Raw genomic sequence first — 72,089 nt, 5'->3', positions numbered from 1 at the left:
GGTAGATATCAATTTGGGGCATGTTTTTTATAATTTTACATTAATGAAGCAATTACATAAATGATCCAGCCAAATTCTATTTGTGACTTTTTTTTTTTAGGGCCACACCAGTGGCCTATGGAGGTTCCCAGGCTAGGGCCCAATCAGAGACCAATCAGGTGTTGCCTGCCTACACCACAGCCACAGCAACATCAGATCAGAGCCACATCTGTGACCCAAACCACAGCTCACAGCAATGCCAGATCCTTAACCCACTGAGCGAGGCCAGGGATTGAACCTGCAACCTCATGGTTCCTAGTCGGGTCTGTTTCTGCTGTGCCATGATGGAAACCCCTATCTATGATATTTTTATAGCTCTTAAAAAAGAACTGATGGATGGAGTTCCTATCATGGCTCAGTGCTTAACAAATCTGACTAGGAACCATGAGGTTGCTTGTCTTCCTGGCCTTGCTCAGTGAGTTAGGGATCTGGCATTGACATTGAGCTGTGGTGTAGGCTGCAGGCTCGGCTTGGATCCTGCATTGCTGTGGCTCTGGAACAGGCTGGCAGCTACAGCTCCAATTAGACCCCTAGCCTGGGAACCTCCATATGCCATGGATGCAGCCCCGGAAAAAAACAAAAAAAAAAAAAAAAGAACTGATCGTTTAAAAAAAAAAACCTTTGTATCAATAATATCACAGTCTTAATGTTACAGAATAATTCTTTTTAAACTTTTTTGAATATAGAAAATTGGTCTTCGCATATTATTCTTAACCAACCTAAAAACATCAATGTAGATGCTTGCTCTAAGGCCCAGGGATGCTCTACAGTTTTATGTGTGCTGATAAAAATTGAACATGCTTTTAAAATTCCTGGTGCCATTTAGAATTAATTTTGTGTTTTGTCACTGCTTATAAGGTCAAATATTCTACCATTATGTGATGTATTCATTAAAATTAAATTTGTCTTTTTTTCATCAGCAAGCAAGTTTCTAAATAAGGTTTATGAATCAAATTTATATGTGAGGGTCATTTGTCCTTTTAGCTTAAATTTTCTCTCTTTTCCAGGCCCCTTGTATGTTTTCAGGAACAAATGAGATGCAAAATATGTGTTTATGATAATGATGATGATGATGATGATGATGACACTATATGAAAGCTGATGACAGCCGTGAGGAATCATTGCACACACATTTTAACCAAAAAAAGAAAAAGAAAATTATGAAAACAAGAAAGGTAAGGTTACAAAACATATTTTCCCAGTTGTCAAAAAGTAAATAACATTCTTCTAAGAGATATCTTTGTATTCCGCTTTATCAAAATTTGCTTTTTTGTTTTTTGGTGTTCAAACTTGGTTTGAAAAACTAATCCTGGAGTTCCCGTCGTGGCGCAGTGGTTAACGAATCCGACTAGGAACCATGAGGTTGCGGGTTCGGTCCCTGCCCTTGCTCAGTGGGTTAACGATCCGGCGTTGCCGGATCCCACGTTGCTGTGGCTCTGGCGTTGGGCCGGTGGCTACAGCTCCGATTCAACCCCTAGCCTGGGAACCTCCATATGCCGTGGGAGTGGCCCAAGAAATAGCAACAACAACAAGAACAACAACAAAAAGACCAAAAAAAAAAAAAAAACTAATCCTTGTGATTTTTAAACAGATTTTAAACTTTAAATAGCATGAATTATGTGGAGGTCTCTGATGACCCCACTTTTATGTGCAATATCTTAATTCAGTGATCCTATCTGTGCTTTATGAGAATCTTGTTTGTATTCATATACCCCAAGGAGACAAAATGTTCCTCCTGGAGTAATTTTAATTTGTCAAGTGCATTAATGAGTGAGGGAAAGACTGGATAAATTAATAAATAAATTAATTAATGTAAAAAAATAAAAAAGAAATGATATAGTATTGGAATTCCAAAGAGACGTAGGTATATTTCCTATAAGCAGTTGACTTTACTATTCTTGCTCAGAATTTCAGAAATGAATTTTGAAATACTCATTAATGTTATACTCCAAAAATATTATATTTTCCCCCAGAAAGTACATGAAATGTGTTAATATAGTAATATAGGTCCACTCTGTGCCCTAAATTAGTTAAGGGGGATTTTTGCATAATTTATGAAGAGATTAGTGAGGGCCAGAAAATCCAAGTATAACTAAGATAAAACTAAACCACCTAGTTAAGGGTGAATTTGGGATCCAGGTAAAATACTACTGTGACAAATACAAATTTTCAAAACCACAAACTTATTTAAATAATGTGATTTACTTTTCTATAAATCAATTTTTTCTCTCTAAGGAGAGACAAATTAACCTCGGTCAATTCCAAATGAACACAATATATTTGGTTATTTTCATTCCCTTTCCTCTCCCCTTTCCCCCAGAGATCTTTGCAAATTTCTGAGGATGCATAATATGTCATAGTGTGAGTTAGAAAACTGAATCTGTGATACAACCTCTAGGGGTGATGGAGATTATCATAAGCGGCCATGTCATATTGGGTAAGTAATAATAATTACTGTTGACCCCAATCAGACTGTCAGATACTTCTCAAGCAAAAATGGATTTATTAGGAATCAGCCAATAAAGTTGGAGTCTTGCAACTTTGATGAGCCATGTGTAAGTCCCCTTAGGGCAAGAAAAGGGGAATGCTTTTATAGAGAGGAAAATAAAGTTGGGAAGGTTATAGTAAATAATGAGTCTTTCATTGGCTGAGTCCTTTAAGAAAAGAAGAGGCATCTTTCTTCTTCCATTGGGCTCTGCTAATATTTCAGGTGGTGATAGCTCAAACTTTGGTCTCCAAACTCTATTTAATTGAGGTTTTATTTATTTATTTTTCACATTAGTTGCAATTTCTAGAGCCCCTACTCTAAACAAGACACTGTTCTACATGGTTTGTTTATGTCTTCATTTATTTAATTCTCCTTATATTTTATATATAAGGAACCTGAGGCACAAAAGATTAAATTGTTTGCCTACCATCCTATAGAAAGTGTCAGACTTATAACACTGACCTCAGTTATTAAAACATGCTACCTCTCTATGTTCTCAAGATGCAAAGCCTTACCTGTCCTTGGATATAAGTATAAATCTACTCATGCTGCTATCATAGAAACATCTCTGCTCATCCAACTCTGCCACTAATTTCATTATCTTTGAACAGGTGATGTCCACTGGGATCACAAGAGTCCTTTAGGTCTCTCAGAGTCCTATTTGTGTGTGCGTGTGTGTGTGTGTGTGTGTGTGTGTGTGTGTGTGTGTGTGTTATGGATGGGGAGTAGGCTACAGGAGAGAAGGATGGTGGCTATGCCTCAACAGGTATTCGTTGTGGTTCTGTTTTACATATGGACTAAATTTTACTGAAGCTTCAAATCCAATGATTTTGTCTTTGTTCTTCAGTTGACATGAAAACTTCCCATGGTGAAGTGAGTTGTAACAGAATTAAAGATTCACAGGGGTTGAGGATATAACAACAAATACTTCTTAACATCATATCACCCATCAATAAGAGTAAAAATAACAAAATACTATCTCCTTTAGTCAGAGAATTTCAGAAATCTCAGGTCCAAATCTTTAATTTCTAATTATTTGTTATTGTTCAAATGTCTGTTAGGTATTCTTTAAAAGTATCTACATTCTGCCCTCTCCTCATCCAATATCAACATATTTTTTATTCTTTGTGGGAAAAATCTCTGAAATGTCATATATGAGGCTTCTCTTTGGTTCTATTTTTTATCATACTACAAAATCACTACAAGGGATTGGATAAAATACTTGCTGCTCCAACTTATCCTACCTTCCATTCTCAGGACTCAATCTCCACTTTTTAATATCTGATGTTATTCCTTTGTATTTCCCTCTACTTTTTTCTTTTCTTTTCATGGGCATGACTGCAGTTTATGGAAGTTCCTGGGCTAGGCATTAAATTGGAGCTGCAGCTGCAGCCTATGCCACAGCCATAGCAACACCAGCTCCAAGCTGCATCTGAGACCTGAGCAGAAGTTGGTGACAATGCTGGATCTTTAACCCACTGAGCCAGGTCAGGGATTAAACCTACATCCTCACAGAGACAATATTGGGTCCTTAACCCACTGAGCCCAATGGGAACTCTTCTTATTGTTTGTTATAACCTCCATATGTAACAACCTCCCATGAGTCCAAGAAAACTGGAGAAAATTCAAATTGAGTGGCACACACAATGATGACCTAAATTAGTCATCTTCCTTGGGTCATGTTTGTCTTCTTTGACTTTTTCTTTAGGGTGTAGGTTTCTTTCTATCATTTATCCTTTGGTACTAAAAGATAAAATGAGGCATATTAATGTTTTCAAGAATTTATCAGACAAGATTGGGCATGTTCAGGGTGGTATGGCCATAGACAACTAGAGACTCTAATACTACATGAAGTAAGTCAGAAAGAGAAAGATATATCACATTTCTGAAGTAAGTCAGAAAGAGAAAGTGATATCACTTCTATCTGGAATCCAATAAATGGCACAAATGAACCTTTCTACAGAAAAGAAGCAAACTTGGGGACTTGGAGAACAGACTTGTGGTTGCCAAGGGGAGGGGGGAGGGAGTGGGATAGACTGGGAATTTGGGAAGAGTAGATGCCAACTATGGCATTTAGAGTGGATAAGCAATGAGATCTGCTGTATAGCACAGGGAACTATATCTAGTCACTTGTGATAGAACATGATGGAAGACCTGACCAGACAAGACCAGACCAGACCAACACATGACCAGATGAGACCAGACCAGACCAGATCAGACATGACAAGACCAGACACGACCAGACACAAGGCATGACCAGACAAGACTAGACCAGATCAGACCAGACACGACCAGATCAGACACCACCAGACACAACTAGACCATACCAGACCAGACCAGACACGATCTAACCTGATAAGACATGACAAGGCCAGACATGATCGGACCAGACCAGACATGACCAGAGGAGATCATACCAGACCAGACATGACCAGACCAGAAGAGACATGACCAGACACGACCAGACACGACCAGACATGACCAGACCAGACATGACCAGACCAGGCCAGACCAGGCCAGACCAGACCAGACCACACACGACCAGACACGACCAGACCAGGCACAACCAGACCAGACCAGACACAACCAGACACAACCAGGCCAGAGATGACCAGACCAGAAATGAGGAGACATTACCAGACATGACCACACCAGAGCAGACCTGACACAGCCAGACCAGACCAGACATGACCAGACATGACCAGACCAAACCAGACCCAACCCAAGCAGACCTGACCAGACTAGACTGGACATGACCAGACACATCTGGACATGACCAGACATGACTGGACCCAACTGGACATGACCGGACATGACCAGACCTGACTGGACCCGACTGGACCAGCCTGGTCAAGACTGGACCAGACCAGACCAGACCAGACATGACTGGACCTGACTGGACATGACTGGACAAATCCAGACCATAGTGGACACGACTGGCCCCAACCAGATACGTCCAGACACGACTGGACCAGACTGGACACAACTGGATCAGACCAGACCAGACTGGACAGGACCAGACCGCACTGGAACAGAACGGACAGGACTGAACATGGCTGGACCAATCCAGACGAGACCAGACACTACCAGACTGCACTGGACAAGACTGGACAGGACTGGACATGACTGGACCAATCCAAAGCAGATCAGACATGACTTTACCTTACCGGACCAGACCCAACCCGACTGGATATGACCAGACTTGACCAGACCAGATATGACTGGACCTGTCCAGACCAGACCAGAATGACTGGATCTGACTGGAGCAGACTGGACCCCACCAGACATGACCGGACACAACCAGACACGACTGGACCAGACTGGACCCGACTGGACCCGACCGGATCAGACCAGAAGAGACCAGACCCAACCAGATCCCACCAGACCAGACTGGACAGGACCGGACACCACCAGACCAATCTGGACCTGACCAGACATGACCAGACACAATCATACCCCACTGGAACCAATCAGACATGACCAGACCCGACTGGGCAAAACCAGACCGGACTGGACAGGATCAGACTGGACTGGACCAGACCATACAGGGCCAGACATGACTGGACCAATCCAGACCAGACCAGACCAGACTGGATAACACTGGACCAGACTGGACATGACCAGACCCAACCAGACATGACTGGATACAACTGGACCAGACCAGACCAGACCAGACTGGACCTGACTGGAACCGACCGGACCAGACCAGACCAGACCCAACCAGATACGACCAAGACCTGACCAGACCAGACCAGACGTGACCAGAGCTAACCAGATATGACCGGACCAGACCGGAATAGACCGGACATGACCAGACCAGACCAGACCTGAATGGATCCAACCTGATAGACCAGACTAGACCAGACTGGACCCAACCGGACCAGACCCGACCCAACCAAATATGACCCAACCATACCAGACTGACTGGATCCGACCGGACCAGACCATACAAGACTAGACCTGACCAGACCAGACTGGACAGGACTGGACTAATCCAGACCATACCAGACATGACCAGACCCAACTGGACACGACCAGACATGACCAGACCCCACTGGACCCTACTGGACATCACTGGACACAATCGGATCTAACCAGACCAGATCCGACATGACTGGACCAGACCAGACCAGACCCAAACGGATCTGACCAGAACAGACTGGACCAGACCGGACAAGACCAGACCTGACCAGACCAGACTGGACAGGACCGAAAATGACTGGACCAATCCAGACCCAACCGTACATGACCACACATGACTGGACCCCACTGGACCCAACCGGACCAGACTGGACCAGACTGGACAGGGCTGGACATGATCAGACCAATCCATACCAGACTGGACACGACTGGACCTGTCTGGATATGACTGGACATGACCGGACCAGACCAGACCAGACCAGATGTGACCTGACCCAACTGGACAGGACCGGACACAACCATACCAGATGGGAGAAGGCCAGATCTGACTGGACCAGACCAGAATAGACCAGACATGACTGGACATGACTGGACCCAACCAGACATGACCGGACCAGACAAGATCTGAACGGATGTGACCAGACCAGACGGGACCAGACTGGACCCAACCAGACCAGATCCAACTGGACCAGATCGGACATGACCGGACCAGACTGGACAGGACCAGACATGACCAGACTCATCCAGACCCGACCAGACCTGATCAGACATGACCAGACCCGACCAGACCTGACCAGACACGACCAGACACAACCAGTCACGACCAGACCAGACCAGACACAACCAGACCAGACCAGACCAGGCCAGACCCCAAAAATCAAATACCTGGGAATACACCTGATCAAGGAGGTGAAAGACTTCTATGCTAAGAACTATAAAATATTAATCAATGAAATTAAAGATACAAAGAAATGGAAAGATATTCCAAAGTCATCGGTCAGAAAAATTAATATTTTAAAAATGACCATACTACCCAAGGCAATGTATAGATTCAGTGCAATCCCTATCAAATTACCCAGGACATTTTTCACATAACAGGAACAAACAATCCAAACATTTATATGCAACCACAAAAGACCCAGAATTGCCAAAGAAATTCCGAGGAACAAAAACCAAGCAGGAGGCATCACTCTCCCAGACTTCAGGCAATATCACAAAGCCACTGTCATCAAGACAGTATGGTACTGGTACCAAAACAGACAGAGGGACCAATGGAACAGAATAGAGAACCCAGAAAGAAACCCAGACACCTATGGTCAATTAATCTTTGACAAAGGAGGCAAGAACACAGAATGGGGAAAAGATAGTCTTTTCAGCAAGCATTGCTGGGAAACCTGGACAGCTACATGCAAATCAAGGAAACTAGAACACATCCTCACACCATGCATGAAAATAAACTCAAAATGGCTGAAAGACTTAAATATAAGACAAGACACCATCAAACTTCTCAAAGAGAACATAGACAAAACATTCTCTGACAATAACCTTACAAATGTTTTCTCATGTCAGTCTCCCAAAGCAACAGAAATCAAAGCAAAAATAAGCCAATGGGACCTAATCAATCTGAAAAGCTTTTGCACAGCAAAGGAAACCAAAAAGACAACTTACAGAATGGGAGAAAATAGTTTCAAATGATGCAACTGAAAAGGGCTTAGTCTCTAAAATATGCAAACAACTTATACAACTCAACAGCAAAAAAGCCAACAACCCAATTGAAAAATGGGCAAAAGACCTGAATAAACATTTCTCCAAAGAAGTTATACAGATGGCTAACAAGCACATGAAGAAATGCTCAACACCACTGATTATTAGAGAAATGTAAATGAAAACTACCATGAGATACCACCTCACACCAGTCAGAATGGCCATCATTAATAAGTCCACAAATGCTGGAGGGGGTGTGGAGAAAAGAGAACCCTCTTGCACTGTTGGTGGGAATGTAAGTTAATACAACCGCTATGGAAAGCAGTATGGAGATACCTTAGAAAACTATACATAGAACAACCATATGACCCAGCAATCCCACTCATGGGCATATATCTGGACAAAACTTTTGTTGAAAAAAACATATGCACCCACATGGTCATTGCAGTGCTATTCAGAATAGCCAAGACATGGAAACAACCTATATGTCCATTGATAGATGAATGGATTAAGATGATGTGGTATGGGATACTACTTAGCCATAAAAAGAACAAAATAATGCCATTTGCAGCAACATGAATGGAAGTAGGGACACTCATATTGAGTGAAATAAGTCAGAAAGAGAAACACATATACCATATGATGTCACATATCTGGAATCTAATATACAGCACAGAGAACCTTTCCAGAGAGAAGAAAATCATGGACTTGGAGAATAGACTTGTGGTTGCTGAAGGGGAGAGGGAGGTAGTGGGATGGATGGGGAACTTGGGGTTAATAGATGCAGACTATTGCCTTTGGAATTAATAGGCAATGGGATCCTGCTGTTTAGCACTGGGAACTCTGGTAACTTGTGATGGAGCATAATAATATGAGAAAAAAGAATCTATACATGTATGTATAACCAGGTCACCATGCTGTACAGTATAAAGTTGACAGAACACTGTAAACCAGCTATAATGAAAAAATTAAATTAAATTAAATTAAAAAAATAAGTGACAAAGTATGTAGTTACATTCCTGTCCCATCCCAGATTAAGTCGTTTTTCATACTTAACTTTGGACTCGGATCCTGGTCCAGCTACTTGCTTTCTCTTATATGCCTGTCCTCCATGTTTATATCTTGTTTATCAGCTACTGTTTTCAGTACAATAATTTTTTAAAATAGTTTATGTCTTGGTATACATATATCTGCTGTTGGTTTTACTTTTTTCTTTTTTTTTAACAAGGCAGAGAAATTGCAAATGACACCTGGACAATCAATGAAATGTAAATTAACTAATTTGAAAACTATGAAAACTATAGGATTATACTGAAACTCTTTTTCTGTAAAAGCAGATATGAGGACTTTGGTGAAAGGAATAAATAGGAACTACAGAAAACAGCCAGAAAACAACCGAATGGCAATGAGTAAATACCTATCAGTAATTACGTTCAATATTAATGGATTAATTTCAAAAAATCAAAATAATGTCTGAGTGGATAAAAAATGCAACTCATATATATATATTGCCTATAACAAACTCACTTCAGATGTAAGGATGCACACAAACTGGAATAAAGAGATGAGAAAAGATAATCCATGCAAATGGAAACCAAAAGAAAGCCGGGTTACTTATATTTTATAAAATACACTTTAAAACAATGTCTGGGGTAGCAGGAGCAGAGAGCAGACCTCAGAGAGCCCTGAGTAGCCCCACTGTCACCTCCAGCCTAATTACCATCAACACCCCTTGAGGAGCTGCAGCTGCTGCAGCCAGCCCCAATTACCATCACTGCAACCATGAGCAGTGAGTCAAAGACCCAGCAGCTGCCTCCTACCCCAACCCCACTGCCCCCACCCTCAGCACTGCTGACACCAAGCCTGGCATAACAAGAAGCAGTGCAGGAAGTATCAGTGCAGCCCAGGCAGCCTCACATTGGTGGTGCCTGCCAATGGGGACAAGGAGGTCATCTCAATGAAGGTTTTAGGAACAGTAAAATGATTCAGTGTAATAAATGGATATGGTTTCATTAACAAGAATGACACCAAGGAAGATGTGTTTGTACACCAGACTGCCATAGAGAAAGAATAACCCCAGGAAGTAGTGTAGGAGATGCAGAAACTGTGGATTTTCATGTTGTTGAAGGAGAAAAAGGTGTGGAGGCAGAAAACTTTACAGGCCCTAGTGGAGTTCCAGTGCAAGGCAGTAAATGTGAAGCTGACTAAAACATCAACCTTAACTTACATGTTAGAACAGATGGACTTTTCATATCTATCTATCTATCTATCTATCTATCTATCTATCTATCTATCTATCTATAGCATATTCTGTCCAAGAGCAGCAGAATACAGATCCTTCTCAAGTTCTCATGGAACATTCTCCAAGGTAGACTCTATGTTAGGCTGCAAAACAAATTTTTGTAAATTTAAGAAGATTAAAATCATATCGAGCATCTTTTTCTGACCACAGAGGTTTGAAACTGGAAATCAATTACAAGAAGAATTCTAGAAAATTCACAAATATGTGGAGATTAACAACATGCTATTTAACAAAGGAGTCAAAGAAGAAATCAAAAGAAAAAAAAATTAAATGTCTTGGAGACAAATAAAAATGGGAGCACAACATACCAAAATTTATAGGATGCAGCAAAAGCAGTTCTGAGGAAGTTCATAGAAATAAATGCTCAAGAAACAAGAAAAATATCAAATAATCACTTTATAGCTGAAGGAACTAGAAAAAAAAGCTCCAAGTTAATAAAAGGAAGGAAATAAAGATCAGAGCACAAATAATTGAAATAGAGCCTAAAAAGACAATAGAAAAGACCAGTAGAACTAAGTGCTGGTTCTTTGAAAAGGTAAAATCAACAAAGCTTTAGCGTGACTCACCAAAAAGAAAAGAGAGAGGACTCAAATAAATAGAATCAGAAATGAAGATAAGCCAGTACAACTAGTACCATAGAAATAGAAAAATTCATAGGGACTACTATGAACAATAATAAATGAATAAATTTGAAAGTAGAAGAAATGAATAAATTTCTGGAAACATATAACCTACCCAGACTGAATCATGAAAAAATAGAAAATATGGACAGACTGATTACTAGCAAGGAGACTGAATTAGTAATCAAAAACATCTAAAGCAAAAGTCTAGGACCATATGGTTTCATTGGTGAATTCTACCAAACATTCGAAGAAGAATTAATACCAATTCTTACAAAAATAAAAGAGGAATGAACCCTTCCAAACTCATTTTACAAGGCTAGCAATCATGATAACCAAGACCAGACAGGGATACCACAAGAAAAGAAAATTACAAGCCAATATCCCTGATGAACATAGATGTAAAAATCCTTAGTAAAATATCAACAAACCAAATTCAAAAATACAATAAAAGCATCATATACTATGATCAAGTGGGATTTATTCCAGAAATTCATGTATGGTTCAATATCTACAATCAATATGATATGCTGCATTAACAAAATTAAGGATAAAAATCTTATCATCACAATAGATACAGAAAAAAGCATTTGACAAAATTCAAAACCTATTTATGATAAAAACTCTCAACAAAGTGGTTATAGAGGGAACATACCTCAACATAATCAAGGTCATACATCACTGGCCCACAGTTAAGATCATATTAAACATTGAAAAGCTGAAGGTGTCCTCTAAGATCAGAAACAAGACAAGTATGCTCACTCTCACTACTTTTATTCAATGTAGTATTGGAGGTCCTAACCAGGGCAATTAGGCAAGAAAAAGAAACAAAAGCATCCAAACTGGAAGCAAAGAAGTTAAAGTGTCACTATTTGCAGATGGTATGACCTTATATACAGAAAGCCCCCAAAACTCCACCAAAAACCTTTTAGAATAAATAAATTCAGTAAAGTTGTATGACACAAAATTAATACATAGAATTCTGTTGTGTTTCCTACTTTCTTTTTTTTTTTGCTTCTTCTGTTTTTTATTACTCAATGAATTTTATTACCTTTATGGTTGTACAATGATCATCACAACCAAATTTTATAGCATTTCCATCTCAAACCCCCAGTGCATCCCCCAACTCCCAATCTGTCTCATTTTTATAACCATAAGTTCTTCAATCTGTGAGTAAGCATCTGTTCTGCAAAGAAACTCATCGTGTCCTTTTTTTAGATTCCATTAGCAAGTGATAACATATGATGTTGGTGTCTCACTGTCTAACTTCACTCTGCATGATAATTTCTAGGTCTGTCCATGTTGCCACAAAGGCTGTTATATCTTTCCTTTTAATAGCTGAGTAGTATTCCATTGTGTGTATGTACCACATCTTTATCCACTCCTCTGTCAATGGACATTTAGGTTGTTTCCATGTATTGGCTATTGTATAGAGTGTTGCAATGAACATTGGAGTACGTGTATCTTTTCGAGTCATAGTTTTCTCTGGATAGATGCCCAGAGTTGGATTCCTGGATCCAATGGTAATACTATTTTTAGTTTCCTGAGGAATTTGCATACTGTTTCCCACAGTGGTTGCAGCAATTTACATTCCCACCAGCAGTGTCACAGGGTTCCCTTTTCTCCACACCCTCTCCAGCATTTACTGTTTGCATATTTTTTTTCAGCTTTTCACCATTGAGAATGATGTTAGCTGTGGGTTTGTCATACATGGCCTTTATTATGTTGAGGGAGGTCCCATCTATGCCCACTTTATGAAGGGTTTATATCAGAAATGGGTGTTGGAAAATTCTGTTGTGTTTCTATCAAACTATCAGAGAAAATAAGAAAATCTTATTTAAAATTGCATCAAAAAGAATAATATATCTTGGAATAAATTTAACCAAAGAGATGAAAGATCTGTACACTGAAAACTAAAAGACATTAGTGAGAAAAATTGAAGAGGGCACAAAGAAATGGAAAGATACTCTGTGCTCATGAATTGAAAGAATTCATATTGTTAAGATGTCCACGCTTCCTGAAGCAATATACAGATTCAGTGCAATCTCTATCATAATTTTAATGGGATTTTTCACAGAAATGGAACAAACAATCCTAACATTCATTTGGAATGACAAAAACCTCAAATAGCCAAACCAATCTTGAGAAAGAACAAAGCTAGTGGCATTAAATTACCTGATTTCAAAATATATCACAAAGCTTTAGTAATCAATACAATATGGTACTGGCATTAAAACAAAAATGCATAGATCAATGGAACAGAATAGAGAGCCCAGAAATAAATCAGTGCATGTATAGTCTTTACATGGCAGAAAGGTGGAAAGAATACAATGGGAAAAGGACAGTCTCTTTAATGAATGGTGTTGGGAAAACTAGGCACCCCATGCAAAATAATGAAATTGGACCACAGTGTCACATCATACACAAAAATTAACTCAAAATGGATTAAAGGCTTGAACATAAGACCTGAAAATGTAAGATTCCTAGAGGAAAACTGACAGTAAGCTCCTTTACATTGGTCTTGGAGGTAATTTTTTGAATCTGACACCAAAAGCAAAAATAAGAAAGTGGAACTACATCAAACTAAAAAGTTTCTGCATGGTAAAGGAAATCCTTAATAAAACAGAAAAGAGAGCCTATTGAGTTGGAAAAATATTTGTAAGTCATACAATATGCTAATGGGTTAATATCCAAGAAATAGAACTCATTCAGTCAATAGCAAAAAATAGTCGAATTAAAAAATGGGCCAAAAATATGACTAGACATTTTTCTAAAGAAGACATATAGATGGTCAACAGGTACATGAAAATATACTCAACATCACTAATCATCAAGGAAATGCAAAGTAAAACCACAGTGGGATATTACCGCAGAGATGTTAGAATGGCTGTTAACAAAAAGACAAGAAATAAGTAATGGCAAGTATGTAGAGAAAAAGGAAGACTTATGCCCTGTTGGTGGCAATGTAAATTGGTGTAGCTATTATGAAAAACACTATAGAGATTCCTCAAAAACTTAAATGTAGAACTATCACGTGATCCAGCAATTCCACTTCTGGATATTTATTCAAAGAAAATGAAAACACCAAAAGACACATCCACTTCCTTGTTTATTGCACATTATTTGCAAGTCAAGATATGAAACAACCTATGATGGATGACTAGATAATGAAACTGTGGTATATCTACACAGTGGATTATTATTTGGCTATAAAAAAAGAATGAAATTTTAGCATTGTAACAACATGGCAACAAGGCCTCATTGTGCCTTGAGGGCATTATGCTAAATGACTTAAGTCAGAGAAAGACAAGAATTCTATGATCTCACTCATGGAATCTAAGACAAACAAAAAAAACTAAGTTCATAGTACAGAGAACAGACAGGTGGTTTCTATAGGTGGGGGCAGGTAAAATGAGAGATACAGGTCAAAAGGTAAAAAGTTCCAGTTAAATGATAAATATAAGTCATTGGAATTGTAACACACAGCATGGTGACTGTAGTTAATAATACTTTGTTGCATATTTAAATGTTGCTAAGAGAATAGATATTAAGAATTCTCATCTGGATGTTCCCAACGTGGTGCAGCAGAAATGAATCCAACTAGGAACCATGAGGTTGAGGGTTTGATCCCTGGCCTTGTTCAGTGGGTTAAGGATCTGGCATTGCCATGAGCTGTGGTGTAGGTTGCAGATGCAGCTTGGATCTGGTGTTGCTGTGGCTCTAGTGTAGTCTGGCAGCTGCAGCTCAGGTTAGACCCCTTGCCTGGGAACCTCCATATGCCACAGGTGTGGTCCTCAAAAGACAAAAGACAAAAAACATATATATTTCTCATCTGAGTTCTTGTCATGGCACAGTGGAAATGAATCTTCCTAGGAAACCATGAGGTTGTGGGTTCGATCCTTGGCCTCGCTCAGTGGGTTAAGGATCCAGCATTGCTGTGAGCTGTGGTGTAGGTCACAGACATAGCTCAGATCTGGTGTTGCTATGGCTGTGGCATAGGCCAGCAGCCATAACTCCGATTAGTCCCCTAGTCTGGGAACTTTCATATGCTGCAAATGCGGCTCTAAAAAGCAAAAAAATAAGTTCTCATTACAGAATTTTTGTGGCTATATATAGTGATAGGTGTTAACTAGATTTATTGTAGTGATCATTTCTTAATGTTTATAAATATTGAATCATTATATTGTACACCTGAAACAAATATAATGTTATATGTCAATTATATTTCAATTGAAAAAGAGAGAGGCACTACGGCTTAGCTTTTCATAGGCTCCTCTCATAGCAGAGAGAAGAGATACTTAAGAAGCATGGTGATAGGGGTAGTGAGCACAGAAAAAGTATGCCAGTAGGTGATGGTGCATGTGGCATCTGCAGGAATTTATGTGGAGCAAGTGGGCAGACTTTTAAAGTAGGATTAGCAGGAGTTCCCGTCGTGGCGCAGTGGTTAACGAATCCGACTAGGAACCATGAGGTTGCGGGTTCGGTCCCTGCCCTTGCTCAGTGGGTTAACGATCCGGCGTTGCCGTGAGCTGTGGTGTAGGTTGCAGACGCGGCTCGGATCCCGCGTTGCTGTGGCCCTGGCGTAGGCCGGTGGCTACAGCTCCGATTCGACCCCTAGCCTGGGAACCTCCATATGCCGCGGGAGCGGCCCAAGAAATAGCAACAACAACAACAACAACAACAACAACAACAACAACAACAAAAAGTAGGATTAGCAACTTTTAGAATCTACTCTGTACCTTTGTAGGTTTATTGATTGCCTTAAAAATCTTAAAAATATTGAAATGATTTCTGCTAGCTAGATATCCAATAGATAGGTTTTTAAAATCTCATGTCATTTTATCCATAGCTGAGTACATATTTTGCAGTAGCTGGAATATACTCCTCCTGGCATCAGGGTATCAGAATACTAGAAAAACTAAAGTCATAGAAGGCGTGGTAAACACATTCAGAACACAAACAGAATAGACAGTCTGTGTTCTAAGACTGTGTTAACCACAAAGGGCTCTAATGGATTGTCCCTTCTTTGTGATTGCATTCATCTTTCTAAAGGATCTGCTTCTAATAGTCTATTCTCGGAGTTCTTATGAATTTGGAGAGTATTGCTGGAAAAATACAAGTTCTTATTTCCTCTTTTATAATTCTGTGAGGATTATCCATATGTTTTTTGCATCTACCACTTCAACATTATCCTTATTTTTAATTTCACACCTATTGTAGTTTCTCAGCTATGATTTTCATTGATTGTCCTTTGCCATTTGTCATTAAAAAAATTTGAAGTATAGTTGATTTGCAATATGTTAGTTTTGGATATACAGCATAGTGATACAATATTTTTATAGATTATACTCCATTTAAAGTTATAAAAATATTGCCTATATTCCCTGTGCTGTATAATATATCCATGTAGCTTATTTATTTTATACACAGTTTGTGTCTCTTAATCCCATAGCCCTATCTTGCTCCTCCTCCTGTCCCTATCCCCACTGGTAACAACTAGTTCTCTATATCTGCAAATCTGAAAACATATATATGCCTCAGCATTCATAGCAGCATAATTTACAATAGCCAAGATATGGGAGCAACGTAAGTGTCCATCAGCAGATGAATGGAAAAAGAAGATTTGTTGCATTTATACAATGGAATACTACTCAGCACTAAAAATTAAATTCTTCTACCTGCAACAACATGGATGACCTAGAGGATATGGTGCTTAGTGAAGTCAGACAGAAAAAGAAAAATACCATGTATTATCACTTAGATGTGGAATCTAAAAAATAAAATGAATGAATGTAACGAAAAAGAAATAGACTCACAGATAGAGAACAAACTAATGGTTACTATTTGTTGTTGATTTGTGGTATAGCTAGCTGCTTTCTGCTACAATTCAGTGTGGAGTGAATTTCTGCAGTTGCCTGTTTCCAGGCCCCATGTGTAAGATGGTTTTTGTCCTGAACAAGGCTTCCATGCACTACTCTTTCTACCCAAGTTCTTCTGAGACATGGGAACTTGGCCCTCTTTAGGCCTCCCTCTTCTCCTTTCCTCTTTTGCATGTGCTTATGGTTTTTTCAGACTCTTAAGATTTTTGGTGCCCTGATTTCTATTAATAGGAGAAGATCCAGAAAGTGATTTTAGGTGGTTTTGTAGGACAAGACAGCAGCATTGACTAATGGATTTTTAGCTCTTTCTGAGAAACACTAGAACAAAGACAAACTTCATTTACCACCACTGTGGCTAGTATGATTACAATGGGACTTTTAGATTTTATTTTTTAAATTATTTAAATTTTTTTTATTTTTCATAAATTTTTTTATTACTCAAATGATTTTACCACATCTGTAATTGTATAATGATCATAAAAATACAGTTTCTCAGGATTTCCATCCCACAGCCCAAGCACATCCCCCATCACCCCAAACTGTCCCCTCTGGAGACCATAAGTTTTTCAATGTCTGTGACTCAGCGTCTGTTCTGCAAAGAAGTTCAATCTGTCCTTTGTTCAGATTCCATGTGTCAGTGAAAGCATTTGATGTTGGTGTCTCATTGTAGGGCGGACTTCACTTAGCATGATAGCTTCTAGGTCCATCCATGTTGCTAAAAATGCCCGTATTTCACTCCTTTTAATGGCTGAGTAATATTCCATTGTGTATATGTACCACTTCTTCTTGATCCACTCCTCTGTCGATGGACATTGAGGTTGTTTCCATGTCTTGGCTATTGTAAATAGTGCTGCAATGAACATCGGAGTACATGTGTCTTTGCGAGTTGTGGTTTTCACTAGATTGATGCCCAGGAGTGGGGTTGCTGGATCAAATGGTAGTTCTATTTTGAGTTTTCTTAGGAATCTGCATACTGTTTTCCACAGTGGTTGCACCAATTTACAATCCCACCAACAGTGTTTGTAGACTTTTTGATGATGGCCATTCTGGCTGGTGCAAGGTACTACCTCATATTGGTTTTGATTTGCGTGTCTCTAATAATGAGTGATGTTGAACATCTTTTCATGTGTTTTTTGGCAATTTGTATGTCTTCTTTGGAGGTGTGCCTGTTTAGATCTTCTGCCCATTTTTTGATGGGGTTGTTTGTTTTTTTGGTATGGAGCTGGAGAATTTGGAGATAAATCCCTTGTCAGTTGATTCAGTTGCAAAGTTTTTCTCCCATTCTGTGGGTTGTCTTTTTGTGTTGTTTAGGGTTTCCTTTGCTCTGCAGAAACATTTAAGTTTGATTAGGTCCCATTTGTTTATTTTTGTTTTTATTGTCAATACTCTAAGAGGTGGATCTGAGAAGATGTTGCTGTCATTTATGTCAGAGATAGTTTGGCCTATGTTTTCCTCTAACAGTTTTATAGTGTCTGGTCTTATATCTAGGTCTTTCATCCATTTGGAGTTTATTTTTGTGTATGGTGTTAGGCAGTTTTCTTTTTTTCTTTTTTTTTTTTTTATTTTCCCACTGTACAGCAAGGGGGTCAGGTTATCCTTACATGTATAGATTGCAATTACAGTTTTTCCCCCACCCTTTCTTCTGTTGCAACATGAGTATCTAGACATAGTTCTCAATGCTATTCAGCAGGATCTCCTTGTAAATCTATTCTAGGTTGTGTCTGATAAGCCCAAGCTCCCGATCCCTCCCACTGGAGTTTTCTAATTTCATTCTTTTCCATGTGGCTGTCCAGTTTTCCCAGCACCACTTATTGAACAAGTTGTCCTTTCTCCATTGTATATTCTTGCCTCCTTTGTCATAGACTAGTTGGCTGTAGGTGCATGGGTTTAATTCTGGGCTTTCTATCCTGTTCCACTGATCTATATTTCTGTCTTTGTGCCAGTACCATGTGGTTTTGATGATTGTTGCTTTGTAGTATAGTCTGAAGTCTGGGAGCCCGATTCCTCCAGCTCCATTTTTCTTTTTCAGGATGTCTTTGGCTATCCTGGGTCTTTTGTGCTTCCAAACAAACTATAAAATATTTTGTTCAAGTTCTGTAAAAAAAATTGTCCTTGGTAATTTGATAGGGATTGCATTGAACCTGTAGATTGCCTTGGGTAGTATATTCGTCTTTTCTATTTCATTTTGGTTTAGTCTTGGAAGATTGTACTTTTCTAAGAATGTGTCCATTTCTCCTCGGTTTTGCATTTTATTCGCATGTAGTTGCATATAGTAGTCTCTTACGATTCTTTGTATTTCTGTGTTGTCCATTGTTACTTCTTTTTCATTTCTAATTTTATTGATTTGAGTCCTCTCTCTTTTTTGCTTGATATGTCTGGCTAAGGGTTTATCCATTTTGTTGATCTTTTCAAACAAGCAGCTTTTCATTTCATTGATCTTTTCTATGGTTTTATTTGTTTCTATTTCATTGATTTCTGCTCTGATCTTTATGATTTCTTTCCTTCTACTAACTTTAGGTCTTGTCTGTTCTTCTCTCTTGAGGTGCTTTAGATGTAATGTTCGCTTGTTTATTTGAGCTTTTTCTTATATCCTGAGGTGGGCTTGTATTGCTATAAACTTTCCTCTTAGAATGACTTTTGCTGCATCCCATAGGTTTTGAAGTGTCATATGTTTGTTGTCATTTGCTTCCAGGTAGAAGTTCCTCTTTGATTTCTTCAGTGATCCATTGTTTTTTACTAGCATGTTGTTGAGTCTCCAAGTGTTTGTATTTTTTGCAGATTTTTTTCTTGTTGTTGATTTCCAGTCATATAGCATTGTGGTCAGAAAAGATGCTTGATATGATTTCAATTTTCTTAAAGTTCCTGAGGTTGGATTTGTCGCCCAGGCTATGGTCAATCTTGGAGAATGTTCCACGTGCATTTGAGAAGAATGTGTATTCCATTGCTTTTGGATGGACTGTCCTATAATATCTATTAAGTCCATCTGGTTTAATGCATCATTCAGGACCTGTTTCCTTATTGATTTTCTGTCTGTTTGATCTGTCCATTGCAGTAACTTGGGTGTTAAAATCCCCCACTATGATTGTGTTATTGTTGATTTGTCCTTTTAAGGTCATTAGCAGCTGCCTTATATATTGTGGTGAACCTATGTTGGGTGTGTAGATATTTAAAATCTTCTTCTTGGATTGATCCTTTGATCATTATGTAATAACTTGTTTGTCCCTTAAAATAGTCTTCATTTTAAAGTCTATTTTGTCTGATATGAATATTGCTACTCCAGCTTTCTTTTGATCCCTGTTTGCATGAAATATTTCTTCCATCCACTCACTTTTAATTTGTATGTGTCCCTAGAAGTGAAGTGGGTCTCTCGAAGGCAGCATATATATGGGTCTTGTTTTTGTATCCATTAACATTTAAGGTAATTATTGATATGTATGTGCTTATTGCCGTTTTATTCATTGCTTTGGATTTGTTTTTGTTGCTCTTTTTCCTCCCCTTCTTCTCTTGTTCTATCCTCTTCTGGTTTGATTATTATCTTTAGTGTTGTATTTGAGTTGATTTTTCTTTGTGTGTGTAGCAGCTGTAGATTTTTGGTTTGCAGTTATTCTGAAGTTTTGATATGAGTCTATATGTATATGAGATAGTTTTAAGTTGTTGTTCTCTTAATTCCAAGTTCATCTCCAGTGTCCTGCATTTGTACCCACCTCTTCTCATGATTTCTGATTTTGGTGGTCTAATTGGGCATGGATGATTTTGTATCTTTACTGTATATGTACCTTTACTGGTGAGCCTTGTGATATGCGGTATTTTCATTTTCCCTTGCTATCTTTTCTTTTCTGCCTAGAGAAGTTCCTTTAGTATTTGTTGTAAGGCTGCTTTAGTGTTGCTGAATTCTCTCACCTTTTGCTTATCTGTGAAGGTTTTGATTTCTCCTTCAAATCTGAATGAGAGCCTTGCTGGGTAGAGTAATCTTGGTTGGAGGATTTTTCCTTTCATCACGTTGAGTATATCATGCCACTCCCTTCTGGCCTGCAGAGTTTCTGATGAAAAATCTGCTGATAACTTTATGGGGGTTCCCTTGTATGTTATTTGTTTCTTTTCTTTAGCTGATTTCAAGATTTTCTCTTCATCTTTAATTTTGGTCAGTTTGATTAATATGTGTCTCGGGGTGTTCCTCCTTGGGTTTATTTTATATGGTACTTGTTGTGCTTCCTGGATTTGAGTGAGTGGTTCCTTTCCCATGTTAGGGGAGTTTTTGGCTATTATCTCTTGGAATATTTTTTCTGTCTCCTTTTCTCTCTCTTCTGCTTCTGGCACCCCTATAACATGGAAGTTGGTGCATTTAATGTCCCAGAATTCTCTGAAACTCTCTTCATTTGTTTTCAATCTTTTTTCTCTTTTCTGTTCTGCATCTGTAATTTCCACTAATCTGTCCTCCACCTCGCTTATTCATTCTTCTGCCTCCTGTATTCTGCTGTTAGCTCCTTCTAGAGAATTTCTTATTTCAGTTATTGTATTTTGCATCTCTTTAAGTTTTATATCTTGTATCTCTTTGGTCAGTGTTTCCTGTCAGTTATCCATCTTTGCCTCCAGATTTTTTCCAATGTCTTGGATCATCTTCAGCATCAACAGTCTAAAGTCTTTTTCCTGGAGGCTCAAAATCTCCTCATGGCTTAGTTGATTTTCTGGGGTTTTTCCTTTCTCCCTCATCTGAGTTATAGTTCTCTGCCTTTTGTGTTTATAGGTTTTTGGTGTGGTGACCTTTTTACAGATACTAGAGTTGTAGCCTCTCTTCTGGTGTCTGCCCCTCTTGTGGCTGACGTTGGCATGGGGGCTTGCTGTAGGCTTCCTGATGGGAGGGGCTGATGCCTGCCCACTGGTAGGTGGAGCTGATTCTAATCCCTCTGGTGGGTGGGGCTTAGTCTCTGGATGGGATTAGAGGCAGTTGTGTGCCTGAGTGGTCTTTAGGTAGCCTGTTTACTGAGGGGAACAGTTGTGATCCCACCTGGATTGTTGTTTACCCTGGGGCTTCTCAGCAGCTGGCTGATGTTTGGGGACAGATTTTCCCAAAATGGCCACCTCCTGAGAAAAGCATACTGCTGAATATTCCCAGAGCTTTCCTTTCAATGTCCTTCCCTCACAACAAGCCACATTCACCCCTGTTTTCCCGGGTTGTCCTCCAAGAACTGTGGTCAGGTTTGACCGAGTTTCCTATGGAGACTTTGTTTTGCTGTGGGACCCAGGGCGTGTGTAAGTCTGTGTGCACCTTTTAAGAATGGGGTCTCCATTTCCCCCAGTCCCATGGAGGCCCTGTGTACAAGCCCCACTGACAATTAACGCCAGATGCTCTGGGACTCTTTCTCCCCATGCCAGATCCCCACACGTGAGAACTTGATGTGGGGCTCGGAACTCTTACTCCTATAGGAGAGTCTCTGTGAACCATTAGTTTCCAGTCTATGGGGCTTCCCACCCAAGAGGTATGGGGTTCTTTATATCATGAAATCTCTCCTCCTACCTCTTGATGTGGCCTCCTCTTTTTCCTCTGGAGTAGGGTATCTTTTTTAAGGTTTCTGGTCCATTTGGGTGAAGAATGCTCAGCCTTTAGTTGTGAATTTGGTTGTTTTTAGGAGAGAAGTTGAGCTCCAGTCCTTCTATTCTGCCATTTTAATCGGGACTTTTAGATTTTAGAGCCAGCAAAACATAATATAGTTTGGGACAGTTATTTCTATTGACTGAATGTTTGTTGTCTTGTCTTTTTCTAGGATTTTCACTGGCTGTCCCACTCTAAAATATGAATAAAGATGCCAATGCAACTTGGAGAAAAGACTTGTGGCTGCCTGATGGGAGAGGGAGGGAGTTGGAGGGATCAGGAGCTTGGGCTTATCAGACACAACTTAGAATAGATTTACAAGGAGATCCTGCTGGGTAGCATTGAGAACTTTGTCTAGATACTCATGTTGCAACAGAACAAAGGGTGGGGAAAAATGTAATTGTAATGTATACATGTAAGGATAACTTGATCCCCTTGCTGTACAGTGGGAAAATAAAATAAAATTAAATTAAATTTAAAAAGATGCCAATGTGTGACTTGAAGTATTTTCGCTTTCCTGCGAGTTGGAATTTTATTTTCCATAGCAAAATTACTATAATGATGTACAAATAAAAATTTAAAAAATTCTAAATAACATTTTATAGTCAAGGAATTGATTAAAAACATAAAAAGTTACCAGTATTCTACCACAGAAATAACCATAAACACATGAATGGCATTGTAATCACCTAAATGCTGAAGTGATTACATTAGTATTTCTTAAGCAAATCCACTCTTAATGTCACATCTTTTGAAAGCATCTTCCAATGGAAAGAACTTCAAGGACTATGTAATGTAGAGGAATGTTCATTAAGTTGGAGTACCTAGGCTTTTTCTTCCTTCATAGTTTATCAATTGACTATGTAATACCAGAGTCTACCTAGTATTGAATGGGGCTTGTTCTACAATTTATATGTTGCCTTTTCATTTTTCTGGAAAGAACTTATCAAACCAAAGGAGAAGTCACACCACACCCATTTCAGGGTATATTTGGATTAGCAGCCTTAGTTTGTATGTACCACATTGGGATGAACAGAATCAACAGCCTTACTATATATGGAACTCTTATAAATAAGAAAAAATTCACTAGCATAAAAATGGGCAAAAGGCATGAAAACCACAAGTGATCAATAAAAGTATGAGTATAAATACATATGAGTAAATTAAACTGAAAACCTTTTTTTACTGTTTTTTTTTTTTTTTAGTTGCTTTCTCCTCTGTCTCTTTATTTATTTATTTATTTATTTTTTGTCTTTTTGCTATTTCTTGGGCCGCTCCCGCGGCATATGGAGGTTCCCAGGCTAGGGGTCGAATCGGAGCTGTAGCCACCAGCCTACACCAGAGCCACAGCAATGCAGGATCCGAGCCACGTCTGCAACCTACACCACAGCTCACGGCAATGCCGGATTGTTAACCCACTGAGCAAGGGCAGGGACCGAACCCGCAACCTCATGGTTCCTAGTCGGATTCGTTAACCACTGCGCCACGACGGGAACTCCTGTTTTTTGCTTTTTGCTTTGTAGGGCCACATTTGCAGTATATGGAAATTCCATGGATAGGGTTTGAATCAAAGCTAGAGTTGCCAGCCTATGCCACAGCCACAGCAACACAGGATCCGAGTCACGTCTATGACCTACACTCTATCTCATGGCAATGCCGGATCCTTTAACCCACTGAGTGAGGCCAGGGATCAAACTCACATCCCTATGGATACTAGGCAGGTTCGTTACCACTGAGCCATGACGGGACCTCCAGGAAAGCAGTTTTTAAATTATAATTCTCAGTATTAGGTAAGGATGGAGTGAAGTGGGGGACTGATATGTTGTGGCAGAAAATGAAATTGGTACAGCATTCTCTAAAGTGATTCTAGCAGTGCTTGTGTTTGTAATCATAAAATGTTCACACCACATAACTTTTGACCCAGTAGGCCAGTAGGCCTGTTTATTCTCTCTCTCTCTTTTTTTTTTTTTTTGGCCACAGCAATGGAATGTGTAAGTTCACAGGCCAGGGATCAAACCAGTTTCACAGCAGTGACCTAAACCACAGCAGTGACAATGTTGGATCCTTAATCCACTGAGCCACCAGGGAACTCCAACAAAATCTATAGACACATGACTTTGAGAAACACTGCATATCATCAACAGTGCTTAGATAGTCCCAAAGCAAATTAGCTGCTTCTTTTTTTTTTTAAACCAGTGGGCCTATTTTGATAATGTATTTTAAAGAAAACATAAAATATTTGTTCAAATATTTGTATATAAGGCCGTTCAGCATAGTTTTATTTAGAAATAATGCTAGGAGTTCCGTCATGGCACAATGGTTAACAAATCCGACTAGGAACCATGAGGTTGTGGGTTCGATCCCTGCCCTTGCACAGTGGGTTAACGATCTGGCATTGTTGTGAGCTGTGGTGTAGGTTGCAGACACGGCTCAGATCCCATGTTGCTGTGGCTCTGGCATAGGCCAATGGCTACAGCTCCGATTGGACCCCTAGCCTGGGAACCTCCATATGCTGAGGGAGCAGCCCACGAAATGGCAAAAAGACAAAAAAAAAATAGAAATAATGCTAGTGTTTAAGACATCAGTTATGTAAATTATGACCAGTCAATATCATAAAATAAAAATTGTGTTAATATTTGTTAATGGAGAAATAATTACATTGTAATACTCTATGAAAGAGGCAAGCTACAGAAAGGTATAGGTTCAGGTAATCTTTACTCATACATAGACACATACATAGAGAAAAAATGTGGATAGAAAATAAACCAAAATTTTAATATAACCTGGTGATGGGATTATAAGTAATTTTTATCTCCTCTTATTTTTTCCTTTTACAAAATAAAAAAAAAAAGATAATTAGATGATAGTATTACCAGAAACAGACATTATTTTAAGAGACTATCAGAAATGCAAAAGTATCACTTATTTTCAAGGTCATTCTTGTTTATTATCTGTAATTTTATATGAATTGGAGTATAGGACTTTATATCCAAGTTCAGCTAGTTTGACTGTACCATACACATCAGACCTGTGTCCTTAGTTAAAGGCCTAAGTGACCTCTACAGAATGATTGACTCTAAATCTGAGGTGTGAACCCAGGGGATACTTTCAGGGAGCTGTGGCTTTACCTGAAGGCCACAGAAATCTGGCCCAGCTGGCAAGTCCTCTTGCAGAGTCCTGAAGGTACACACTCTCAAGGGGCTGGGCTGTAGAAGCGCATAGGGAATATTCAAGGAGGATGAGAGTGGCAGGTTCATGTCATCTCCTCAGCATCTTACTCAGCCCATAGTGGCCAAGTGCAGTACAGTATTTTTGCAAAAGGTAGTGTGGAGGACTTGATGAATATTTGTGTGTCAAACTGTATAAATCTGGATATTAGATGTAATTTGGGGAAAAGACTTTCTCTAGCCATGTTATCTCAAGAGAGAAAAATGGTTGGCAGGTTAATAGACTACCCAGCAGGGGTCAGTCTGAACATATAAATAAAGATCAGATTGGTCCAGGAGCACTGACTGCCTGTTTTTTAAATGGGATCTTGAGATTAGTCTCTTCATTGGAATCTTTCCTTAGAAGGATAAGCTATTGAATAAGCCCCTGTAAAATGAATCTGTTGGTTGATAGCCCAAGTTTACTTGGTAAAACATTTTGTATACCTTAGTTTAATAATGAACATTCTTGTATGATCCTAGTATGTTGAATACTCAAGTGCCTCATAAAAACTGAACTTTGAAAGATTATGGTTGTTTTCTTGATTTAGGAAAACTAAGAATCCAGTCTCAGAAATCACTGATCGGGTTAAGTTCCTTAAATAATAGTCTTTCCAAAACCTTTAATTATTCCATGGGGCTATCTAGGGAGTTGAAAAGTTATCCAAGAAGCCCCTAGCCCAGTGCCTGACATATAGAAGGCACTCAATAAATGCCATTGTGTTTTAGGAAGTGGAATTTTAGAGAAAAGGAGAACACTGGCTGGAATTCTGACCTATATAGCAGCATGGTTTCACTTTTCAAGTAAGTGGATCTTATTTCCCAAGGAGATGAGTCATTTCCCAGAAAACAGGGGCTGTGTGTTTTTACTTCCTTATTCAGCTGTATAAACTATTATCACTGGATAATAGTTGAATGAGAATTCATGATGGTTGAAAATAACTCTGTGGATATTTTCTGTGGTTATTTCACATATGGGACTTTGAAGAGGCTCAGCTTATTATGTGACTTGAATATATTGTAGGGAAAAAATCTCAAATCTGTTGTAGAGAAATAATAGGATTTTGAACATTAAAGGAAAATGAAAATAATATTGCATCCAAAAATATATTGGCTTTTTTTAAACTATTTTAATTGAATTATAAAGTAACATGCCTGCTCTATAGCACAGAGAACTCTACCCAATATTCTGTGATAATATATGTGGGAAAAGAATCTGAAAGAGAATGTATATGTACATGTATAACTGAATCACTTTGTTGTACAGCAGAAATTATCACAACATTGTAAATCAAATATACTTCAATAAAACTAAAGTTTGAAAAAATAAATATGCAATATTATACTAATTTCAGGTGTGTTACCTAGTGATTCAGAATTTTTTTACGTCATGAAATGGTCACCATAATAAGACCATTTTTCACCAAAGTTGTTACAATATTATTGACTATGTTCCCTCTCCATACCTTATATCCCCATGACTTATTTATTTTATTTATTTGTTTTTTGTCTTTTGTCCTTTTAGGGCTGCACCTGCAACATATGGAAGTTCCCAGGCTAGGGGTCTAATCAGAGCTGTAGCCACCAGCCTATGACACAGCCACAGCCACAGCAATGCCAGATCTGAGCCATGTCTGCAACATACACCACAGCTCATGGCAATGCCAGATCCTTAACCTATCGAGGGAGGCCAGAGATGGAACCCGAAACATCATGGTTCCTAGTTGGATTTGTTTCTGCTGTGCCATGCTGTGCACTCTGACTTATTTATTTTATTGTTGGAAATTTGTACTTCTTAATCCCTGTTCCCAATTTCATCTATCCTTCCACCCCACTTCCCTCTGGCAACCACCAGTTTTTTTCTCTATCAATCAATCACTCCTCTTTGATCATTTGTTTTTTATGTTCCACATGTAAGCAAAATAATATGGTATTTGTTTTTCTCTGTTTGAGTTACTTCACCTAGCATACCACCCTTCAGGTCTACCCATGTTGCTGCAAAGGGCAATATTTCATTCTTTGTATGTCTGACTAATATTATATTGTATATATTTATACCACATCTTATTTATCCAGTCATCTATGGATTGACATAGAGGTTGTTCATATCTTGGCTATTGTATACAATGCTGCAATGAACATAGGGATGCATATATCTTCTTGAATTAATGTTTTTATTTTCTTTGGATAAATACCCAAAAGTGGAATCACTAGATTGTATTGTAATTCTATTTTTATTTTTTTGAGGAACCTTTACACTGTTTTCTATAGTGGCCACACCAATTTCCTTGACTCTTTTGTTCGTTTGTTTTGCTTTTTGGAAGGGCCTCATGTGAAGCATATGGAAGTTCCCAGGCTAGGGAATGAATCAGAGCTGCAGCTGCAGGCCTATACCACAGCTCACAGCAATGCTGGATACTTAAACCACTGAGCAAGGCCACATCGTCATGGATACTACTCAGGTTTGTTACCACTGAACCACAATGGGAACTCCCTCCTTGACTATTTTTAAGACACTTCTCTAGGCAGTGGGGAAGCAGTGCACTGCAGTGAAGAAGTGGCACATGACTAAAGTCAGTACAGACTGAGAGTGACTAGGATAGAATTTCATATGAATGTATTAAGAAAGGTGGAAATCAGTTAAGTTCCAAATGGGAATTGTGACTGAGAGACCTTGATAAAACTGACTCTGCTGACTGCTATGGAGAGTTAAACAGGAGTTCCTATTGTGGTGCAGCAGAAACAAATACTACTAGGAACCATGAGGTTTTGGGTTCCATCCCTGACCTCACTCCCTCAGTGGGTTAAGGATCCAGCATTGCTGTGAGCTGTGGTGTAGGTTGCAGATGTGGCATGGATCTGTCATTTTTTTTGGCTGTGGCATAAGGCTGGTGGCTACAGCTCTGATTAGACCCCTAGCCTGGGAACTTCCATATGCCTCAGGTGCAGCCCTAATAAAACAAAAAGACAAAAAAAGAAAAAAAAAGAGTGAAACAGGTGAAGTTTGAGTTGTCTGATGTTTTCTGGTTGCATTTGCTGCCGTTAATATGAACAATGTGGATAAGGAAATTGAAGATCCTATGAAATCCTCCCATAGATAAGGTGTAGATTAAAGTACACCTTGGAGTTAGATCTGAAAGGCAGGGCTGCCTATACCTCTGGTTTTCATGGAATTATCTTGAGTCTTCCCTCCCCTCCAAGGCCTTTCCTTCTAGGAGCTAGACTGGTCGGTGAACCCATGGTAAAACTGGGTTGTGTGGTTACCTTCCTTCCACTTAGGTAGCAGAGAAAAGGCACAGCTAGAAACCCTGGGTCTCCAGTTTCAAAGGTTAAAGGGAACACTTTAAATTTTGACTCAGGCCTGGAACTATCAGAGATGGCATCATCCATGGTCTCCTTCCCAGGGGTCACTGGAGCCAGCTGTGTGGAGCTCAATGATTCATCCCAATACTTACTCCCTGCTCCCAGTGTGTTACCAGGAATTGACTTCTCAGCCCACCCAGGGCTTAGGATACCACCTTAGCCTGAGCTCTGCCAGGCCATTTCCATTGCAGTGCTCTGCATGATACCACCACCCCCACCCTCATTTTTGCCATGTGCTCTGGAATCAGCCATATCCTTTAAGTCCAGATCCAGAGTCACCTCGTCCATATAGCGGCCTCTCTCCTGGTGCTCCTTCAGCACCCTGTGTGTACCTCCTTCACTACTCCATGTATTCATAGTGAAATGAATTTCCATCTCCTTTCCCACCTCATCTGAGTGCCTGTGTATCCAGATGTCACCCACCCCTCCCCTTCTAGGCCCTGGGTCCTCTTGCTCAGTTTGGCAAGCTCCTCTGTGGGCTTCCCCCTGAAGAATCTACTCCTACACATCATATAGCGATACAAACATCATGACATTTTCTTAAGGTGGTGGCAACCCAGGAAGGGTTTATCTCACAAGAGCTACAGCAGATAGCTCTAACAAAGGAGCAGGGTGGATAGATGAGCCACCAAGGATGGCCACCAAGGACAAGTCCCATTGTCCTCAGAGCTCTGTGGGGGTGGGGATGGGGGTGGTGCCACAAGGCCCTGACAGAACTGGGCCAAGTTTACACCTTGGGACAATGGAAGTCAAAAGTAGAATTACCAGAAATAAATGCTGTGGACTGAAATTTATACCCACTACACTCTTAATTGTGTTCCATAATTTAGTGCCATTCCTGCCTCCTGCCCTCCTTTGCCTGCCACTCTTGCTGTCCCCTCCCCCCCCACCCTGCCTACATCATTCTTTTGCATATTTTTCACGGTTATCATGCTTGTGAGGGGAGTTCATTGGGCAGGATTTAAAATCCAAGGATCTGACCCAAGTCCTTCTGCAGCTTGTTTTTTAGTGTGGGGCCTGGACTGACCTCTTGGGCAAAGTATGATAAGCCTGAGTTTTCCATCCTGTTCTGCTTTGGTAGTTCTACCTCTCTGAGCCTCAGTTTCCTCATCAGCACATGCTGTTTACATAAATGCTTAGCACAAAATCTGGCACAAAAGAGTGCTTCGATTACCATTGGTCCCTCTCCCTTCTCACCCTCTTCTGCCTCTGGTCTCCAGTCCTCACAGAGTCACAGGGCTAGCTATGTCTCACAGTGGCAAGGTAAGTCATTCATAAGGTGTAAGATAAGTCTGTCAGTTGCCCATGGCCATGGCCAGCATTTAATTTGGCCACCTTCCTTCCACACCTCAGCACAGGCCTGGGCTGTCAATGAAAAACCAGGAAATGACACATTCATTTGAGCCAAAGTGAATTAGCCAGGCCAGTCGGTGGCTGGAAAGTCATGTGCTGCTTTCCCAAGCCAAATAGAAATTATGTTTAAATTATTCACTCTTTAGCATTTTCCATGCCACAGCTCCCACCTATTAGGGTACATCAAAGAAAATTAGCTGCAGCCAATTAGTGGATATTTCACAGCCATTTGTCTGTACTGGGCCTCTGTGTACTCCTTTGTGAAGTGACTGAAATTGACCACTGGCTCTCAACCCTGTAGGGTCCTTCCATTACCTGGGGGGCTTTTAAAAATCCTGGTTCTCTGGCCAGACCCTGGCTCAATTACATCAGAATCTCTAGGGTGGGGTGGGGGTGTGCGTATCCAGGCACTAGTATCTTATTTTTGTCTTTTTAGGGCTGCGCCCATAGTATATGGAGATTCCCAGGCTAGGGGTCTAATTGGAGCTACAGCTGCAGGCCTACACCACAGCCACAGCAATGCTAGATCCTTAACCCACTGAGCGAGGCCAGGGACTGAACCCACAATCTCATGGTTCCTAGTTGGATTTATTTCCTCTGCACTACAACATGATCTTTGACTAGTGTCTTTTAAATAAAGCACTCCTGCTGATCCCGGTGTGCAGCCCAGTTTGAGAACCAGTAAAAAACAATTCCATAGCTTCTCTCATCCCTTATTCCAGGGTTCTTGAAGAGGTAACAGCCTGCTTCTAATCTAATTTATAAAATAGGAGTTGTGTGAGTGAATATTCTAGCAATTTTGTAATTTTTTTCCTTAAACTCCCTGCTCATGTTTCTCTTTGGCATCTTGGTCACTCAGTATTTAGACTCATAATGTCACCACATAAATATTTTATTTACTTTGTGCATCTGTATATTGTTTTCCCTTATGTAGCCTGTTTGTGGCAGGTATACATTTTATAGAATTGGTTGAGTTCTCTTTGCTGCTCTAATAGAAGTTAGCTCCTAAGCCCCAGTTCTGCTTGCTCCTTACCTGTACAGCTGAGTAAATTCTTATACAGTGTGTGTCCATGTAAACATCTCCCAGATGGAGATATAAAACACTTCCAGTAATCCAGAGGGCTCCCTCTTTTTTTTAATCTTTTGTGGGCCACACCTGTGGCATATAGAAGTTTCCAGGCTAGGGGTTGAATTGGATCTGTAGCTGCCAGCCCATGCCACAGTAAGAGCAATGCAGGATCCTTACCTCACTGAGTGAGACCAGGGGTGGAACCCAAGTCCTCATGGATACTAGTCAGCTTCATTACTGCTGAGCCACAATGGGAACTCCCAGAGGGCTCCCTGTTGCCCTTTCCACTCAACCTTGCATCCCTCGGGGGTAATCACTCTCTGACTTCTGTCACCAGAGGACACTTTTGTCACTCAGTGTCCTTTGACTAAATGCTTCCTCTGATTGAGGTTCACACCTCTCCCCTGTTTCCTTCTTCCCTGAGGATGATCTAAGTCTTACCCCATCAGGAGAGAGATCTGCTTCAGACATGGCTGTTCACTCATCTAGTTGTGGCAAACCAGCCCCACACATAGGGGGTAAATACAAGATGCCCTCTCTCAGTTTGGTTGGTTGATGGGGCTCAGAGTATTCTTCTTATGTCATCTGAGGTCTCCCACAGCTGCAGTTAGGTGGCAGCTGGAGCCTGGTCTTTTGGAGGCCCCACTAGGCTGCAGGGTCTGAGTTTCCTTCTTTTCCTGAGAAAGTGAAAATCAACTCAGGCTCACAATGTAAAAATCTGCCAAACCATTCATTAGGCTAGAGTATGAGACATAGATAGAGCCATATGCAAAGTTGACAAAAGGAAATATTCCATCCAAGGACTCCCTACAAGGAGAAATGCCTAACAACCATATTTTCATTCCCGAGTAGCTTTGTTTTTGAAAATCATAGACTGTGAGAAACTTTCATCAGTAAGAATGGCATGCCCTAATTTTACCCAGAGGAGCTAAGTCACTTGGACACAGAGAAACAGCCTTGGTTGGTTTCTGGGCAAAACCCAGGTGCAACTCCTTAGGGACAGAGTTTCTGGACATGGCATTTTCTACCGATCCTAACACTATAGTACCTGAGGAAACGTGACTTTGAAGTCCACTTTGTGGTCCTGAGCAGACATGGAATCCTTTATGCAAACTCTACTTTGCTTTGGGCCCATAAAAACTTTGATTCAATATTAAAATCACTGAATTGTGCTCTCTCAAATGGTGAATTTTATGGTACGTGAATTTATGGCCTGTGAAATATGGCATCTCAGTTTTAAAAATTGATAGGCATGGAGAGAACTGGAATGTCTCACCTTTGTTTGGTGAGATGCACCATAGTTCCTCTGCCATGTGGTCTTTCTGCAATGGCCCAAGACACCTGACCATGTCAGGCTACAGTTTGTTCATGACATCATAAGCTAGTTGGTGGAGGACAGCTCTGGTGCCTTGGCACTCTTCCACGTGGTCTCTCTCTACCAGTGTATCTGTATCTTTCCCTTAGGGATCCTTTCTGGGGGCTGCTTTCTCCAGATAGGCACCTGGGCTTCTCACGTGACACCTGACTGCCACAAAGACTAAAATAAAACCTGCCAGGCTTTCCTTAAGGGTTAGGCCTGGAGCTGTCATAGTGATACCTCTGCTGCATTCTGTTGGTTAATGTGAGGGACAGGCCAGACAGGATTTAGCATGGGAGTAGAATGCACAGGAAGAGATTTTCAGGAGGTTCATGAGGGCCCATATTTGGAGGGTAGCTACCACCAATGTCCTCTCTTCTCATGGCATCCCATCCCAAGGCTTCTTCTGTCTTGGGTTGCAGCCTCAGACCCTGCTGATCTGCAGATGGCATCCACTCTTAGCAAACAGCCAGAGTTCTTCCAGTTTGTCATCTGCTCCACCCTTCCACTTCCTTCCAGGGACATGGGGGGTTTCTGGCTGCATTCCTACACTGTGCTGGGAGGCTCAGACCCAACTGGGCTTCTCCCTAAGACACTGTAATGCTCCCACCTGGTGCCACATTGCATGTGGCTTCTCCTTGGGGTCCACACTCTGGGGAGTCATGCCCCTTGTGCTGGGTATTCCCCAAACCAGGTTGACCTACCCCTTGTCTGAGTAGCAAATGCCACTGACTAAAGCATTGGAGGGCTTTGGGAAAACCAGAAGAAAATGTGGAAGAGAAAATGGCTAAAATCTAAATATTTTAGTATAACTTTTCTAGGAAAGCCCAACAGTGAGGGCTGTTCTGGGGTAGGTAGCTATTAATGTCAATTATCTGTATTATTTTGATCTGAATTTGCAGTAATAATGATCATAATGTTTATATCACTCTCAAGGCTTTAATACACATAATTTTATTTCATTTTTATGGCAACCTTTTGAAAGGTGTGATTAATATTATCCCCATATTACAGGCTCTGGGAAATTGAGGGACTTTTCAAGTTCACATGTTGTACAGTTTCATATTGAAGGGACAATTTTAAAAGAGAAAAGATTTGAGAGAGAATAAAAGGGCCTGTGATTTTAAATGAGAACTTTTGGATTTTTCTATTTTGATTATCTTGAAAAACACTGAGCTTAAAATTTGGGGTGGGAGGGAAGAAACTCAGGTTTAGCTAATGAACAGCAGTAGCAAAGTATGGAGAACAATAGTGATAAAATGAGAAAGAAGTAGATCATACAGTTCCTGTTTAATTTAACATTTATTGAGTCCCTACCATGCCCATTCACTTTGTTAATCCTGGGTATGGAGGACGTGAGCCTCTGGATTCCTCAACTTAGAAAAGACTCAAGACACAGTTCCTGCTGTGGATTAGCAAATGGCCAATTCTGGACTGAGCTTTGACTCCATGAGATTGATAACAAAGAGTATGCAGGCAAGGTGATGTGTCTCAAGTTATAGGAGAGCATGAGGGGGCCAGCTGTAGGGATGTAGGATTCCTGGTGCTGAATGACAAATCTAGGATTCCCAGTGCTGAAAGACAGCCACCTAAGAATAAATCTAACTCCTTAGCAATAATCGCATGTGGCAGGTGCTTGAGTGTGTGTGACTGAGGCTGCTCCTCAAATTCCTGGCTGAAGGAACTTAACAGAACAGGAGATGGTGTTCACAAGACCCATGGATGTGGAAGAGGAAGGGCTCCCCAAAGACTTGGCTTTGGGGTCTTAACTTTGAAAATTACTTTTTGTTGTCTTTTTTGTCTTTTTAGGGCCACAGTGGTGGCATACGGAGGTTCCCAGGCTAGGGATCTGATCGGAGCTGTTGCTGCCAGCCTACACCACAGCCACAGCAATGCCAGATCTGAGCTGCATCTGTGACCTACACTACAGCTCACGGCAATGCCGGATCCTTAACCCACTGAGCAAAGCCAGGGATTGAACCTGCAATCTCATGGTTCCTAGTTGGTTTCATTTCTGCTGTGCCATGATGGGAACTCCTGAAAATTATTTAACAGTAGATATTTTAATACACCTTCTCCTTCCTTTAAATCATTATGTAATGAACAGTCTACATTCACTTATTTTTTATTTTTTGTCTTTTTTTTTTTAGACCTGCACCTGCAGCATGTGGAATCTTCCAGGCTAGGGGTCAAATTGTAGCTGCAGGTGCCAGCCTACACCACAGATATAGCAATGTGGGATACGAGTCATATCTGCAACCTACACCACAGTTCACTGCAACACCAGATCCTTAACCCACTGAGTGAGGCCAGGGATCAAACCCACATTCTCATGGATACTAGTTGGGTTTGTTACCACTGAGCCACAAATTCCCAACATTATTTATTATATATATAATAAATATATATTGTCTTTTCTAGGGCCACTCCCACAGCATATGGAGGTTCCCAGGCTAGGGGTCTAATCGGAGTTGTATCCACCAGCCCACACCAGAGACACAGCAATGTGGAGTCTGAGCCATGTCTGCAACCTACATCACAGCTCATGGAAATGCTGGATCCTTAACCCACTGAACAAGGCCAGGGACCAAACCTGCAACCTCATGGTTCCTAGTCAGATTCGTTAACCACTGAGCCATGATGGGAACTCCTAATCAATTTAACATAGCTATAATACCTAAATTCTGGTGACAAAATAGTCCTGATAACCTATACTTGTTCCACACACAAAAGAATAGTTCACATTCACACACACCCAGATTAGCAAATTCAATAGTTTCAACTAATCATTCAACTATGGATTAGCATCAGTTATGGCTAAAGAGAGAAAGAGAGAAACCTAAACTGAATGGCCCTAAACCACATCTGTAATTCCCTTCTCAGGAACTTCTGTGTCTCAGAGTACATCTGTCAGGCAGTAATATTCCTCTTAACATCCAGGTGAAGTGACCACCATTCTAGGATGTGGGGCTCTGATGAGCATGGGAATAGAAGTCCCAGGAGTTTAGTACAATCCTGGTAGACTTCTCTCTATCTTAATGATAAATGGTTGAGTGGTTTTCACAATCAAATAGAACCAACTTATGTTCCAAAATACACATATAGTTTTAGTAGCATGTTTCATATCAATTACAAAATTTCTCACTCCTCTAGGAGGCTCTGAGTAGAGAGAGACAAAATTTCCTTCCTCAGATCTATAGATGTTTGGTTTCTGGCCACAAGATATTCCTGCTTGCTGATAGACATTTGACAAATAGCCATTGCTTATTAAGCTACTATGAGCAAGTATCACTGGTTTAGCACAGTATTTCCTAAATATTTCAAGGCACTCTTCATTAAGTTTTAAGTTTTATATAACCTTGAACATTTGTTTGAAATGATAAGCAATTCAGAATTTTTTAAAAAAAATTGTATTTTACAGAATAGAAATGTGAACTTCAGATTACCAAAGAGTGGCAGAAAGTAGAAATATTCTAGGCTTTTGGATTTCAAACCCTGCTTTTCTAGCCTTTAAAATATATCCAGTGTGAGGAAGAGATGCATTTCTCATGGACCGAAGCCTGTGGGAGCAGGGGGCTAGCTTTTCTTAAGCAGCCCAGAGTCAGGGTGGTTCCTGGTTTTCACAGGCTGAAGTCAGTTGAGGCAGTTGGTCTGCATTCAGCTTTGTTTCTAAGAACCAAATGATTTCATGCACATATCCTTTCCTTTCTGCCTGTCTGGTTTCCATGGAAATGCAGGCCTTTTAGAAAAAGCAAAGCCTTGCACCACATGCACAGACACTGCGTGTTATTTTTGGAATCAACTGAACACATCCCAACATGGTGGTGTGAACAGGTCCTGGGTGGGGCTGCAGAGGGAAGGTACAATATCCAATTGCCTTCTGACAGAAAGAACTTCATGTCCACAGGGGTCACAGGTTATCTTTTTCTCTGTAAGAAATATGAGATTTATTTTGGTAAATATTAATCTAGATGGGGAGAAAAAAACATAAGATTGGGCAAAAATTCAAACAGATTTGTGTAGCTTCACTAAAAGGTTACTTAATATGTGTTGTGGAACTAGAGATATATAACTTTTACTCGAGTCAGGGTTTAAATAAAATTATTGCAAACTTTATCACCTTCTCCACTAGAAATTTTATTTCATTAAAAATTTTCCCTAATTGGGTTAAAATCTATATCTCCTCACACACACAGACACACACACACACTCACTTTCAAAGTAAAATGAATTTTGTATAATAATTTAAGGAAAAAAAATTTTAAAAGTTATGTGAAAAAAATCTGATTGTTATATAATGGGAAAATAATTTTGCATTTCTATAAAACTGCATGCTGAATCTTGATGAACGATTTATTTTAGTGCTTATTTGTTTTTATTCTAGATGTGTAAGGTTTTATATCACACCTGATTTTATTCCCATCACTAATATAATTTATTAGACCTTATCTAAAATCTTGGGCTTTTAAGAGATTCCTAGATACAGTCATAAAAGGTTATGTTAATCATGCAATGATTTGCTAATTGCACAGTTAAATATTCCTTCTTTGTGCAAATAATTTTTTTTAATTTCTTTTTCTTTCACTTTATTCTCTTAATTTATTTAATAAATCATAAACATAAGAAACAATAAACAATTTAAAAATATGTGAATATTGGGAAAAATATTACTCTATGAAAGCCTTGCATTGTTTGAGCTTACGCCCATGGATAAGAATGTAGAATAAAAGGATTTGGAAAAGAAAACACGTAATTTGGTCCTAAAGTGTATTTTTACACAAATCACTTAAAAAAAGCAAAACCTTTTCTTAGTATTTCCAGGGAAAGAGAAATCAGATTTTGCAAATAATGAGAATAGCTTTATCCCCAGAAGAAAAGAAAAAAAGAAAATTTTACTATGAACTAAACATTAAAGGTAAATATTTGTTTTTTGTTTTAATTTTTTTTAAGGGAGGCACTCACAGCATATGGAGGTTCCCAGGCTAGGGGTCTAATCAGAGCTGTAGCCACTGGCTTAGCCACAGCCACAGCAATGTGGGATCTGAACCACATCTGTGACCCACACCACAGCTCACAGCAAGGCTGGATCCTTAACCCACTGAGCAAGGCCAGTGATCAAACCCACAACCTCATGGTTCCTAGTTGGGTTCGTTAAACTCTGAGCCACAACAGGAACTCCTGTTTGCTTTAACTATAATGACAAAATAAGAAAATAAAATTGTGACAAGGAATCAATTTTAATACTTCATCACTTTAATGAGGAATTAAAGGGACTATGTAGCTGTAGAACAAGTAGAAAACCACAATCAGAATCACATACAGTGAGTTTGACATGGGTAAACACTACAAAAATATACTTTTTTCCTAGCTTTATTGAGATCTAATTGACATAGAACATTGTGTAAGTTACAATAAACATCTTAATGAGAGGTATAGACAGACAGTAATGTATTTCAACTAAGAATAGCTTTTTGAGATTAATTTTAAATAATTTTATGTTTAATAAGGAAAGTGTGTGCTTTTGAATCCAAACATCAGTCAAAAGCATGCTCATTTCTTTAAGCTATAAAGTTTCATCTCAAGCATCTAGGAATAGAAGCAAATGCTATTATCCAGAAATCAGAGGATTTGGTATCATTAATCATAACTCTTGCAATTCAATATTATAGAGGTTACTTGGGATTCAAGATGAGTAATCCTTTATAAATGCCACTGGTTACTCAAATTTCTTCCCCCAAAAAACTTACAGGAATACGGATGGATAAAAATTATACAACCAAAAATTAAAATGATTTTTATGACTTGGTGTCATTGTCTTAAGTCCCCTGGCCAGATTTAATCATACATAAATAATAAGAAAATATTCCATTGAATACATATTGCTGTATTCAGAGCCACTCTTGTAAGTCGTTACCTATTTCCATGCTTACCTTTTGCAAAATGTTTCCGTTTGTACTCGTATTATGTCTTCCTATACTTCACTGTTCATAATTTATCTCTTGTTTATGCATGTGACTAAGTGAGAACGGATAACTAAGACAGAAAGTAATGAGGCTTTAAGAAATCAGGAGTCAATTCCTTAGAAGCAAATCTTTCTGATTGCCATCATCTTCTAGCTTATATTTTCCCACTATTTACTATCGAATAGAGAGAAATTTTTTAAATGAAAGTTTAGTCTTTTATTACACAATGAGGTGTTGTCCTTACAATTTTTATTTTATTTTCCCACTGTACAGCAAGGGGATCAAGTTATCCTTACATGTATACATTACAATTACATTTTTTCCCCCACCCTTGTTCTGTTGCAGTATAAGTATCTAGACAAAGTTCTCAGTGTTACTCAGCAGGATCTCCTTGTAAATCTATTCTAAGTTGTCTCTGATAAGCCCAAGCTCCCCGATCCCTCCCACTCCCTCCCCCTCCCATCAGGAAGCCACAAGTCTATTCTCCAAGTCCATGGTTTTCTTTTCTGAGATGTTCATTTGTGCTGGATATTAGATTCTAGTTATAAGTGATATCATATGGTATTTGTCTTTGTCTTTCTGGCTCATTTCACTCAGTATGAGATTCTCTAGTTCCACCCATGTTGCTGCAAATGGCATTATGTCATTCTTTTTTATGGCTGAGTAGTATTCCATTGTGTATATATACCACCTCTTCCGAATCCAATCATCTGTCGATGGACATTTGGGTTTTTTCCATGTCCTGGTTATTGTGAATAGTGTTGCCATGAACATGTGGGTACATGTGTCTCTTTTAAGTAGAGCTTTGTCCAGATAGATGCCCAAGAGTGGGATTGCGGGGTCATATGGAAGTTCTATGTATAGATTTCTAAGGTATCTCCAAACTGTTCTCCATAGTGGCTGTACCAGTTGACATTCCCACCAGCAGTGCAGGAGGGCTCCCTTTTCTCCACAGCCCCTCCAGCACTTGTTATTTGTGGATTTATGAATGATGGCCATTCTGACTGGTGTGAGGTGGTATCTCATGGTGGTTTTGATTTGCATTTCTCTTATAATCAGCGATGTTGAGCATTTTTTCATGTGTTTGCTGGCCATCTGTATATCTTCCTTGGAGAACAGTCTATTCAGGTCTTTTGCCCATTTTTCCATTGATTGATTGGTTTTTTTGCTGTTGAGTTGTATAAGTTGCTTATATATTCTAGAGATTAAGCCCTTGTTCGTTGCATCATGAAACTATTTTCTTCCATTCTGTAAGTTGTCTTTTTGTTTTCTTTTGGGTTTCCTTTGCTATGCAAAAGCCTGTCAGTTTGATTAGGTCCCATGGGTTTATTTTTGCTCTAATTTCTATTGCTTTGGGAGACTGACCTGAGAAAATATTCATGATGTTGATGTCAGAGAGTGTTTTGCCTATGTTTCCTTCTAGGAGTTTGATGGTGTCCTGTCGTATATTTAAGTTTTTCAGCCATTTTGAGTTTATTTTTGTGCATGGTGTGAGGGTGTGTTCTAGTTTCATTGCTTTGCATGCAGCTGTCCAGGTTTCCCAGCAATGCTTGCTGAATAGGCTTTCTTTTTCCCATTTTATGTTCTTGCCTCCCTTGTCAAAGATTAATTGACCATAGTTGTCAGGGTTTATTTCTGGGTTCTCGAATAGAGAGAAATTTTGACTACATTTGGCCACAAATGACATACATGTATTTCTTACCATTCACCTTATCTAATGGGATATAAATTTATTTTAGCAAATATTATACTTTATGAACTTCTGTTACTTTTTAGTGGTCACTCCTTCTCTTTTGAAGTGTTCCAGTAATTCAAAATAAGTTTACTTCTCTGCTTGGAAATTTTGTCTGAGAATGACAATTATCTTTGCAGCTTGCTAACGTCTCTTCCAGTTTGTACAAATCAAATATTACTGATAGCAACTTAGTGATTACAACAGTGGATTTTGGGAAAGGGTACTATACTGTGTCTGGAAAGTAAATGCAAAATATATAATCCACTGAGTACCTAATAACCCACAATATCATGGAGTTAGGCCTAGGAATATATTACAGTTTATTTCATAAATTTTTAAAGAGACCTGGCTTGTGTACAACCAGGGATTTACAGAGACACCAATATCCTGACATTGTCAGGAAGACAAGCCAAGGGCACATCACACATTGTACATTTATATAAACGAGGTGTCATCGTGTCTCAGTACTTGAGATCTCTACCCACAATATAACAACATCTTTGTGCACTAATAGCAATTTTTTTTGTCTTTTTGCCTTTTCTAGGGCTGCTCCCATGGCACATGGAGGTTCTCAGGCTAGGGGTTGAATTGGAGCTGTACCCACCAGCCTATGCCACAGCCACAGCAATGCAGGATCTGAGCCATGTCTGTGACCTACACCATAGCTCATGGAACACCAGATCCTTAACCCACCGAGCAAGGGCAGGGATCAAACCCACAACCTCATGGTTCCTAGTTGGATTCATTAACCAAATGCATCACAACGGGAACTCCCACTAATAGCACTTTTAAAATAGTCTTAAAAAGTGGACTACAGAGGATTTTTAGGGCAGTGAAACTATAATGGAGGCTACATGCCATTATGCATTTGTCCAGATCCACAGAATGTACAATACCAGCAGTGAACATTAATGTAAACCATGGGCTCCTGGTGACTATGATGTGTCAGTGTAGGTTCATCAGTTGTAACAGGTGCACCACTCTGGTGGGGGGTATTGATAATGAAGGAGGCTCTGCATGGGGAGGTGGGCAGAGGTTACATGGAAGATCTCTGGACTTTCCTTTCAACTTGCTGTAAACCTAATACTGCTCTAAAAATATTTTCAAAAAATGCTTCATATTACTTATAAAATCTCTTCATTCTGCGTAGAAGTGTGGAAGCAAGCCCCAAATTGTATTCATGTCTTTGCCTAAACCTACCATGTCCTCACATGGTCTGTTTATATAAAGGTCTCAGTAATTGTTGTTTAAATGATAACTTCTCTTTGAGCCAGTTTTGTGACTTGCAGTCTAATTATTTTTTATCAAACTAAAAGTCAAAGTGTTATTATCCTCGGTGAGGTTTGTGGATAAAAAAGATATTTTATTAATCTAACTGATTAATTGTCCTCCACCTGTTGTATTAGCAATCCCTAATTTATTAGTAATGGTTATGATCATTTACTCATCAAAAACATAATGTTAGACAGTTCAAGAGTTAGACAGTTCAAGAAAGACAGATCACATATATTGTATTCATAAGAGACCCTGGAACATCAGTTTCTGCTCATAATCAGTGTTTGACTTTTTTTTTCTTTTTAGGACCACACTTACAGCATATGGAGGTTCCCAGGCTAGGAGTCTAATTGGAGCTGTAATTACTGGCCTATACCAGAGCCACAGCAATGCCAGATCTGAGCCACATCTGCAAACTACACCACAGCTCAGGGCAACTCCGCATCCCTAACCCACTGAGTGAGGTCAGGGGTTGAACCAGCAACCTCATGGTTCCTAGTAGGATTCATTTCCACTGCACCATGATGGGAACTCCCAATGTTTGACTTTTATTCCAAGTTACCTCATGTTCCAAGATGACTACTGAAGTTCCTGCCATCAAGTTCATCTTTTAGGCCAAGAAGGACATTTCAAAAGCTGTCTCCTAAAAAAAAGTAAAAATAAAAAAATATAATATTCCCAGAAGCTTCATAAAATTTATCTGCTTAAACTTCCTTCTCCATAATTTAGGGGCATGGCCACTATGAGCTCCAAAGAGGATGAAAAGTATAATCTTTTATTCTGAATGCAGTGTGACTCCTCAAATCCAAGCTCTGATGATACTTGGGAGGAAAGTGAGATTTCATGTTTTGTTAGCCACAGTAGTCTGTGACTAACCAGTCCTCAAACATGTCTAGGAACCTCTCAGATGTCCCTCTCACCCACTTGAACAAACCAGTCCCTGAACTTCCATGGTACTTTCCTCTCCATCTCTGGATTCCTCCTTATTAAAGCTGGATATCTGGGGATCCCCTCTCTGTCATCCTCATGCCATGTATTGTACCATCCAAGAGTGATGAAAGCCCAAGGACATTCTACGCTGGTAGGCTTGAAATTACCTCGTTCTTAAAGTTCTGCAACAGGTCTTGATTTGAAGCTCTATTGGCACAAGTTATCTCTGCCTTAATGTAATGCAGCCATTGATAATCTAGATGCAAATCCAAGCTTTTTATGCCCAAGGACTTGGAAATTACTTATGAAATTCTCTGCTCATGACTCCTTTCTCCTCAGAGTCTCCACTGGCACTCAAAAAACTGAATGGTGCATTGAAGTCAGGCCTGTTTCCATCCACTCTCCCCCTCAGGCCTCCTTTGATCAAATCAGAGCACATTTCAAGCTTGTCAAATCTGAGTGATGGAGGTGGATCTGACTCTTCTTGGGTTTTGATAGGCTATCCTGCTGTGCACACTTTTCAGCTATTTTCTCTGTAGTATAAGTGATTCCTTCCATACTTCATTTGCTTTGGTTTTTTTTTAAAGCTCTCTTAACAGCTCATAAAAGCAAACTTTCTAAGTAAATACATTCTATATTCTACTATCTATTAAAAGTTTAAATATCAAATGCTAAGGATACTGTCTTACAATTAGACTAGATTTGAAAGAGAGATACTATAAACTAAGAGAATAAATACATTCTTTTTATAAAAACAGGCCATTAGAGAAACAAAAATAAATGTGAAGACCTGAAACTGTGTTCTTTTTTATGTTTCAAATTTTTTGATGATCAAGCGTTACCTCCTAAGGCATTTCTTAGCCATATAAGTGGGTGAAGCTGTTGAATTTATTAAGAAAGAATGGAAGCCTATATACCGTCCTGTAAACTCCTTTTTGCTTTGTTTTTAGTTCAAGCACATTATATCTTTTACCTGTCAGTGACCTACCCAGAAACATTTTAATATATTTCTATTCATCCTCTATTTTTAAGGTATAAAAATACCTAGTTTTTATGAAAACAACACTTTCCTCATGAATCCCAGTAATTGTGTATGCACATATATTCTTACATAACCAGATCTTTATTTAGTAATTTTTCTCTAATTTGTGGCATTGGCTTTCAAAAAGCTACAGGCAATGGTGCTAATTCCTACCCAGTAAAGCAGGATCATCTATGACCATTGTGTTGACTGCATTTACTTATATTATAACCTGTGTTTTTAAAATAGGTATATTGTGTTTAGATGGATATTTGACTAAACTGAAAACAGTACACTCCTTAAGTATCCTATGTTCTTTAAAGGAAATCCTTTAAATATCCTTTATAACAATGTGATAAAACCATTCTCATTGCTTCCCCTTGGAAGGGCCAGGAGGCCATGAAGGCTGAACTGAAGTCGAAGATGAACCTCTCACCAAGCACTCCTTAATTGTAGGAGGAAGGTGGGAAGTCTGGACCAAGGACTGAAAGTGACTGGTGAGCAGCATCTGGATGGAATGTACATCATGGGTGGTCAGGATCCAAAGCTGATTGGACAAAATCTTACTCTGGAGAAGCCTCAGACACTTTGAAAGAGCCAACTCTGTGCTCCAAGTTCTCATCTAGTCTATCCCCATTTCAGGGGCAAAGTGATGGCAGAAAGTTTATGTACACTGGCAATGTGCTGTGTAGAGTATCTTTAAATATAAAGGAAAAATGAAAAAAGACAAAGCTAAGAGACTGTAAAGATATTGGTGGTTGCTAGGGGTTAGGGTTAAGGGAAGGATGAGTAGGCAGAGCTCAGAGGGTTTTAAGGAAAATGAAAATACTCTGTATGATACTCTGGTGATGGGCATGTGTCATTACATGCTTGTCCAGACTGATAGAATGTACAGCACCAAGAGTGAACATAATGTAAAGTATGGACTTTAGGAGATAATGATGTGTCCATAGAGATTCAGACTTATAACAAATGTACTGCTCTGGTAGAGGATGATGATAATGGAGGAGACTCTGCATGTGACAGGGCAGTGAGCATATGGCAACTTTCTGTACCTCCCTCTCAATTTTGCTGTGAACCTAAAACTGCTAAGAAAAAAATTCAAGTCTTTAAAAAATAAGAAAAGTTCAACTAGTCTAAAAAAAGGCCTAATAGAAGATAAATATGATTTGACTCTTTCCTAACTATAGGTTCTATAGACAATTATAAAATTTAACCAAATATTGTCATTATTCTATAACCTAGAGCATGTAATAACGAAAAATTTACATATCTTTAGCTCTAGATATAATTTATATTTACCTTTATATATTCAATCTAAAAAGGCAAAATTGTTTAAATTCTTTTTTTTACCTGCATGCAGAAGTTCCAGGACCAGGGACTGAACCCACATTGCTGCAGTAACCAGAGTCACTGCAAGGACAATGCCAGATCTTTAACCCCCTGAGCCATGAGGGAACTCCTCAAAATTGTTTAAATTCTTAACATAAATGATTTTACTTTATATGGATACAAAATAGGATATACTTTGCAAAATACATTTGTATGAACAAAGAATTTAAAAGTGTTTTCTTTTTTTAGGCAGTTGTTAATTTATATAGAATTTAATATCAAATGAAGTAAGGAATTTTTCAGGTAAATTAGCTAAAAGTTTTACCAAAAAACTATTATGACTTCATTACTGAGAGATAATCAAGAGGGTAACACTTATGAGAGTAAATATCTTCCATAATGTTGGAAGTTACATTATACAATAATTTGGGGGGTCATTCTGATAAGTGGGCCCGGAATATAATTTTTTAAAAATTATACAAGTGGCCACAAGATGGCAGCATGACATAAAAGACAATGCAAAGAACAAAATTACTTTTACTTGTGGAAATACTGCTAAGGTGTATGCTTTCAATTCATGTGATCAAAACGAATGGTAGCAAACAATCACTTCTCTAGTAAACACTTGATGGGAATATATCAGTAGGATATAGGCCATTGCACATCACACCTTTTGAAGTAAAAGTAGTATCCTATTTAAAAAGCTTTGGAACATAGACCCTTGCTAAAGGAAATTTTGCAAAGAGGCCTAGCAAGTTTCCCTTCCTTAAATAAATGAGACATGTCAAAATGAAATCAAAGTAGAGAGGTTACACTCACTGAGACACAGTGTTCATACACACCCACACATGCAAACATAATATACAGGGAACTATAAATAAAAGCTGAAAATTTCTATATCACCGTATTTATTGATGCACTCAACCACTTTGAAATTTAAATATGGATACATTTGAATCAGTTTAAAAAGCTACATAACAAAGTGTTCAAAGCATTTCAGTGCTCTTGAGTTCTGAATATTTCTGTGAATATAATGTGGATTAAACATTTTAAACTGAATTTTAGAAGAATATTTTTTACAGATATTTTAGTGCATTTTATTAATGAAGTTGGAAACAGTTTACCATGTAAGGAAATAATTGACAATATTAGCTGTCACTGATTCCGATTTGTTTAATTGTGAAATTATGCATGCTGTTCCTCTCCGTATTTCAGCCAGGTCCAAACATCCACCCATTTGAACATTATAGAGTTCATTCATTCTTATAGCTAAGGATTTATCTGATACCCTTCATTCCTTTTGGTTCAAAATCTCCTGAAATGCACTAATATGTTTTCCTAAGATGTAATTAGGATACTTGGTAGGAAAAAAAATAATTTTGTTTATAGCTTAACGTTTTTTGTAAATTGAAATTATTCAATGGTTACTAAATAAAACTATCCACAATATATGAATTTTATTTAAATATATATTGACCCTAAGTCACAAATTGAGCATTTGAAATAAAATTTACATAATATTGTATTATTATAGGTTGTCAATGTGTTTTTCACTTTTTAAAGAAACATTTTAAATGAATAGTGCATAACAGTTTCTTATAATAAATTCTCAGCTTTGGTTTTTCTTTGCCCAAAATTATACATACAAGAGGAATTTTTATGATGGTTGAGCTGAATGATTTCATATTGTATTATGCCATGAATTATTATTAGATATTATCATAAGATATTCTAATAAATTCTAGTAGCATATATCTTTATTATCATCTTACTATCATGACATAGCATATCTTTCTGCCCTTTATCTTTTTACTGCTTTGCTTGTTATTTTCCACTCTCCTATAATTATCCTGGAAACTTTTTTCTCTAATGCCAATTTTGCCATTTTTTAAAAAGATAATTACAGGAACCAGGGGATCTCTCTGATAAGACTTTCATCACTATAATATATTTATTAGGCAAATGCTTAATTAGGATCTCTGTTCCAGACTCTGAAATTAGTCCTGGTAGAAAGCAGTGAGCAAGATATAGATCTTTCCAAACTTTTGATTGGCAGGGACCAAGATTGCAGGTATATATATATTTGAAAACCTGTGAGAGATCAGAGTACTCTGGGGTCACCTGGTCCCCCACATCAAAAAAAAGATAAGGCTGGGGATGGGCAAAATACTGCAATTTGTAAATGAGATTCTGTATAATCTGAAACCTCAAAGGGATACTGGATGGTAGCCAGATGAGGTAGAAAGGAGGGAAAGGGGAAAGAAAGAAGAAAGGAAGAATATTCTGTGAATATTCTAAGAACAGGGAATAGCATGAACAGCTGTCCATATGAGCAAGTTTGCAGTTTGGGAGAACTATTTCCAACAGTGCTAAAGCAGAGAGGCAGGCTAGCAGCCTGAGGTAAGGAATGAGCTAGAAGGGCCTTATCATGAAAGGCTTTAAAAGCCATGCTAAGAAGGATTTGTTTTCTCCTGAGGGTATTGGCCAGGATCAGTGGAATATTCTAGCAAATGAATAAGATAAGCATCCATGAAAACACATGGATCTTCCTTCTAAATAGCCCCCCTTCTCTCTTCCAAGCTGTTCTACATCTCTCTGTGGTGGAGCCTTTCTAGTACACAGCTAATCAGGTAAATTCCTGTCTTTACACTTGTCTTTCAGGGAAACAATAATTATCTTGTTGTTGCTAACTTTTTCACTCATGTCATCTCTTTCAGCTCTTCTCCTTGCTCCCCAAGAAGGATGCATTATACTTTCCAATTTCTTTATCAGCAGTTTCCAACATGTTTCTCACCCTAAGCTCTTTGCAGAGATATGCATGTGTTGTATTTAGTCACCATCATAGCTAAATTGATTGAAGGAAATTGTTGGTTGATAAAAGTAGCAGCAACCACCTTTTCATGCATCTAATACTAAGGGAACTCTTTACCAGCCAAGAATGTAATCTAGGCAGTATGGGTATATGTCCATATTTCTATATTTTTACTATTTTTTGGATCTTGTTTTTATTTTTAAAAAATTGTTTAAAAGGAAAAAGGTGATAAGATGACATATTTATCTTTAATGCTTTACTTTGCAATTCAGTGTTTCAGATAAACCTAGTGTCCAATTGCCTGTGGACATTGCAGAAAACTAAATTGCTGCTAACACATGGAAAAGAAAACAATCTTTGCAACATTCTGATAAAGGGAAAGTGAAACTTCCTGGCAACATCTCAAGGCTGTACTGTTATTTATATGCCTTTTAACCATATGAAGTTATTTCTCTTAGAGGTGGCTGGGGAGACAATGGAGGGCAATGTTTGATTAAGCCCTGATCTTCACCCTTGACTTTTGAAGCTTTCATGTTCATGAATGAAGCTGGATGAGTTACCAAATTTTAAACCTGAAAGGGATTTGTCCAAAAACTAAAATTCACCTTTATTGCACACAGCCCATTTCTGGGAAGATCCAGATAAAACACACCATGGAGAGGGACAAAAGTAAAACAGGCAGATGAGACAGTGAAGGAGATACTTAAAAACCTGTGTCTAAATGCTCCTATACCATGATGTAAAAAGGTTCTATGTTGACCACCAAAGTTTATCACTAGTCCACATGTGCTTTGGGGAAATGTGTCTATTTTTTAAGTATTTATTTTTGTAGTTATGATGTAGAATATGCTGTGTCTGCAATTTTCATGTATCAGCTATCATGAACAGATGCTTACATGGTCAGAAGCTAGGACCACATAGACTAAAAAATGACATACAGGCAAGACCAGCGAACTCCACCTTGGAGGAAGAATGACAAGGAGAAATGTAATGTTCAAGATGTGACTCAAACTAGATCATGGATTTACTCTACCAGGTGATATTTAATTTTAAACAATCCTGACTTTTAAGGAATTTTTTTTTAAATTAAAAAGCAGTGTTACAATTTAGCAGATGAGTGTTTTTCATAATCATGTTTTAGTTTAGTTTTGTTTTTTTTTTTTTGAGTCAAAGGTAGGTTCCCGTATTTCGAAGTATAGGTTGAATTCCTACTTTCTGGGAGGGGTGATGTTTACCCTGAAGGACCTTTATCAAACTTTTTGCAAAGAAGCAGCTCCTGAGGTAGGAAATGAAACTTGGAAGGGAGGCTTAAGATTGCAGTGTACTAAGCTGAGACGATGATCAAGGGAGGAAGGGTCAGTGTGTTTTCCCTTTATGCCTTTTCCTCTTGAATCTGGACTCTAGGACTGTGTAACACTACATGAATGGTAGCAAGGAAGTCTTCTACCTCAGACTGCAACCTTGTAAGCGGGCAAGAGACTGGTATGTAGTTAGGGCAATATCTGAGGATTCTGCAAACCATGAAACACAAACACAATTTTCTCTATGATTCCCTCTCTCTCTAAACCATTGACCAAGTTGGTCTCTTTCTGGTCTTGCCATAGGAAATTGGAGGAGGAGTGGACTAGAGATCACTTCTGCCTTGGACTGCAATAACCAAGGGCTGAGCCATACTTTCTTAGGCTAAATTGGGACCTGAGGGTGTGTCTGTGATCCCATCTCTAGGAGGCAGGAGAGGGGAAGAAAAATCAGAGGATACTCCAGAGACAAGCCTAGGCAGGGCCTAGAGGTGAGTTAAGAGAATTCAGGGAAGATTAAAAGATTTGACAAAATTTTCACCTCTACTTTGTGACTCTTCTAGAACTAGTACTAAGGTCTTTTAATTCCCAATCAATAACTAAAGGGGGAAAAAAGTAAAACATTTTACATGTACAAGTGAATATCTATCATATACATAAAATTTGCAGAAGTGATAATAAAGAGCCCACATAAAACCACCATCTAGTCTAGGAAAAAGAATATCTCTACCAGCTTTGAATATCTTGGTCCCATACTGATAGCATTTGTCTGCTTCTACTCAAGGAAAATACTTTCAGAGGTCCCTTTTAGCTCTAAAATTATTTATGATTTAGGGAGAGTATTTGAATTCTCATACCCTTCACTTTAAATATTATTAGTAACCCAAATATGTTCCATTTTATTTGTTATTATATCTCATACATGCCAATATTCATATTCATTAACATAATAGTTAATATTCTAAGGTGTTGGAAATGACAACAGAATATCAAGAGATTCCCTTAACTCCTGACATAAATTTCATAACATTAAAAAAATTGCCCAATTTTATCATTCAAGCACCAGTATTATAAAAGATAGGTATTGATTTTTCTATTTCCTCACCAACAAGTTAAAATGTATTGACAGCTATAAAATCAGCATTATTCATTAATCAAGTTTTCAACAGAAGTTATTTCTTTAGAGACAAGTTTGTCTGTCAGCACAGATTTCAATATATTTGCATAATTTTCCAAGGCAGAAATTCTCAGAGTTTCATACCAATGTGCATAAAGGTATTTGGGGTAGTCACCATCTGTGTTTTCATCTGTGGATGAGTATGTGTATGTATATGTATAGGTACATGTAGTAAGCTTGCACACATTGCTATAGTAAGTGGGCAATGAAGTGTTCATGGAAATAATAAGAAAGATATTAGAGAAGAAAACTAAATAACACACTACATTCTGGTCCTGGGAGCTTTAGCTGATAAAGAAAGACAGAGTTTATTAAAGCTCACTATAGGAGCCCAGAAAATCCAGCTATAGTTACAATACAGTTGCTTGTTCACCTTACAGGCACTAAAGATAATCTCCTTAGAAGAAGGTATTGCTGTTTGGATTTACTATAGTGACCTATAGAAGGGGGATATAGAAATGTAAGGTGGCCTTGTTTATGAGTGGGTACAGGACTGGAGTTACATTTATCAAGAGAGAGGATGAGCACTACTTATTCATGGAGAAATAATGGGATACTGAGGGGGTCCGGGGACAACCTCTTTATCCCTGAATACAAACTCCAAGTCAAGGAATCACCTGTATGACAGGCACCAAGTTCTTTACACTAGGGGGCACAGATTTCTCATTGATGCCATGAACAGTGGCCACTCCAACAGCAAATTTTGGGAGCTGGTCATATTAGTTTCTTGACTATGTCTATAATTCAGATGAACAATGGCTATTATATATGATGCTTCAGAGGAACTCACTGTAATTAACTCTCAGGTGTACCTGAATCCTTTTGTTACAATGGAACAATGTTAAACCAAGAGCTTTGTGTGAATCTGGCTACTCAAGATTCTTTAGAGCTATCTCTTTCTATTCTAATGAATTTTCGGTTGAACAGAACTTTACATATGTAAGAAAAATGTTCATGGGTAAGGAAAATTGGAAATTGCAACCTCTGTTCTGTTATTTGCTTGATGCCCAGAAAGGGTTGAGGCTCATTAGCTCTCTGCCAAGGTCTTAGCTCATATCCCTGCACCCCCCCAAATTCTTAGAGTTTCACTCTCATTTGTTTGCTAGAACATTTGACAATTTAGTGGGTTTTTTTGTTTTGTTTTTGTCTTTTTAGGGCCACACCTGTGGCATACGGAGTTTCCTAGGCTAGGTGTTGAATAGGAGCCTGTAGCCGCTGGCCCACACCACAGCCATGGCAGTGCGAGATCCAAGTTGTGTCTGTGAACTACACCACAGCTCATGGCAACACTGGATCCTTAACCCACTGAGGAGGTCCAGGGATTGAACTTGCATCCTCATCAATACTAGTCGGGTTCATTAACCAATGAGCCACGATGGGAACCCATTTTTTTGAGTGGTTTTTTAAAATATATATAATGAGGATTGTTTCACTGAAAGAAGAAATCATAGATATGTCATAAATTAAATTTTAAAAGATCTCAGGCACACACCTGTTCTGATTTTCCCTGCTCTAACTCTATTGCCCAAAGAACACAATGTCACATTCTCAATAAGAAAGACTACTGACAAAGAGAATGAAAAAAATAACACTTAGCACCCAGAATTATCCAATATTGTAATATTTTACTAAATATAATTGAGATTATAATGCTAGGTAAGAAACTACTATGATTTTCATGGTGCTCTGAGAGGTTCTAGACATTATCCAATTAAATTCTTATCACAACCTTATGAGGTAAGTATTGTCATCCTTACTTTACAAATAAGGTGGAAAAGTTAAATATATCCAAGGTCACGGGTATTAAATAGCTGGAGAGCCAACTTTCAGTAAGTGTGTGCTCCCTTTGTGGTAAACCAAGTATCTTTTCAAGGCCATGGACAATGTTTACACATCAAATGTTGCAGTTTGTTCTATAGATTACTATATCTGCTTACTGTTTCAAACAGTAACTGAACAACATGTGTTATAAATATATCACATTTCTCCAAAGACAGCCACAGGAAATAATGTTCAACATCATTAATTATTAGAGAAATACAAATACAAATCAAAACTACAGTGAGCACCTCACATCAGTCAGAATGGTAATCATTAAAAAGTCTACAAATAATAAATTCTGGAGAAAAGGGTGTGGAAAAAAGACAACGTTTCTATATTGTTAGTAGGAAAGTAAATTGGTACAACCATTATGCAGAACAGTATGGAGCTTCTTTAAAAGACAAAATATAGAACTACCTTATGATCCAGCAACACCATTCCTGGGCATCTATCCAGAGAAAACCATAATTTCAAAAGATATATGCTCCACAATATTCACTGAAGCACTGTTTACAATAGCAAAGACTTAGAAGCAAACTAAATGTCCATCAAAAGAGGAATGGATAAAGAAGATGTGGTATATACACGTAATGGAATATTACTTAGCCATAAAAAAGGAAATAATGCCATTGGTGGCAACATGGATGGACCTAGAGATTATCAAAGATTTACAAAGTGAAGTAAGTCAAACAGAGAAAGATAAATATCATATAATATCAGTTATACATGGAATCTAATAAAAATGATACAAAAGAACTTATTTACAAAACAGAAACAAACTCACAGATTTTGAAATCAAACTTACAGTTACCAAAGGGGAAACACGGAGAAGAGTAAATTAGGATTTGAGGATTAACATATACATATGACTATATATAAAAGAGATAACTATACTTACTTTATAGGACAGGCAAATCTACTTGATATTCTGTAATAACCTATATGGGAAAAGATTCTGAAAAGGAATGGATATATGTATAACTGATTCATTTGGCAGTGCAACTGAAACTAACTCAGCATATATATGTCTTGCAATAACTTTAGATATTACTCATATTTATATGATCAGGTGTTTTATTGAGAGCACTGGCTCTAAAACACAATCTCTTTTTATTTTTTTTTTAATATTTTTTTTTATTTTCCCACTGTACAGCAAGGGGGTCAGGTTATCCTTACATGTATACATTACAATCTCTTTTTAAAAGTGTAAGTGGAAAAGGGATAAAAAATTTTTATGTTAACTGACAACACTCATTAAATATAAGATCAAATACTTCATTTGTGAAATTCTAATTAAGGGTTAATAATCTACAATGCTTCAGGAAGTGGCCAAAAATTAAAATAGATTTAAAATTAAATAATAAAATCACAACAAATAATATGCACAAACTATTTTACTAACAAAAATACCATTTTATTTAAATGGTAATACCACTTGTGCTTCTCTAGTAAATATTTCTCAGTGATATTACCATTTGAATCAATATGATTATTCAAACAATTCCCAATTTCACCTTGTGCCTAGTTTTTGTTTTTGGATGGAAAAATGCTTCAAAGATTCAAATCTTCCCAAGGTAGTAGAGAGCAATGTAAATTCAGTGAAGTGATAAACTCTTTTAGTTGTTACTTCACTATTTTCACTAAAGTAATACTTAGAAATGAATGTCTAGGGAGTTCCCTTCTTGGCTCAGTGGTTAAAGAACCCATCTAGGTTCCATGGGGACACAGATTTGATCCCTGACCTTTCTCAGTGGGTTAAGGATATGGCATTGCTCTGGTATAGGTTGCAGACACAGCTCGGAACCTGTGTTGCTGTGAATGTGGCATAGGCTAACAGTTACAGCTCCGATTCAACCCCTAGCCTGGGAACTCCCATATGCTGTGGGTGCAGCCCTAAAAACAACAAAAAAAGGAGAAAGAAACAAATTTCTACTATAAACATAAAATAGTGTCTCCTACCTTAAACTATGTCATATGCTTATAAGATACAAAAATAAAAATCTAGTACAAATGCTATGCCTTTAAGACATTATAAAGTAAGAGAAAACAAGAATAGGTGTAATTTGAAAGTTTCTACAAAGTGTATTTCATCTCTACAACTCGCTTTCACTTACTCCAATGCCCCCTTTTTAGGAATCTCAGCATTGCAACATTAAACTGTATTTGTTTCTGTTATATCAGAGTTCTTCTAACATTATGTTAAAAAGGAAAATTATGCTATGACCATTCAGAGCAGGAATGAGCAAAATTCAAAAATATACCCAAAAGTGACAGTGATACATATTTTAATGTGGAAAGTAGAATTTTTAAGGAAATTTCCACTCTAGCCTCTAAATCCCCATCATGATCCCTCAGGTAGTTTAAACCATTAAGAAACTGACCCATTTATATTTTAATAAGACAATATTGGTTTACCTTAATTTGGGTCAACCTTCTTTCCAGTGTGTCATCACTTTTGGGAAGCAATACATTGCAATAACTCTTGACTGCAGAGCAGTAATTTCAAAGTTGCAGCAGATGAAAAATAGAAAAAAAAAAGAATTGGCATCTCTGAATGTCAATATTAATTTAAAGTTTCATCAGAGGTCAACAAATCTTCTTCCCTTTCCTCAGTACAAGAAATAAAAAGCATTTAATGAATTGAAATACCCTTCCCTGAAAAACAAGCAACAGGATTAAATTAAGACTGGGTTTAACCAGGCTACACCTTGGAAGACACAAGAGCTTTTAACTGGTATTTAAGGTATTGATTTGGGTACACATATTCATAAGGACACAGGTGTCGGAGGCCAGTTCCGGCGGCCAGGAAGTATACACGTTTCCCTGAAGGAGATGGACGAGTGTCAGTGTATGCACACAGAGAGAGCCTCTTTGTCCCTTCTTTCAGGGTGCTGGACTGTTCAAATTTTATTGGCATAAGTGGTTGATTATATAGACAGTTTCTAACTATAGATTACATTATAGAGTTAAAAGTACATCAGTTGATTTTGCATGGTACAGCAGCTATACATCATGTTCTAAGATCTTTATCTTAACTAAATTTAGTGAGTACAATTTAAGGGCAATTAGGCACGATACATCATGTGGAAAGGAGGAGACTCAGTATAAATCAGTCTTTACAATTTGAAGAGGTCACAGGCACAAGAATTTGGCATTCACAAATCTTGTTTTTAGACTGGTGCTTATCTTTAAAGCATTATGGCAGGGAGACAGTGTAAGAAAATATAAACCAACTTAACTAGCTATCACTTAAAAGCTTCTATAACTCATAACTAGGTGTCTTTTGGTCAGGAATAATATATGTTTAACTTCTATGAACCTCATTAAAATCCTAACTCTAAAGTTTACTGTGTAACTAGTTAGTAGATAAACACTATGTTTTAATTGAGTTGGATTTAAATAGGGGAAAGTCCTTCAGGATGAAATTCTTATTATATTATTATTCACAAATCACCACAGGAAAATAAGAATGGAAAATAAGAATAATAAGTAAGTAATCAGGAAAGACTGAGGAAAAAAACTGAATAACAAATAAAACAATAGGAAAGACTAGGTCACCGGAGAAACAATCCATGTTCTCTGGCACAAACATGTGAATTGTTTTCCCAGGAAAGCCCCAATTCTTCCCCATCGACATCAAAATGAGAGCTGTGTAACCTGAGGCCTGCCCTCAGCTTGTACCATACAGGCAGGCTTTTATCCTGACCAGAAGCCCACCTTTGGCTTGTACTGTTCAGGTGAGCTCCCTTCCTTGGTTAGGAACCTCCCTTCAGATTTTTCTGCCATCAGGCAAGTTCCTTTTTTGAGTCCCGGCATCTCCTTGGCTCCCCACACACAGGGGTAATTATAAGACAATATAGAGTCAAAGTAAATAATCCACATTGAAATTAGTAAGTGGGTGCTTGGTAGTAAATTCTCTTGAAACTGAAACTAAATAAAGAACAAAGGCCACAAAGGTCAGAGTTTCCTTTCATAGAGGTGTTATCAGCTTTGCCAATCACACACTTAGACACAAAGGGACATTGCTGAGAGATGTGGAGGGGGGTGTTCATTTAAGGACCCAATACCACCCATGTAAGTGATATCAAGTGATGCATGTTTTTTACAAGTTGAAGATGGGATGTGTGAAACAAGGGCTTCATAATAATATGCCTACAAATTTATCAGCCCCTAGAACTACCTAAAAGGGAGTTTGAACCTTTTAATTCCAGCGTGTCCTTCCCTTCTGTTGGGGATACAGACATGGATGAGATGATGTTAATGACAATGTCTTTATCAAGAAGAAAGAGAGAATTGTGACATAAAGGTTGGATATGGAAAGTATGGAGTAGATATTGTTTATATTCTTCAGAAATATCTATCTTAATTGAGAAATAAGCCATGAAATGACTACCTAATTCCCTGGTTCTCAGCCCTGACTACACATGAAAATCACCTTGAATGAAAGTAATGTCCATATATAAGCCCTAGTACTAAAGATTCTGATACATCTGGCCTTGGGTGGAGCTTGGAACTCAAATAAATTACTTCACCAGGGGTTTGTTTTTTGTTGTTGTTGTTGTTTTTGTCTTTTTAGGGCTGCAGCTATGGCATATAGAGGTTCCCAGGCTAGGGGTCAAATCATAACTGTAGCTACTGGCCTGTGCCACAGGAACACCAGATCCAAGCTGTGTCTGCTACCCACACCACAACTCACTGCAATGATGGATCCTTAACCCACTGAGTGGGGTCAGGAATTGAGCCTGCATCCTCATGAATGCTAGTCAAATTAATTTCCACTGAGCCAGGATGGGAACTCCTATTACCTAGTTTTTAAAGAATTTATTTGCAATGTGTTTCCAGAAAGGAGAATTCCTGCTCAAACTTCTCAATAAACTGTTGAAATTGTGATATGACTGCAATTTTCAGAGGAAATCTACAAAATTTTGTTTCCTCTTCCTGACTATTTTCATACTTTTTTTGCCTCTTCTAGATCAACTATGTAAAAATCTGGCTTGATCCAAATGTGAAGAAATTGTATCACACCCAACAGGTAGGAAGGAATGCAAATAATGGCCTGCAGATTGGGATTTGGCAGAAGATTGGCTTGTCTTTGTGAAGATTATTGTAGCAATGGAGGCATAACTTCCATTAAATAGAGACACAATTGTGTCTACTTATACATTAAGAATCTTATGGAAGGAGGAAATGGACTTTTACTTGGAAGACTGAAAGAGTTTTCACCAAAACTGAAATTCAATTGAGGAGGTCATTATGAGGCAACCAGGCCAAAAAATTCAGGAAAATTGCAAAGATTTTGGAAAAAAGTCAGAATGTCCTCAACTATTATGAATGTCCTTTGATATAATAAGAGAATGTACTGGCCATTAAGAAGACACCACTATGATATTAAGGGCTCAGTGACCAAAAAATTCTTCTCAATATTGTCCATGATATTTGGGCAATTTTTGAAATTATAGGATATTTTTGCTCCTTAGCAGCATTCGAGCTAAGTACTTTGTAAGGAATAAGTAGTAATCTTCATTCCCTAAGAACACATAGCTATCATGTTTTGGTCCCTTTTTTTCTTTTTTTGCAATGTTTTGAAATACCTGAATGAGGCAGATAAAAGGAAAAGTGCTAGAAATGGAGGACTTCAGTGAAGGCACCCTTGATGAGACATGAGCATTATACAAATAGATGTAATGTGTGGCTTTTTGGAGAATAAATCTTTTTCACTGTTGGCAGAGGAAATCTCCCAAGGCAAATTTGAATTTAACATCAGATTGCTATTTTCCCAGATGATAATCTAGATCTAATCAACTTGTATCTCAGAAATAATAATTTTTACTTGTGTGCTTATGTCTTACAATTAATTTCTGCACATTTTTCCTTTGAAGTTATTTTTATTTCTAAAGTGAACAGAAGGATGAGAATTCCTCTAATTACTGATAAACTGTTGAAATCACAACTTTGCTGTGATGAGCTTTAGCTTTTCTCATAGTATTTTTTGCTACATTCAAATGTCTAGGTTGTCAAATCACCAAAGCACATGCGTGTGTGTGTGTGTGTGTGTGTGTGTGTGTGTGTGTGTGTGTGTGTGTTTTCTAGACTTGGGATTCTGCTAAAAAAAAAGCTTTCAACACCCCTATTCATCATTTTTTTTCTTTCAGATATCTTTATGAATTCATCTTAAATATGTATTTTGTATTAATAGGCAGGTGGAAATTTAACCTATCTTTCCCCACTGCTAAGACTATACTATCTCACAAACTAAATCTCCTATGTTGATTTCTTCCTAGTTTTCAAATGACCATTAAGATCTATGTCTATTATTTTTTACTGGCACAGAGGTTTAAATACCACAATCATTTATTTTATATTTTCTACTGCTAATCTCACTCTTTACTATTCTTTCTCAGAATTGTGTGATTATTTAATATTTAATGATTACAAATGAATTGTAGAATCACATGGAAGGTAGAGATTAAATGAAGAGCATTGATGATGCAGTTATTTTCCACATCTAATAACAAGTTATTTCCTAATTATTTCATTAACTATTCGAATCTACTTTAAGTTTCATATAGGTTTTGCCCATATCTTGTTAGGCTTATTTTCATTTATTTTCTTTCTATCCTTATAATAGAAAAAATATTAATTCCATTATATTTTTAGTTTGGCATTTCTAGACACAGTAGAACTGATATTTATATTTATCTATGTCCATTTTTCTTGCTCACTTTTATTATTATTTCTAATGATATTTTGCTGTTCTTTTACTCCCCCACTTCTCTGCAGTGGTTTATTTTTTAGGAGTTTTCAGGAATAAAATAAAATCATATGCAGTCAACAATTTGACTTCTTTTTCTCCTAATATTCAGCTTCTAATTTTTCTTTAGCCACCTTGCATTTGACTTTAACTTCTAGTAAATATTAAATAATAGTGATACTGGTGAACACTGTTTTATTGATTCTGATTTTATATGTAAAATGCGCATATGTATATATATGTGTGTGTGTGTGAAAGAGGGAGACACAGAGATAGATTGCGTAGAAAATGAGAAAAAAGGACTAGTGTTGAATATTATTGAATATATTTTCTTTTTTCCTTTTCTTTTCTTTTTATTTTTTAACAACATAAACACTTTTGAGGAAGCAGACCCTCCTTTGTGCTCTCATGCATCTTCCACTAGTTAGAAGATTCTAAGAATTAAAAATGATAATCTAATGTTCCATAGTGCAGAACAGAGCTTTGAGCAAAATAGGCATTCATTACTTGGGAGTATAATTCAATTCCCATTATGTCACAGAAAAAAAACTTCTTTGGAGGTAGCCTTGAATAGACAGCTTTTGCAAAAATGTAGGGCCTGTTAGAAGAGAACAACAGATACCAGAGGCTTAAGGGATCTGCAAGGATCATATGAAATCCAGAAAAAAAATGCTATTATAATACCAGCATGATCTTAAACTTTAGTTCTGAAATTGGATATATCTGTTTTCCACATTCTTCTCAAACATTTCACATTGTCAGAGGCTATCAGGAATCACCTCACACCAAGATGTTTATAAACCCATGATGCTATTCAAAAGTTTACTATAGGTCTTTAGAAGTATGTTTGTTTTTATATCAACATAGTAATTGTAGTGTAAAGTATAACTATATGAACTGAAAATCAACCCATATTTGGAATAATGCTGGCCATTTATAGTGGAAACATCATCATCATTGGAGCAAATATCCTATTCTTACCTTGACAATAATAATCACACCATAACAGATCACTAATTCAAAAAGAGAGCATGGTGGTACCCTTGTGAGTTTTCCCAACTTCCTCAGGTGTTCTTTCAAAATCTCAACAATCTTTTAATGACACAACTTTAGTGGGGAGGTTTCCAAATCTATCTCTAGCCAATAGTAACAACTTCCTATCTTCCTTGCTATGGGGCTGTGAGTATAAGCATTCCAGAACATGAAGAGAGTTGCTTGAGGGGGATAAATTCCCACCTACAAAAATAACACACATTACATTCCTTTTGGCTGAATTGTTATAGTCTGTGTGATTAACTCTTATGGAAACACTCTTTCTAGTGGCAAAATAAATGAGGGTGAGTATAGGGAGTCACAACACACACACACACACACACACAAAAATAGGCATTCCCATCATGGCTCAGCAGAAACAAATCTGACTAGTAACCATGGGGATGCAGGTTCAATCCCTGGCCTTGCTCAGTGGATTAAGACTCTGATGTTGCCATGAGCTGTGGTGTAGGTCACAGACACAGCTCAGATATGGTGTTGCTGTGGCTATGGTGTAGGCCAGCAGCTGTAGCCCCAATTCAACCCCTAGCCTTGAAACTTCCATATGCTTCAGGTGCTGCCCTAAAAAGACAAAAAAAAAAAAGAAAGAAAAAATAAATAAAGTTTTGGTATAACTTTTAAATCCAAGTAACTTTGCTTTCACTCAAGGGCATTTCCAAGAAGGTCCTGAGCCCTGCAAGCTTCAGAACACTTATCTGCATAGGATCCTTTCAAAGCCCAAGGAGAGACTCCAGCAATAAATTATATGCTGTGACCATGAACTTTTTTTAAACTTGTAAATGTACAGTTTTTTTAACTAGACTTAACTATGTCTATTGCCTCCTGCATTTAACTACCCCTACTTGATTTCCTGCTTCCTCTTCTGTCCACTGCTCTTGAATGACCATAAATAAAATTGAAATGGAACAAAGGAGAGGCTGACTTGTGGGTCTACTTAACCTGGGTTTAGCAGAGTGCATTCACAGTCACTCTGTGAAGAGTGAATTTATTGTGTGGCTCCAGTGGGTAAGGGCTGCCATGTACATACCTATATTCCCTGTGCCAACTCACTGTGTGCAGGGGCATGCAGACACTGGCCCCAATCATGCTCTGGGAGGTGGCACATGCTCCTGAGCCCCTGGCACCCAGGTGTGTGAGGGCAGTGAGGGAGCAGCAGGACTTTAATTGGTTGGAGTCAGAGACAGCCTGCAAAACTCCCCCTTTGTCAACAACAGAAAAATGTAATGATGAACTCATTTTTCAACCAAACCTACTCAAAATGGAAGTTATATTTTCTTTTATTTTTACTTTTTCATTTTTAAAAGTTTTATTGAAGTATAGTTGATTCACAACATAGTGATGATTTCTGCTCTACAGCAAAGTAATTCAGTTATACACATACACACATACATTCTTTTTCAGATTCTTTTGGAAGCTCACTTCTCTTAGAAATATATTTTCAAATAAGATGCATAAAGAATGTGTTATCCACTTAAAAAAATCTTTTTGATGGGAATATTGCACAACAGAATTAATTGAAATTCTTGTAAGGGATTGTGTAACTTGCCACTCACGTCAAAACAGCTCACAAGTGAAAACATCCTAATAGATCTTCTTTCAAATTGGCAGCCTTAAAATTATACATGACACTTCCAATAAAAGGTATGAAGGTGAAAGAAAAATTTCTAAACTAGCAATAATAAAAATTAAATTATTCTCATGTGATAATGCATGATAATAATTATCATATAAAAAGGTTGTAAAAGAGTAATGAGCCAAATAATTGCGTAAAAGAAAGTAGAGAGAAGTCCTAAGATTATCAAAATATTTTTTAATTAAAATATTGACTAATGAAATTTTGATTCATAAAAATATTGAGCAAATCTTTTGGATTTACTGATATTTTTGTCCATCAGTTTTTAACAAATTATAACTTTATTTCTTTACTCATTGTACATAAGTATTCTCATTTATTTTTTTTTTCATTTTGGCCTTCCCTGTGGCAGGCAGGAGTTCCTGGACCAGGGATCAAACCTGTCCCACAGCAGAAGCCTGAGCCATGGTAGTGACACTGCCCAAAACTTAACCCGCTGAGTCACCAGGGAACTCTTAAATATTCCTATTTCTAATCTAACTTTGTGGTTGTCAGTTTCTATTGTTTACCTTGAGGAAAACATCTAATATTGTATAAGCTTCAGGATTTCACAGTTCCTGAATCTCCCCCCATTGTGCTAGTAGTAGTATTGTTAATATCATTTAAAATTAGAAAACCCACTTCTGACAATGAAAACTCTATGTTTGGGGCTCTGGGTCTCCATACCATTATCTATTTGAAAAAATCAATGACCTTTATGAGGAAATCAAGAATTCCAAATTAAAATTCTATGTTAAAGACTTAATTTCTCCATTTCTGGAATAATTTTATTTAGACCACCCAACAGGTGCCAACTGAGATAAAAAGGAAGATGGCAATAACCACAAGCAAATATCCTCAGAAATGTATTCTTCAAGGCTACACATTGTACAAAATAATGTGACTAAAGTATTTTCCATTGCTTAAGAGTCCAGTGCCTTTTGAAAAATTTTTTTAATTTTTAATTTTAATTTTATTTTTTTGCTTTTTAGGTCTTCATCCATGACATATGGAGGTTCCCAGGCTAGGGGTTGAATCGGAGCAACAGTACTGTGAGATCCAAGTCACATCTGCCACCTACACCACAGCTCATGGCAATGCCAGGTCCCCAACCCACTGAGACCAAGGATCAAACCTGCACCCTCATGGATACTAGTCAGATTCATTTCTGCTGTGCCATAATGGAATCTCCAAGAGTCCAGCCTTGAAGCTAGGTCCTTTGCATCTTCTGAGTTGAAGAAGGAGTGAGAACTACTAGGCTTGATATTCCCAGACAGGCTCCAGTTTTCTACATCTTTGGTTAGACCCAGAGAAACAAAAAGAAATTATCAGAAAGCAAAAGTGAATGAGCCAAGACCCTGTTGTTTATGTTCCCTGTACGTGGAAAGGGAGTGCCAGGTATATGCAAGCTGGGATTCTTCCAGGAGAGGTGTGCTGGGAAACTTTCCTCAAATTAAGCTTCTCAAATGGGAAGAAAGATGAGCCTGGAGTCCAAAGCTAATAGGACAAAACATCCAAGAGTTCCTAGAATCCTTGTACCTGTAAGATGACAAATCTTATAGGAAGTGACAGAAGGATTATCTTTGCTTGGCACATCCCAGAATTTTTGCATTGAGATGGTGCCAACTTTCCTGACTTAGTGCATAATTCATGCAATCACAGAACATCCCAAGAAAAATAGGATCCCCCAATATCGATAGCCCCAGAAATGTGGTAAAGGAGACATATTCTTGAAGATGTCATGGATTGAACCACATATAACCTACCATCACCAGTTACCCTATGCAGATGCAAGCAGTAAGCCCACACCTATTCACTTTGTTCTCATTTTGGAGAAATCATATTACAAATGTGGAGATCTAACTGAGACACATACTCAAAGATGCCTGGAAAGAACTGACATTGTGTTTCTTTGCTGTACTCTTTTGAGAACTTGTTCTGCTAAAGGATCAAATAACCACTTCAGAAGATAAAAGAGTAAAATGCAATGGATGCATTCCTTTTCACTAAATAAGATATTCCTACTATACACAAAATCTATGCTATAAGTAGGGTGGGATTAACAAAAGATTGCATAGCACTATGTGAAATTGACACCATTCATTTATTTTTGACTTACAAAATGACAAGACCTATAAAAAATGGCATATAAGATTGGGTTTGGCTCAGGAAAAAAAAAGATGTTTGTTTAAAGATGGTAAGCTGAATATATTCTGAAATTTTTCCATTCCTAGAAAATGTATGGCTACAATAGCAAATTATTAAAAACATATCTATACAACTATTCATGGATATGTTCACAGAAGGACAAACTAGCAAATGAAAAGTGAAATCTGGCATGTGAAAGATAATACTGGAGAAAAAAATGACTGCTTAGAATTGATGGCTAAGAGTCATCACCGATGGAGAGATTTTCAATTTGTAGAGGAGATGGACACAGAAAACCATAGAACCAGGTGACAGTGTGATTGATAGCTCCTGCCCTTGGCCCAGGAAGAAGGAACAAAGGCTCAGCTCATGAAAGATGCAAGAGGAGATGAAATCCATATGAAAAGGATAGGACATTGTCCCTGAAGTGTGGTGAAACAGGAACAAACAAGAGCACTCAGAAAATACACAGAAAAAAAATAGCTACTAAGGTATTTCATTCTTGGAACTCTCTCAAACTATCACACTTCAGATGAGGATGTTAAAAGTACCAGTGGCTCCCAAAGATTGCCACAAGCTTACACAAGAGGTGGCAGAGACAATGTCACTACAAACATAAGGGTATAGTCAAGAACCAACAGATCTTTAGGCAAAGCCAAAAATGGCAAGTAAGGATAAGAAGCCCAATAGGCAGGAGAATCTATATCTCTAAAGAAAATCAATAGAATTAAAAAAAAATAGGACATTAGGTTAAGAATAATTAATGTATTCAGAGAGACATTTGAGAGCGTCACATTCAAGAAACTAAAAATATTGTAGGTATAGTATATTGATACTTACATCTTATATATATACATGCTTTACTGACAATTTTAACAGGTTAATAGATGGTCTGTGTAAGTGGACAAGAATAACAAGAATTATGAGCTGGAAGATCAAGCTAAGAAATTTTCCCAGAATGTAATACAAACATGATAAAGTGAAGGAAAGGCAAAAGTAAAAATTAAAATACAGCATGCTCAAGTGCTTGCATCTGCCTCCTTACAAAATTAGAGAAGTAGAGAGAGGTAGGTATTTTATTTTATTTTATTTTTTGCTATTTTAGGGCCTCACCCATGGCATATGGAGGTTCCCAGGATAGGGGACTCCACAGCAATGCTGGATCCATGCCATGTCTGCAACCTATACCACAGCTCACCACAAAACCGGATCCTTAACCCACTGAATAAGGCCAGGGATAGCAGTTGCATCCTCATGGATCCTAGTCTGGTTCATTAACCACTGAGCCATGAAGGCAACTCCAAGGTAGGTATTTTTTTAAAAAACAATCCTGGGCAAAAAAATCTGAAGAGCCATTACCTGAGTACTTAGTTGAAGGGTCCCCTGAAGATGAAGCATGATATTAAAAACAACCAGTACTCTGACAAATATTTCACACCAAGAATAAAGGATAAGGGAGAAAAAATATCTAGGCACTTATAAGGAGGAAAAGTTTTTTTAAAGTTCCGCAGTGTAAGGCAAGAGCCAGAGTGACATCAGACTTCTTATCAGCAACATTGTGTAGAAGAAGACCATAGTATAATATATACAAAAACTTGAGGATAAAATGAATTTTAAAAAACTTCATCTAGGATTCTATACCCAGCCAATTTTTGCCAACTTAAGTCTGGAAAGCAAACAAAACCATCAGGAAGCTCTAAGAATTATGGAGATCTCTTGTGGCACAGCAGGTTAAGTATCCAGCATTGCTGCTGCAGAGGCTTCTGTTGTTCCTATGGCATGGGTTAGATCCCTGGCCCATGAACTTCCATATAGCACAGGTGCAGCCAAAAAGTATATATATATATATATATACATATATAAGAATCATAAACCTGTACATCTAAAACATGACATAACCTATAATTATGAGTCAGAAACTAATCAAACTGTGACTCAGTGGAAACAAACCCTGAATCTCCCTCAGTGGGTTAAGGATCCTTGGTTGCCATGAGCTGTAGTGTAGGTTTGCAGATTAGACTTGGATCCTGCATTACTATGGCTTTGTAGTAGGCCAGGAGCTGCAGGTTCAATTTAACCCCTAGTCTGGGAACTTCCATATTTCAGGGGTGTGGCCCTAAAATGACAAAAAAAAAAAAAAAAAAGAAACTACTCAAACTAGAATCAGAAGCTGACATATTAGTATCCATTGTCTTTAAATATAGCTCTTAGAGAAGAAAAGTCAAGCACAAAACTATGGAGACTGTAATAAACACATTTTTGAAGCATTATATACATAGTAACAAAAACAAAGGAAATATTCACAAAAGTGCCCATGTAATTGGTGAAAAAGAAAATCTTAATATGTACCTCAAAATGATATATCCAAGCCATGTTCACTAATCACCACAAATTTAGGAATCAAATACAGGAGTTGTAAAAATCACAACAAAAATGCCAAATACTTTGGAATTTCAAAAATATACTCCTAAATTATGTGAAAAGGTTTTAAATAAAAAAGAAAACCAAATATGCAAAATAAAAGTGTAAAAATGTTCAAAACATGCACTTTTAAATTCAAAATAAACACAAACTTTGATAGATAAATATTAAGATAGCTAACTTTTAAAAAAGTAGTTTATAGTATTTCAAAGTTTTATTTTGAAATAACTTATATTTGCAGAAAAATTATAAATTAGTAATTTCCCATATGTCTTTTATAGTATCTCCTAATAGTAATATCTTGGCTGACATAGTAATTTCATTAAAACTAGGTAATCACCCTGGATATAATATCATAAACTAAACTGAAGACTTATTTGGATTTCATAATATTTCCACTTTTTTTTTGGTTCCTGGATCCTACATTGCACTAGATGCCATGCCTTCTCTATCTGTTCCAATTTATGAAAGTGCTCTATCTTTCCTTGTTTCTTATAATCTTGACATTTTGAAGAGTTTAAGCACATTATTTTGTAGGATGCGTCTCAATGTGTGTTAGTGTTATTTTTCTCATGCTTATTACTGTGATTATGCATTTGGGGCAATTATACCACAGAAATGATTCTTCCTTCTGAGTACATCAATCCCAGAGTTTATGATATTGATATTGATGACCTTGATCACTTAAAGTGGTGTCTACTGGGTTTTTCTACTGGTAATTACTATCTCTCTCTTTGTAATTAATAAGTAACCTGATTTTTCTCAACATCTTGCCCATTAATTTATAGAACTTGACTACAACAATTCTATGCTGTGTTAATGATGATTTTCCTCTTTCCTTCATTATTTCCTTCATTTTTTCTACATTCATTAATTACAGTTCTTCCGAGAGGAAGAGCTGTCCCTTCTTTCTCATTTAATCATTTAAACATTTTTTTATCAATATGAACTTATAAATGCTTATTTTACCTTGTGGATTTTTTCCAATTTTATCATTATTTATGTTGTTGCTTATATCATTTCAGCTTCAACTACTGGAAACTTTTTCAAGTTGACTCCTATGCCCTTTCAACATTCCCCATTTTTCTTTTTTTTTCTTCCTGACTTTGTTGATGATAATTGCAAGATATAGTGGTATATTTTTTAAGTATATAACATGATGATTTGATATGAATATATACTGGGGTGTGGTTATCAAGATCAACATAATTAAAAATCTATCACCTCACATAGTTAACATTTTATTATCTTGAGTAATGTCTTACTTTCCAGAACTACATCTTATTCCAAGTTCACCTTGTGTTTACCCTGCCCCAGGTCTGGAATCAACCACTTCTCCAAGCAATCCTGGTTCCTTTAATTACAGAACAATATTTAGAAATAGAGATCTAGCTTCCAGGTATGTTGTAGCTAATGGAGTGTCACTAAATCTAGACCTCAGAAGACAGAGCAAGGGTATGCATAGATAGATAGATAGATAGATATAAATATATCAACCAATGCTTATACAGATGTTATCTATCTATTACTTTAAAAATAAATAGGCTTTTAATGATACTTCTGATTCCATTTCTATGTAGGGTTAACTGTAGCCTTTCTCCTTTCCTTATTTGTCTTTCCTTTTTTCCTTATTTGTCTTTCCTTATCTGTATGATCTAATAGCAAGAAATCTGGCTTGCATTGCATACAATGTGTTTACGTACTTGTTCCATGTTAATACATGCCAAACATACTTTCAGGATTCCTATAGGCATACTCCTTGGGGAAAAAAGAGGTTTATTAATTCCAATATAGATTTTCTGCATGGCTTTTTATTTTATTCCATCTTAGAGTATCTGATCAAAGTTCTTATTTCTGAAGTTACCCAGATTATTTATTTTCTTCCCTACCTTGGATATGTGTTTTTTTTCAATGTGTCAAACATTATATTCCATTTTGCATTCTTTCCATATCCTGGTTAACTTTTTAAACTGTATAATTTTAAAGTAAGATTAACCCTTTTTGGAGTTTGGTTGGTTTTGACAAACATATAGAAACTTGTTCACCATGGTTGTGCTACGGAGAAGTTCTACCATCCCATGTATTACCTTCTGCTGCTCATACTTAATCAAGCCCTTCCTCAGTTCCTGGTAGACAATAATCTTTTTTCTGTTCCCATATTTTCTCCTTTTCCAGGTTTTATAAATTTAATCAAACAATATATAGAAACACAGTAAATCAATTATACTTTTACTGAAAATTAAAATATGTAGCTCTTGAGTCTGTTTTTTTCAGGCAAAATAAAATTAACATTAATCCTCAGGGAGTTCCTACTGTGGCTCAGGAGAAATGAACCCTACTGGTATCCATGAGGACATGGGTTCAATCCCTGGCCTCATTCACTGGGTTAAGGATACAGCATTGCCGTGAACTGTGGTATAGTTTGCAGATATGGCTTGCATCCTGAGCTGCTATGGCTGTGGTGTAGGCTGGCAGCTGTAGCTCTGAATGAACCCCTAGTGTGGCCCTAAAAAGCAAAAAAAAAAAAAATGAATCCTTTGATGAGTCAATAATTCAGTCCTTTTTATTGCTGTATAATATTTCATTGTATGAATGTATTAATCTTTGTTCATTTATACACCAAATGAAAACCATATGGGTCATATTCAGTTTTTGTTGGTTATGAATAATATAGCTATAAACATACATATGCGATTTTTGTGTGAACATGAGTTTTCACGTCTCGGGAAAATAGCAATGAGTGAGGTTGCTAGGTCATATGAAAGTGTACATTTAACTATGTGATAAATTACCATATTGTTTTCCACGAAATGGCTGTGAAATTTGGGATTCACAGCATCAATATATGACAATGGTTCAAGTGGCCCATACCTCCACCACTGCTTTATTATTGTCAGTTATTTTTTAAAATTAAACATTCTAAGAAAAAAAATGTGTACATGTATGTGTGACTGGATCACCATGCTGTATAGTAGAAAAAAAATTGTATTGGGGAAATAACAATTAAAAATAAATAAATCAAAAAATAAATTAATTAAACTTTCTATTAAGTGTGTATTGGAACACCACTGTAGTTTTTACTTGCATTTACCCAATGACTAATTATTTTGAGAATTGTTCATATACTTTTGCCATCACTAGGCCTTCTTTGATGAAGTATTCCTTTAGATAGTTTTGCATTCATTTTGTGGGGTTTGCTTTTTTTTTTTCCTTTGGACCACATTTATAAGATGTGGGAGTTCTTAGGTCAGGGATCGAATCCATGACATTGTAGCGAACTGAGCCACATTAAGCTGTGGTAATGCTGGATCCTTAACCACTAGACCACCAGGGAATTATGGGTTATTTGTATTCTTCTTGTTGAGTGTTGGTATTCTCTGTTCTGGATCCGAATCCTTTGTGAGAAAAGTGACTTGAAAATCTCAGTCTATGGATTATCTTTTCATTCTTTTACCCATGTCTTCTGTATAAATATATATGCATATATATCACTCTATAGCCATACTGCCTCTACCTAAAATTATGGCATGTGATATCTAGACTCTCTCATCTAAATGTCTTGTTAGTAAACTTCAATTAAAAAAAAACAAAGAAGACCATCATTATTATTATTTTAGGTTGATGGAAAGGAGATTTTCTATTTTTTGTAGAAAGATTAGTAAAAATTTAGATATTAGACCAGCAATCTGCAAACTAAGAGGATATAACTGATGATTATATAGCAATAAAGATCATACATATGATGAGGCAGACCTAGAAGCAGAGGAAGTGACATTCTGTTTAATCAGAGTAAACATGTTGACCTCTTTGAGCAAAATGTGATGCAAATTAAAAGTTACTTGGGGGAGAGAGGACAAGATGGCAGAGGAGTAGGGGGACATGCTCGCCCTCTCCCACAAACACAACAAAAAAAGCACATCTACAGAATAAATGACTTGCACAGAACAGCAACCAATCCCTGGCAGAGGAACCTAAACTCCAATAACGGCAAGAAGTTCGTGACATTACTGGACAGAACGGGAGAAAAGAGGAGAGTGAGAGAAGGTGAATCCAAGTGGGACGGGTGCTCCCGAAAGGGAACTGTGGAGGAGAAAGGGATCCCACACCCTGGAAAGTCACCTACCGGGGGAAAGATCAAACAAAACGGGGGAATCTCCAGATGCAGAGAAAAGTGTAGCAGTAAGTTGGAGTACGGAAAAGCCGATCAAGAACCCAATGGACCATCTGAACTACGGGCACAGTCACCAAAAATTGAGACGCCTGGGTGGGGGCTGGGCACTGATACCTCGCCTCTGAAGGTTAGTCCCCGAGAACGAGAACGGGCTGGGGTGGGCGGGGTGGAGCAGAAACTGCTTGGGAGGTCTAGAAACCATTTGACGGGACAGAGACTGCCTGGGAGACTAGAAAACAAAGCTGTCCCAGAGGAAGGGAACAATACTCTAGGGGCGGGGAAGTGGAAAGCCGCATCATAAGGAAACTGGGAGAAGAGCCTGGTCGGCGCCCGTGCTGGGGAGGGGAGAGAAGAAGGGGTGGGTCCCCATAGAATACCCCGCATGCCACAGCAAGCTTACAGGCCCGCTAGCTAGCAGAAAGCTGTGCTTCCCAGTGCATCCCCTCCCCCCATCCCCACCACCCCCTACGCTCTCACCAGACCTGGGGCTGCCTGCCATCCAAGAGGGCTGGCCTCAACAATTGCCTGAAGCCTACCACCGCAGGGGCTGTCCCTGCACAGGCCTGCTTGCCCTTTGGAGGGGCTACACTTCCGCAGAGCAGCACCAAACACAACAAGCCCCCAAGAAAAGGCCTGTAGCCCAGAAAAGCTAGAACAAGCCTAGCCAGGCCGTGAATAGATCGGCCTAATTCTCGGACGGTTTCTCTAAGTTGGGCTGCCCCAGGGAGGAGCCTCTTGGGTTTCCAATGGCCCTGCTACCCGCCCAAGCCCCCAGGGGGTGCTGAGACCTAGTGGACCAGCTGCATAGGATTGCATAGGACTGCATAGGACTGCATAGGACTGCATAGGTCTGCATATGACTGCTCCCCTGCATCCCAGAAAAGCTACAACAAGCCTGGCTGAGCCGGGAAAAGATCTCAGATGGTCTTTCTGGGTCGGGCTGCCCTGGGGAGGAGCCTCTTGAGTTTCCAGGGGCCCTGCTACCCGCCCAAGCCCCCAGGGGGAGCCCCACTCACGTGGAATAGCTGCTCAGCACCACCAGCCCCCTGGAAGAGCCCCTGCAGCCCAGAAAAGCTGCAACAAGATTGGCCAGACTGTGAAAATATCTGCCTACATTCTCAGGCCGTCCTTCTGAGTTGGGCTGCCCTAGGGAAGAGCCTCCTAGGTTCTCAGTGACCCAGATAGCTGCTCCAGCCCCGAGGGGGTGCTGCACTCCTGAGGAGCAGCTGCCCAACACCGCCAACCCCCTGCAAGAACCACACAGCCTAAAAACACCAGAGCAAGCTCTGCCTGACCAAGTGAAATCTGCTACCATCGTGGTGTGGACCTCCCAGTCCTGTCTGCCCTCAGGAAGCCCTCCTTTGCTTCAAAGAGACCCTGTTAGCCCCATCAACACTCCAGAAAAGCCACACTGCCTCAAAAGAGATTGACCAACAATGCCAGCCCTCAGGAAATATTCCACGGCAGTGACAAGGCAAACACTGCCCGATAACGGAGAGTACAACTCCCTCAGGAGAAAGAAAACAACAAGCAAGATGAAGAAGCTGAGAAACCACCCCCAGTCAAACCAACAGGAGAACTCACCTAAAACAGTCAACAATGAAACAGATCTCTGCAGTCTGACAGACTTGGAGTTCAAAAGAGAAATACTGAAAATACTGAAGGAATGAAGAGAAGA

This window comes from Sus scrofa, chromosome X (genome assembly GCF_054392235.1).
Source record: "Sus scrofa isolate SSC_HxYL_T2T_F1_AM1 chromosome X, Sscrofa_HxYL_maternal_Yorkshire_Landrace_v2.0, whole genome shotgun sequence".
Lineage (NCBI taxonomy): Eukaryota > Metazoa > Chordata > Mammalia > Artiodactyla > Suidae > Sus > Sus scrofa.
The sequence above is the reverse complement of the archived record's forward strand: the minus strand, read 5'-3'. Positions refer to the sequence as shown.